Source organism: Lactuca sativa, chromosome 7, assembly GCF_002870075.4.
Source record: "Lactuca sativa cultivar Salinas chromosome 7, Lsat_Salinas_v11, whole genome shotgun sequence".
In the NCBI taxonomy this organism is placed as follows: domain Eukaryota; kingdom Viridiplantae; phylum Streptophyta; class Magnoliopsida; order Asterales; family Asteraceae; genus Lactuca; species Lactuca sativa.
This window is the reverse complement of record NC_056629.2, coordinates 177,774,970-177,847,058: the sequence shown is the minus strand read 5'-3', so window position 1 is coordinate 177,847,058 and position 72,089 is coordinate 177,774,970. Positions and strand designations below refer to the sequence as shown.

Below are 72,089 nucleotides of genomic sequence, written 5' to 3'. Positions count from 1 at the left end.
ACTATAATTCACAAATTCAACAAAATTCGTCTATTAAACACTATATTAACTATGTATACAAGTATAATAGAAGTAATGTACACCATACTTACACTAACTGGCAATTAAAAGTATCGATTGTTGATTTTACCCCAACCGTAGTTACTATTATTTCGATCAAGTGTGATGGCAAAGCAGTGGTCCTTGTTCCTTGTTTTCTTCTTCACATTCTTTCTGATGAAGAACTCGCTGCCATTATGTTGAACTGCTTCGAGTGTAATTCAAATTATGTAACAACAATGATTTTAGGGTTTATTGATCAAAGTGTCGGAAGTTTAATGGTTGGGAATGGATTGTAGTTGATCTATTACCGATAAACTGAAACGACGGGATGAATCTGACCCCAAATTATGGCGCCTAAATGTTTAGACTATGAATTGACATAATTACCCTTAAACATACAAAGGTTAATACGTAAATGGTTAGGGTATTTTTGTCAATACCTTCGGGCTTTTGTGTAAAAATAAATCATTCAAACATTATAACTTTTTATAGTTCAATGTGGAATTTTGATAGTTTAAATTTAAAACGACGAAGTTAAATAAAATTATTGTTTAAATTTAAAAAGACGAAGTTAAATAAAATTATTGACAGATGTAGGATTCGAACCTGCGACTTCGGCTAAGAAGTAAGACGCATCTTCCAGCTAAACTAAAGTAACTTCCATTGCTTCAAATTGAATAAACTTAGTATTATGTTCATTAATATTGAAGCCCATATGTCATCCATGGGTTTACCATGACCCTATAACCAACTACCATGTTGACCAATGACCTGTTTGTCATCCATGGGTATACCATGACACTATAAGCAACTACCATGTTGACCAATGGCCCATATGTCATCCATGGGTATACCATGGCACTATAAGCAACTACCATGTTGACCAATGATCCGTTTGTCATCCATAGGTATACCAGGACACTATAAGCAACTACAATGTTGACCAATGACTCGTTTGTCATCCATGGGTATACCATGACACTATAACCAACTACAATGTCGACCAATGAACCTTTTTCATCCATGGGTATACCATGACACTATAACCAACTAAAATGTTAACCAGTGACCTATTTGTCATCCATGGGTATAACATGACACTATAACCAACTACCATGTTGCCCAATGACCCGTTTGTCATCCATGGGTATACCATAACACTATAATCAACTACCATGTTGACCAATGACCCGCTTGTCATCCATGGGTATACCATGACACTATAAGTGACTACCATGTTCACCAATGACGCGCAACCATGGGTATATCATGCCACTATAAGCAACTACCATGTTGACCAATGACCCGTTTGTCATCCATGGGTATACCATGACACTATAAGCAACTACCATGTTGTTTGTCATCCATGGGTATACCATGACACTATAACCAACTAACATGTTGACCAATGACTCGTTTGTCATACATGGGTATACCATGACACTATAACCAACTACCATGTTGACCAATGACCCGTATGTCATCCATGGGTATACCATGAGACTATAACCAACTACCATGTTGACCAATGACCTGTATGTCATCCATGGGCATACCATGACACTATAAGTAACTACCATGTTGACTAGTGACCTGTATGTCATCCATTGGTACACCATGACACTATAAGCAACTACCATGTTGACCAATGACCCATTTGTCATCCATGGGTATACCATGACACTATAAGTAACTACCATATTGACCAATGACTCGTGTGTCATCCATGGGTATACCATGACACTATAACCAACTACCATGTTGACCAATGACCCGTTTGTCATCCATGGGTATACCATGACATTATAACCAACTACCATATTGACCAATGACTCGTATGTCATCCATTAGTATACCATGACATTATAAGCAACTACCATGTTGACCAATAACCCGTTTGTCATCCATGGGTATACCATAACACTATAATCAACTACCATGTTGACCAATGACCCGCTTGTCATCCATAAGTATACCATGACACTATAAGCAACTACCATGTTCACCAATGACGTGCAACCATGAGTATTCCATGACACTATAAGCAACTACCATGTTGACCAATGACCCGTTTGTCATCCATGGGTATACCATGACACTATAAGCAACTACCATGTTGACCATTGACTAATTTGTCATCCATGGGTATACCATGACACTATAACCAACAACCATGTTGATCAATGGCCTGTTTTTCATCGATGAGTATACCATGACAGATGCATGATTGAAAGTTATTTGTTAACCATGGAGGGCGAAGAAGAGAATTAACATGTTTATTCAGCAACTTGGTCACCTCTTAACCATGGAGTGCTTTTTTTTAGTCATCATGCAACTCAGAATCACTGATTTTGTTTCATTTAGTGGAGTTTGAAAGTCATGGTGGTCACTCACACTCTCTAACCCAAAAGATGTTAGGTCAAAGCGGTACTTTCCACATGATTGTTTAAGTGTTCATCTCTTACACCAAGAGCCATAGATATATTTATAACAAGTCAATGTGGATTTTGGTTTGAAACCATTCAACATTTTGTGAACTGGTGATGGATTTGTATTTTGCAGTTTGTTGTTTAAACATTTTGGTTGTCATTCTCCTTTTGCTTGTGTTGGCTTTAACTTTAATAGTATTATCTTATTTTCATGTGAATTTGTGTCTTTTGATTTTGTATGTGTGGCTAATGCATGCTTGTTTGGTTTTTTGTAGTGGTGTAGCTACATGGGTGCAAGCGTGGGCGTTGGCCCACCCCACACAAAATTGAGGTGAAATATATAATATATGGATTTTATATTTCTTTTGAATAAAAACTGCTAAGCTGTGAATTGTAACATGACTCACTCCATTCTAAACTTAAAATTCATACCGAATGAAATAATTTGCATGTTGAGACATATGGATTAAAGAGTTAAGACAACAATTTTTTGAATAGATCAACTTGCATTTCAATCTCCATAGTGAGTTACTCATTCATTAGGTTTGTATATTAATATTTTTTTATTATCTTAATTAATCAGTTACTTCCAATTTAAATGAACAATTTACTTTAAAATCATATAGTGTTACATTTTGTTACCATTTTCAGTATCTTGCTACTTGCTCATATTTTGTAATTATTTGGCCTAACAAAAAACAAAATCCTGGCTACGCCACTAGTTTTTTGAGACTAAAGCTAGAAGCGTTGTAATCGATACATACATACTGTGAGATTGTTGAACGTATATGTTGTTGGATTAATGTCTAAGTCCATAACTATAATTTGTAAGACTTGACCCGACCCGGCATGGTCCATTTGGGTTGCATGGCATCATGCACTTGGATAGACTATAATGAGAGAAATAACACTTAAGGTTGATTAATATAATATAAGTTCTAATATATTAATAGGATTATTTAATTAGTATTGATCAAGAATTAATCTCGAATTAATTAAGTGATCAAAAGAAGACTAATTAAATATATGGGTTGATTGTGTAAATCATCCATACTTGTATAGTGGGCTAATGCTCCATGGATAATCAAGTTGGGCTAAAACCCATAGGATGGTCCATGGATGCTCCATGGTGTATTTGAACCCATGGATCCAAGGAAATGGAAAGCCATGACAATTAGGGTTTACCCTAATTGTAACAACTATATAAGATCATATTCTTTGGAAAAATCGACAATATGAATAATAAGAAAGGGGTATCCGATTTTAGGAGTGTTCAAGTTTCTCTCAAGTTATTCCAAGTGTATTTGGTGTTGTGTGAACCGTTTGAGGTGTCACACTTGAGGCACTAGGCACTCAAGCTTCATGAAGACATTTTACATCAAAGAGGTATGTATTCTATGTTATTATATTCATTATTTTGTATGCTAGATTAGGATAATACCTTGGATGTTCATAATTGCATGTATAATAGAGAAAACATAGATCCAAGGTATTTAGGGTTGCATGTACACTTAGGAGTGTTAGAATGCTCAAAACCCAACAATGGTATCAGAGTCTAGGCTTGTTTTCTTGTTATACTTGCAAAAGTAGCTGAAAAAATTGAGTTTTGATGTTGTCTGCACAGCAGACTCGCCGAGTTGGTTCGTGCACTCGACGAGTTGGACCCCCTGACAGCATATATTCGATTGTTTTGGCTGGAATTGGACTACGAACATTACCCTAAGATGTTTTTGGACTTATAAACTTGTTTTTGATGTGGTAATGTTCATGCTGATCCAATTTCTAAGATAATTGTCATAATTTCAAGATTTGTATTAGTTTGTATGTTCATGCTAATTTCTTGAAGATTGATGATTTGAATTATCTTGTTCTTAGATTAATAGAAAAGTTGTGTGAAATAGTTTATTTCAATCCATTTTAATCTAAGAGTTGATTCCAAAGTGTGTTTTTGTAACTTGTCCTCAAGTTATATGAAAAGTCACATTTAAGAATCATAAAACTCATAAAAGTTGGCAAAGGTTACAAAATGAAGACTCTAGTTCTAATTAAATGGTTTTATGACTCCATAATTTGTCCTCAAGTTATGGAAGTTCAAGAGTCTCTTCATTAAATAATAAATAAATAAAAAGTGTAACCTTAATTAGTTCCATAAGTTACAATAAAAAAAAGTTATTTTTTTTATTAATTAGTTTAAAGTCTTCCATAATTTGTCCTCAAGTTATGGAACTTGAAGAGTTTTTAATTAAAACTACTTTAAACTCATAAGTTATGGAATTAATTAGTTTTGAATAGTTTCAAAACTTGCCCTCAAGTTTTGGAATTTGAAAAAGTTTTCTCTTATGAATACTTTAATTCCAAGTTAAGCCCTTAGAATTTTAAAGAGTTAAAATTCAACCCTTATACTTTATAATATTATAAGTTAATAATATTTATATATATATATATATATATATATATATATATATATATATATATATATATATATATATATATATGTATGTATAAGAGTAAAGTCAGTCTTACCGTTAGTAGGCCTCATTCACGAAGCTGGTCTATAAGGGGGTATAAGGTTACTGCCTATAAACTGGCAGTTTAATGGGTGTCCACTCTCACCCACCGCTTCCTTGACCGGTGGAGGGTCGTTAGCCGAACGGGTAGGATAAGGACTAGAATTCTCCTTTCATTAAAAGTATTAATGATAAATACTAAGTAACTAAACCATTTATAAATACCCAATCTTAGTTACTTAGGAAAATGTAAATAAGGTGCTAACCCATGAAATTACACTTTGCACTTTGCTTAAGTCGGTTGGTGGAGCGTGTGTGGTTTACCGACACACTAGCTTGATTTAACAAGGTAGGCAAAGGGTTTCTTAAAGTTTAATCATAGGCCCGTGGAGTGTGTGTGGTTTACCGGCACATCCGTTGGGTGATAAACATTTAAGAGTACCAAGTAATTTGCATGGTTACTTCACACCTTGTTTTGTGATCCTCGGCATCCCGGTCACAAAACCTGAAGGGCACACTCGAGATTGAAACATGCCATTGAAAAGTTCAATGAATCTCAAAAGATCTAGGAGTTTCAAATCCAATTAAAACTTAATTATATTTCATTTTTCATGGTGGAAATTGGTAAATCGTCATTTACCTACCTTCAACTATTTTATAACTTGGATTACGGCATCCCTCTTCCAGTTATAAATAGGTTGTTGGGTCCTAGCCTTAATATTTCATATTGGGTGTTATATTAAGGACTTTTAAATCAACTAAACTTGAATATCTCCCAAAAGATGTCTAGTTCAGACATTTATGATCTTCCCAAATCTCTTGGAACTTCACTTCCTCCACCTCCTCCAATTATTCTCCCTAACCCACAAGTTCAAGGTGTAGGTGTGATCACATCTTGGAGATGAAGTCACATATTGACAAGTCGGGAGAGTTGGGTGTCAAAGTCTTGAGAAAGTTGGTGATTCAATCACTTTCTAAGTCACATAGTGAGTTCCTTTGGGACTCCTATGAAATAGACTATGACAAGACCCTTAATGATCTTATCTATTTGCTTGGTACTGCTGAATCAGCAATGATTTGGAAGGCTAGTAAAGCAAATGTGATTAGGAGATCAACTTTCCAAAACTTTATGGACAGGGACAATAGTGACACAGAAATCCAGAAAAGCATTCTCTTCCCAATGGAAAGGGATTGGCCATAGTCAACTTGGTTGCCAAAATGGTAAAGAGAAAGGCTAAGTCTGAGATAGTCCCATGTACTATTACCTAAGGGTCCATATGTTTCTATTGCCAAAGGAAGGGGCTTTGGTTACGAAGCTGTCAAACTTACCTAAGGATGGTAAAGTCGATGAGTTTGACTTTATTTCAGGTAAAGTCCATTGTCTAACTCTATTAAGTTCCTATTTGGAGATTCTTATTACATGATTTGACTGGGTCACATCTTGGTGTTTTAAGAATCAAAGAAAAAGTAAAGAAACTTAAAGAAAAGATATGCTGAATCTGATCGCGTAGATGGATTTCTATCACATAGTTTGAAGATTGGATTCTTGAGCTACTTCTTAGGAGTTATGAGATATTGCTTAGGAATAGATAACAACAAGTTTTCATATGGATTGTAAGGATAAGTTCTTTCGCAAAGTTTTTAAAATAAAAGGAAAATTTCTGATTTTATTTATTTTAAAATATCCTTACAATGGCATCTGTGAAAATTTTTGTTGCTTATAAGATTTCATTAATAGCAAGACTGGAAATATGAAATTGATTCTTTCATTTGTGGTAATGTCTAAATTTATCAAATAAGGAAAGATTCTCATCACCCAAGTTTCAATTGGACCAGAACTTGGAATCATCCAAGTTGTATGCTATGATGAATGAGAACTTTCAAGCATTGGAAAATTAAGACTAATTACTTGTTCACATGGATGTGTGGGTCAAGTAAAGGGCTAAGGGATCGAGTACACAGTCATGTGCACTGATCAAGCCCACCACAAATAATCAATAAGACTATTCGTCATGATTTACTAAAGTTTAGTAAATATGGTTATACTTACAGGCTTAAGTGTAATTCTGATACATTGGAAAATTTTCGATGTATGACAGAACAAATGAGAAGAATCAAATTATGCAGAAGGATAAAAGTTTTTCAAATCTGAAAAGATGGGAGAGTACTTTAGTATCATGTTATATAATCATCTTAATGATTAAGAGACCTTATCACAATTCATCCTCTAAGTGCATTCTGATAGCTAAGAAGATGAGCTATGAATTGTTGAAGTGGTCAAATCAAGAAGATGAGTCATACTTCGTTTCCAAAACAAGTCTTAGAGTCATACTCCAAGACTGTAACTTGAGTGACATATCTTAAAGAAAGGTTTAAAAACACGTGTCAAATGTAAAGAGTAAAAGTGTCCTACTCTTGTACATTTGAAGTTGGTAAGTTGTGATGTTTTGGATAAAACAAAGACCAACTTAGGCCAATTGTGTGAAGTGTTTGTCTTGATAAAGAATCTACAGTATCCCTTGAATATTTGACAAGAGAGTCTTATATGTCAAGAGGACAGTGGGAGTCTTAAAGATCTTGAAAGTCTCAAGAACTAATCAAGAATAAAACCTGAGGTTCTTCACTAGCACACAACTTGAGGTTTATAACCTATCGTGTTGACATATTATGTGCCCATTCTAGTTAAAGTTGGCTTTGCATATGAGTTCTTAGAGTTCTCAATTGGTTGCATAACAACTTGGAAGCAATGGCAGGCCCTGTACTGCCAGGTGGCAAGAAGTTAAAATAGCATAAGTTCAGTCCATATGTGTTTGGATTTGTCATTATCCGTGTCTTGTGAATAAGGTTTTGACAAATTCATATGGGTAGGAACTCTTACACCATAAAAGTCTAAGTGTCATAATGTTTTTCTCCGATTCATGAAAATGATGGTGAGGAAACACTTCCACTAAGTAGATTTGTAAGTAGATAGTAATCTTTGCATTCTCAAAGTTGTTAGTAGGCACACTAACATGGACTTATGAGAAATAGCAAAGGTCTAAACAATTAAGACTATGATTACGGAATCCCTTTTCATAGTTCTGAAATTGTTTAGACACACCTGGGAGCTATCTAAGATAAGGTGTATGATTTTGATAAAGTCTTATCAAAGCAATCTAGTATCACAAATCTAAACTTTGGTAAGAAAGTCAATAAAGTATTGATTTCTAGAAGTCCAGCTGATTTCTGAGCACATGTCAAAGCTAGTGTGAGCATAAGTGTTATGCTAATAATCATCATGTTAGTGGGAGCATGATAATTATGATAAGTATTGCAAGTTAGCAATGTTAATTATAGAAAACAAAAGTTTCAATTCGTGAGGTTGCAGGGGTTGAAAAAGTTGTTTTGCTATAATTAAGGGAGAGGAAATTATACTTCATTTCAATTATGAAAAGCTTAGATTGAGTTTGTAATCATTCAAAGGAGCTTATATTGAGATTGTAATCACCTTTAGTCAAGAATATATATATATGAATTTCATGTTGGATTGGTTCAACTTAAGAAAATTCTATATATTGTGTTCTCAAAATTCGATTATGATTACGGCATCCCTTTTCATAGTAAAATTTTGAGAATATGGCAAACAAAAAAAATTATTATGGCAAAAGACTGGTCTAGAACCATGTCTTTATGTGAAACATCATGAATCGTATCCCATTTACTTTGGGTACAAGATCGATTACATGTGCTATAATAGTTATTCTTTATGAATTTTCCAAATGCCTTGGGGCATTAAGGAGGAAAATGTCTAGAATTGGATATGACTAAAGTGATTAAGCAATTGTCGAGGACAATCTGAGGTTTACCAAAGATTGGTTGCTCAAGGACAGTTGGAAGTATAGTGTGAATTTTGGAAGGGCCATATTGACATAGTCTGAAAAGATGCAACTCTTGTTCAGAAGTAGTAGTCAAAATGGGAATATAGAGTTGTCTCTATAGATATAAGCAATCTGTGTAAGATTAGAAAGAACTTAGTGCAAGAAGCATGTTCAAAGCAATGCATACTTTGAAAATAAGGCTTTGTGTCCATGGAGTAGGTCTTCATTAGAATACCCTGTAATGGTTGTTGACAAGCCTTTGTAACTTTGTACACATTCATTTCAAAAGGGTAGGGCATTTAAGTTTAAATCCAAACAAGATTTCGATTTGGGAGTGTGAAATTAGAATCATTGAAAGTTTAGTCAATTGGTTTATTTCACAAAGTAAGGATCATAGATAAACATAGAGTGCATACTTGGTGTATGGCAAAGCTATTATTTAGAAAAAACATAGTGTACATGCTTGGAGCATGGAACAACTAGTGTTTTTAATTCAAGTATAAAGTTGATAAAACCGAAACAATGAATAATGAGTAATCAGTATGGTGATAAATAGAAGTTGTCTATTTATATTCATAGGGTTTGATACCATATTTGATTCATTTATTCTTGTGTTTCACTTTGCATGTTTTGACTTCCATAATAACTAGGTTATTCTTCCGAATGACTAAGTTATTTAAACCATCCACAGTCGGTCATATGTTGGAAGTAGATATGAATCAAGACTGTCATGGGTTGGCTTGTAGAGGTCCAAGTTGGTGGACAAAGTTGTGCTACAACGCTCATGAGTGCTCATAAGTTCTGAGTATTGAATTCAACCCGCGCTCATTTGAATCACTTCATGGATTTTATCACGAGTGATCATGAGACGATAATATTTTATATTCTTCAAACCTAGAGATATGAGTTGTTACTATGAGTTGGTTATACATTGATTTCACGAAACCGCATTGGTAACTCGATGTTATAAAACATGTATTTGTGTATGATTCAACAAGTAGCAGAACAAGCCATATGAGTCGAAGTTTATCCATTACTTTTATCTTCGGGATAAAAGCAATATCTGTGGGCCCCTCGATGATTTAATGATGATACATGTGAGTGCTTGGCCAAGCCACGACTGATTTGATTTGTTCAATCAGTCAGTCATTATGAATCGGAAATCGGGAAACAACAAATGGACAGAGAGAATGATTTACAATCCATATCTCAGTCCATATGCTATCTAGAATGGAGGAATGTATGATCACTTATCTAGTGGACAAGTCATTGACAAAGGTCAGAGATCATCGGCAAGGTCAGAGTTTGACAGAAGCTTTTGAGAGCTACGATTGTCGGTCGGTTCTTGAAGTCATTCGCAATAATAGTTTTAGACTTATCCAAGTGAGAGACTGTTGGATTAATATCTAAGTCCATAACTATAATTGGTAAGACTTGACCCAACCCGGCATGGTCCATTTGGGTTGCATGGCATCATGCACTTGGATAGACTATAATGAGAGAAATAACACTTAAGGTTGATTAATATATTATAAGTTCTAATATATTAATAGGATTATTTAATTAGTATTGATCAAGAATTAATCTAGAATTAATTAAGTGATCAAAAGAAGACTAATTAAATATATGGGTTGATTGTGTAAATCATCCATACTTGTATAGTGGACTAATGCTCCATGGATAATCAAGTTGGGCTAAAACCCATAGGATGGTCCATGGATGCTCCATGGTGTATTTGAACCCATGGATCCAAGGAAATGGAAATCCATGACAATTAGGGTTTACCCTAATTGTAAGAACTATATAAGATCATATTCTTTGGAAAAATCGGCAATATGAATAATAAGAAAGGGCTAGCCGATTTTAGGAGTGTTCAAGTTTCTCTCAAGTTATTACAAGTGTATTTGGTGTTGTGTGAACCATTTGAGGTGTCACACTTGAGGCACTAGGCACTCAAGCTTCATGAAGACATTTTACATCAAAGAGGTATGTATTTTATCTTGTTATATTCATTATTTTGTATGCTAGATTAGGATAATACCTTGGATGTTCATAATTGCATGTATAATAGAGAAAACATAGATCCAAGGTATTTAGGGTTGCATGTACACTTAGGAGTGTTAGAATGCTCAAAACCCAACATATGTATGACAAGTCAAAGTGCACATATTATAACATCCCGACTCCCAGGTATAAATTTGAAGCTTTTATATTCATATTTTTGGACCTATTCGACGAGTTGGCTGCCCAACTCGTCGTGTAGAAACCGATCAGGCCGCGTGAATTTTAGGACCTACTTGACGAGTTGGAGGACCCCAACTCGACGAGTTGAGGTTGTGCATGGAAACCCTAATTTTTAGGGTTTGGACCCTATTTAAAGGACCCTATATCCTCTTTCTAGCCTCCTTTACCACCTTCACATCAAAAAACAAACCCTAATCGAGTTAACATCCTACTTTGAGTGTGTGTGTGTGAGGCTAAATTGTGTGTATTTAGTGCATTTCTTGAAGAGACTTGAAGATTGAGAAGCTTGGAAGGAGAACGAGCTTATAAATCCATCACTTACTTCATTTTGACATTCATTTGAAGGTAAAAAGTCATTACCTTGATCATTCACTTGTTAGATCTCTCCATTTAAAAGTTTAGTTTCATCTCTAGCTTATTCTTGAAGCATTCTGGTTTTGAGCATGTTTTGAAGTGAGGAGTTCAGATCTGGACTCCTCTAGGCCCTCATAGACATAAAGTTCTCGATTTTAGCAATCTTTGGCCTTTCTCCATGACCTAAACCTCTTATTAAGCTTGGTGCTAGTGTATTAATCCCTTTCAGGCCTTGCATGCATGTAAAGTTGGCATCTTTACATGGTAACTACACCCTAGGAGACTAGATCTACAGTTTGGAGCCTTGGTTTTCTGAGAGTGGGCCAGATAGACTGAAGGCCCGGTAAGGGTGGTCCAGTCATACTGTAGACTCTATATGCATGTTGCCTGTTTGTTATGATATGGTTATGGTTTGTATGGCGTTGGTATTTTAGGGGAACTCACTAAGCTTCGGGCTTAGAGTTTTGGATTTTGTTTCAGGTACTTTGGATGACCGTGGGAAGGCGAAGGCTTGATCGTGCACCTCCTCGCATTTTATTATTTTGATTTCTAGAATACTATGATATGAAACTATTTTGAAAACATTTTGTAATAAATATTGGTTTTTGGGTTTTTGAAAAAGTTTTAAATTTTCATGAATTTTATGGATGTTACAAGTTGGTATCAGAGCCTTGGTTTGAGTGAATTGGATGTACACTCATGTGAATCCAATATCAAACTAAGGAAAAGATTTTCAAAAGGTTTTCAAAATACTAAAGGATGGTTCAAAGTGTACGATTAGCCGGAGCGAGTAAGTAGACCCCAAAATACCATACGGTTATTCGATAATGTGATATGTTAGAACATCATGCTAGTGATAGGCTAGGGGTATTCAGGAATTGCATGATATAATTGCCTGATCTTTGATGCCTTAGCTTGTGTATACTACCTCATTGATTGTTGTGTGACTCTTTTGTGTGTGAATTAGTTATTGGATGAATGCGTTAAGTCACATACTTAATGGGTTAAATGGTTCTAGTTTAGAGGTTTTGGTCCTGCTACGCAGCTCTTATTTGAGTCCAACCATTGTGGGATTGAATATTTTAGCCTAGGGTTGTTTAAGTCATGGGGTATGTGATAACGTTCATGTGATAACTATCTGGCATCAATAAACGGTCGTGTGGCAGTTAGTGGTAGGATAGAGGAGTTGTGCAGGGTCAGTCGGCCAGTTATGAGATATTTTGCCTTCCTATAGGAGTAAGGATTGAGTGCTCGACTATGCTTATGTATATTCTTAAGGAATTGTGATGATACTTGATGCAAATATGGGTAGGTGAGGAAGGTAGTATGGGCCCATACTACTGAAAGCACAGGACCCATACGCGTAACGAGGAAGTCACAACCCCCAGGGTTTTGTTTGGGAGTTGGTTCCCCGCTATTATATGGGATGTCTGCTATATTGTTGTTATATTTTCATCATGGTGGTTACGAGGCAATTTGTGACCGGAACCGGGTCAGGATCAGGAGCTGGTAGTTAGGGTGGATCAGCAGTGCCCGAGATCCTGCATGATAAGGTTGCTACACTGTTTTGGGCACAGTTGTCGGATATATTTGGGTATATCAAGACCGCTATGGTCGAGTAGTTTGATGAGCGCTATGAAGCCATTGTTGAGACGGTTGCCACTGCAGCCTCCGCAGCTGTAACAACCACTGGTGGTGGGACCAGTCGGGCTTTTCAATATTGGGACTTCGATAACACGAAACCCCCGACTTTTGATGGGATTCAGGACCCGATCATAGCCATGAGGTGGCTATCTGACATTGAGGGATGCTTTTTTCACATGCTCGTGTCCTACTGAGCAAAAGGTCTGGTGTGCTCTAAACCTGCTGAGGTCCAGAGCAAAGGACTGGTGGAGATTGATGATAGGGTGGTATACTGATGATCACAGAGTTGCGGTTATGTATCAGTTCAGGGAGATGTACCGTGCTCGCTACATTTTGCGGGTTAAGCACGAGCGGCTGGCACATGAGTTTTTGGATTTGTGACAGGTTACGGAGTTGGTGATGGAGATCACCCATATATTCACTGAGAGGGCAATGTTTTTCCCAGAGTTTGCTTCCGAGTAGGCTCAGATGACACATTATTAGAGCATGCTCAAGATCGACATCTGACATTTTGTTGCTACCCAACATTGTGATATGCCGCTAGAGTTAGAGGAGGCCGCTAGGTGGCGTGAGCTTGAGATTGAGTTACAGTTACGGGAGTAGAGGCAGGCCCCGGCGCAATCGCAACCTACGCCAAAGCGGTCCAAGACCGCTGTTTCTAGGTCTAGGGGTCAGCGCGGCCGTACTTGTGGGAAGTACGGGAAGGGTCATTCTGGAGTTTGTAGATCTGGTAGTGTGTGAAGACCAACTGTCTATTGCTTGCTGCCCAGCCAGCGCAAGCTCCAACGTCAGCTACACTGAGGATTAGTGACGGGAGTCAGGGTAGCGCAGAGCCCCCAAGGGCTCGGGGATGCGCCTTTCATCTTACAGCCGAGGAGGCCAGGGCAGCACCGAATGTGGTGGCTGGTATGTTTCTATCCTTTATCTTATCGATTATATTTATTTTGTGCTTATATGTTTGTACCTATGTTAGGTATATTCTTAGTGAACTCCTTACCTGCTCTGGTATTATTTGACTCCGGGACAATTCGGTTATTTGTCTCCCGATCGTTCAGTAGGGAGTTCGGTTTACCTGTAGGAGAGCTTGAGTGTCTGTTGTGAGTCTCTATCGCCAACGAACACAGGATTTCTGCTTCGTCAGTCTATCAGGGTTGTGTTTTAGAGATCTTCATGGTATCCTTTCCGATTGACTTGGTTTTCATTCCCATGGGGGATGGATGTGTGATTGTGGGTATGGACTAGCTTAGTCGTTTCAGTGTCATGATCGATTGTGAGGGTCAGCGGGTGGTGGTTCGAACCCCAAGTAGGGGAGTACTGGTTATCTATGGCGAGGGCACCGGATTGGGTTCAGGGTTTTGCTCATCCGCCAGGACTAGACAGTATATTTAGCACGGTTGTGCGGTTTATTTGGCATATGCGACAGACACGTGGGTTAGGGATCAGGTCTCAGTTTTTGAGGTTCCAATGGTTAGAGATTTTTCTGACGTGTTTCCATAGGAGTTACCCAGAGTGCCTCCTGAGAGGCAGGTCGAGTTCAGGATCGACCTAGTGCCAGGTGCGGCCCCTATCGCTAAGGCGTCATACTGATTGGAAACACCCGAGATGCAGGAGCTGTCATCTCAATTACAGGAACTACTGGGCAAGCAGTTCATCCGTCTGAGCAGCTCTCCATGGGGAGCGTTGATTCTCTTCATCAAGAAGAAGGATAGTTCACACCATATTTGCATTGACTACCAGGAGTTGAACAAGTTAACAGTGAAGAAACGTTATCTACTCCCGAGGATAGATGATCTTTTCGATCAGTTTCAGGGAGCATCTTGGTTCTCCAAGATAGACCTGAGGTCTGAATACCATCAGGTCAGGGTTAGGGAGCAGGACGTGGAGAAGACAACGTTTCAGACTTGTTATGGACGTTACGAGTTCGTGGTGATGCCGTTTAGGCTCATCAACGTACCGTCAATTTTTATGGACCTGATGAATCGTGTATGCAGACCGATGCTCGATCGCTCAGTCGTTGTGTTTATAGATGACATCTTGGTGTACTCCAAGACCGGGGAGCAGCATGAGGAGCATCTCCATGAACTATTGGGAGTTTTGAGGCGAGAGCGGCTTTATGCCAAGTTCTTGAAGTGCGATTTTTGGTTATGAGAGGTTCAGTTCCTTGGACACCTCATCAACCAGGAGGGGATTTAGGTCGACCCGACCAAGATCGAGGCGATTATGTAGTGGGAGGTTCTGAAATCTCCCTCGGATACTAGGAGCTTCTTGGGATTGGTAGGGTACTACCAGAGATTTATACAAGATTTCTCCAATATTGTGGTACCCCTCACTCGTCTAACGAGGAAAGGGGTGGATTTTTTGTGGGGCCCAGAGCAGCAGACTGCACTTGAGACTTTGCGAGGCGCCAGTTTTGACACTCCCTGAGGGAGTTGAGGATTTTGTGGTGTTCTATGATGCATCGATCACCGGATTGGGAGCAGTCCTTATGTAGAGAGGACGAGTGATAGCCTATTCATCGCGGCCATTGAAGCCGCACGAGACAAGATATCCCACACACGATCTGGAGTTGTGAGCGGTGTTATTCACTCTCAAGATTTGGAGACATTACCTCTATAGGGTCCGCTATACCATATACACGGACCACAAGAGTTTAAGACACATCATGGATCAACCGAAACGGAACATGAGATAGCGCAGGTGGTTGGACGTAGTCAAGGACTACAACTGTGAGATCCTTTACCATTCGGGTAAAGCAAATGTGGTTGCAGACGTTATGAGCCGCAAGACGGATGGATCTTCTATCTCAGCAGTATGTATGAGGATATTAGTGGATTCTCCACATGTGAGCTTGATCAAGGAAGCTCAGGCCGAGGTGGTACGATAGGAGAACTGGAAGTTAGAGAGGATTAGGGGTGAGATCACCATATTCATGCAGGATAGTCGGGGATTGTTGACCCGTTCCGGTTGGGATTGGGTTCTGATGTCTGGTGGGGTCAGACAGATTGTACTGGAGGAGGATCATAAGTCTCGTTTCTCTATTCATCCTAGGGCCACCAAGATGTGTCAGGATCTGAGTTTAAGTTACTGGTGGTCGTGCATGAAGTGAGAGATCGTTTGGTACATCAAAAATGCTTGACCTGTAGGATGGTCAAGGCCAAGCATCAGAGGCCGCATGGCAAGCTTCAGCCTCTAGAGATTCCCATATGAAAATGGGAGCATACCATGATGGATTTTATTACCAAGTTACCAAGGACGGCAAAGGGATATGATTCTATATGGGTCATCGTGGATCGACTGACCAAGAGCGCCCATTTTCTGGCTATTCGGGAGAGTTCATCGGCCGAGAAGTTAGCCGATGTGCATCTTTGTAAGATCGTTGCTCGCCACGGGGTGCTGGTCTCTATTGTGTCATATCGTGATGTTCAATTCACATCCTAGTTCTGGCAGAAGTTCCACGAGGATCTGGGTACGCGGCTGCATTTAATACGACTTATCATCCACAGACAGACGGACAGAATGAGAGGACCATACAGACCCTCGAGGATATGTTGAGGGCTTGTGTCATTGACTTCGGTGGGAGCTAGGATTCCTACCTACCGCTTGCAGAGTTCTCCTACAACAACATCTTTCATTACAACATTAGTGCTCTGTCACACCCCGACCGTCGGCGGAAACACCGGGTAGTGTAACGTCATTTTTCATATCACAGTTATATAACATACATTGAACAATACTTAAAGAAAATACATACCTTTATTGATGATTGAAAGTTACATTATTGTTTTTCCTAGTATTTATTACATAATATCCGACTATGACATACTTCTTAAAGAGCAGAAAGATACTAGTAAAACTTCTCCTATTCGAATACATACCCGCTTTTCAAGTTCCTGAAAACACATGCATTTTAAAATACGTCAACATAAAGTTGGTGAGTCCACAGGTTTTGACTCCATAAAATAATACATTTTTACACATTCAAAAGTATAGTTTTGAAAGTATCATTTTGACTCTCCAACATTAGGTATAATTATATACTTATCAATGAAGTGTTATACCTAAACATTTCTTAATCTTAAGGTATAAGTAGGGGAAAACTTATACTTACCATTAATACTTGTAAACGACAAGGTATAATGTTTCTAACAATGTGCTACCATGAGCCTGTAACCGCTGCTATAACATAATACCTCTGATATAACAATACACTCATGATTTACCATGAGAACAAATACACTCATGATTTAACATGAGAAACAACACCGTACACTTCATCGACACTGGAATAATAACAAATAAAAGGATAGTTCATCACTTGTTTTGGTTGACTGTAGCTAACAGTCACAAGTGGGGTGGTCAGCTCGTATACTAATTATACACGACTTCCTCGCTCACACGGGATTAACGGTTACAGTTCAGAGGATTTCCGCTAAGATCCCCAATCTTAGTTGATGAATACAATTACTCATGTAGACTTTGACGGCTTCCTATAGCTCTAACAACAAAAGCATCTTCATGTCTAAAACCTTAAGTTACTAGACTTTGCTTTTAAACATTACTCCTAACTTTATAATATTTAGGCAGTATAACAGCTATATCTTGAAGTATAACCAGGTTTTATCTTGACCTAAAACCAATAATAACAACACATAACGTTCCTAGTTTTATCTTGACATAAAACTATCAATAACAATACTAAGTTTTATCTTAACATAAAACTAACAATAACAACTTATAACATATCCAGTTTTATCTTGACATAAAACCAATAATAGCAACATACTTTATAACTTAACATATAAAACTTCCGAGTATAACTTCGGAACTATATCGCACACAAAATATATATATAATCCTAAGTATAACTCAAGATCTACATTAATATACTACTATAACAATAACATTTTAACAACGTTACGATATTTGTATATTTTCAGATACGAAATAACTATATCCCGGTTATTATAACTATCTATGTTGATACTAATATACTATCATATAGACATAATAATAACATATATACAATGACTAGCATGCGTTTTCACTTGAAATATTAGAAAGTGGGGCCGTGAAACTCACCCTAGTAGCGTGATTTTATGATATCTAAGCAAAACAGTCAGCGTGCGAGATCGTCGGGGCTCAGGAAGCGAAACGGCTCCAGCAAACGAGAGAGAAAGAAGAGAAATGGTGTAAGGAAGTGAATGGGTCGATCTTGCTATTTATAGTAAGATTTTATGACACTCACGTCGTGAGTGTCATAAGACTCACGTCGTGAGTCTACCTGATTCACTCCATAGACTTGCCATTTGCGTCCCTAGCTTCGGAAGGTGACCATGGCTCCTCACGTCGTGAGTGTCATAAAGCTCACGTCGTGAATTTGGATCCTATCCTCTCGCACCTTCTAGATTACGTATTATGACAGAATGACTCCTCAGGCCGTGAGTGTCATAAAACTCACGTCGTGAATTAGCTAGTTTAGGGTTTTTACAAGCTAAATCTTCGGAAGGCCATAACTTTTGCATACGAACTCCGTTTTTGACGTTCTTTATATGCACGCGTAGGTATTTACGAGTACAACTCTCTTTTAGACTTAAATAGCTAATTCTAAGTCTATTTTAAATTCCTCTTATTATAGAGATTTATAGTGTTCGGTTATCATAACTTCTTCATGCGAAGTCAGATTCAGACATTCTCTATATTTTTGGAATCGTATGGATGTATAATTTGAGTTGTATCATAAAGAAAGTTCATGTTTGTATTAGAATTTATCATGAACTACATAACATTCTTACCTCATTACTAGGTTAACATAATCACATTACATGATTGGCATAATCACATGTGATAGTCTATTGACCTATTTTAACTAGTGTTACATGCTCCACCTTTTGAGTTGTTATATGGATAGAGATGCCATACCCCTATTATGTTGGGGTGAGGTCGGTCACAGGGTGATGGGTCGGACCGAGATAGTTCTGCAGACTACCGAGAAGATCCAGCAGATCAGACAGCGGTTGCAGACTGCTCAGGGTCGACAGAAGAGTTACGTCGATCGACGCTGATATGAGTTGGAGTTTCAGGTTGGTGACATGATAGTACTGAAGGGCTCACCCTAGAAGAGTGTGATACGCTTTTGAAAGAGAGGGAACTTGGGCCCCGATATATTGGACCTTTTCAGGTTATAGCCAGGGTTGGCAAGGTAGCATATAGATTGGATCTTCCGGAGGAGCTCAGTAAGATTTATAGCACTTTCCACATTTCGCAGTTGTGGAAGTGCATATTGAACGAGGAGGCGGTGGTGTCCTTGGATGACATTCAGGTCGATGAATGCCTGAATTATGTTGAGCAGTCGGTGACTATATTGGAGAGGAAGATAGACGTTATGCGCAACAAAGAGATACCTTTGGTAACGGTACAGTGGCAACATCAGAAAGGATCCTAGTGGACTTGGGAGTCGGGGTCTGAGATTACCCAGATTTGTTTTCTGCAGCAGACTTCGAGGACGAAATCTAGTTCCAGTGGGGGAGAACTCTAACATCCTGACTCCTAGGTATAAATTTGAAGCTTTTATATTCATATTTTTGGACCTAATCGACGAGTTGGCCGCCCATCTAATCAGGCCGCGTGAATTTTAGGACCTACTCGACGAGTTGGAGGACCCCAACTCGACAAGTTGAGGCTGTGAATGGAAACCCTAATTTTTAGGGTTTTCACCCTATTTAAAGGACCTTAAGTCCTCTTTCAAGTCTCCCTTATCACCTTCACGTCTAGAAACAAACCCTAATCGATCTAACCTCTTATTTTGAGTGTGTGTGTGTGTGTGTGAGGCTAAAGTGTGTGTGTTTGGTGCATTTCTTGAAGAGTCTTGAAGATTGTAAAGCTTGGAATGAGAAGGAGCTTGTAGATCCAACACCTACTTCTTTTTGGCTTTCATTTGAAGGTAAAAAGTCATTACCTTGATCATTCTCTTATTAGATCTCTCCACTCAAAAGTTTAGGGTCATTTCTAGCTTATTATTGAAGCATTTCTGGTTTTGGGCACGTTTTGAACTGAGGAGTTCAGATCTGGAATCCTCTAGGCCCTCATGGACATAAAGTTCTCAAATTTAGCAAGCTTTGGCCTTTTTCTATGCCCAAAACCTCTTAGTAAGCTTGGTTCTAGTGTTTTAATCCCTTTGTGGCCTTGCATGCACGTAAAGTTGGCAACTTTACGTGGTAACTACACCCTAGGAGGGTAGATCCATAGTTTGGAGACTTGGTTTCGCTTAAAAGCGTCTAGATGAGAAAAGGGCTGAAGGAACTCGATGAGTTGCATAGCCAACTCAACAAGTTAGATGGGGTTCACCCGCCTTCTAGATTTATAGTGAACTCGACGAGTGGGTGAGATGACTCAGCGAGTTAGTTAGGGTTTTCCCGGTCTTCAAGACACTGAAGAACTCGACGAGTTACTCTGGTAACTCGATGACTAGACTCGAGTATTTAGTTTCTGAGTTCTAAAGGAACTCGATGAGTCAGTAGATGAACTCGACGAGTTGGGTCAACATGGACTGTTAACCTTGACAGTTGACTTTGACTTTGACCAAGTTTGACTTCTGTGGATAATTTACTAATTTTGGATTTTAATGGAAACAGTTATATGTTGATTACAGGCGGTTGAGCTTGGAGCTGTGTGTTGGGATTTGACTTTATTTGTTCAGCACTACTTATGAGGTGAGTTTTCCTCACTATACTAATAGGGTCGAAGGCATCAATGTCGACCATTTTTGGATGGTTATCCTGGTTATCGCATGATGATATGCTTAGTGACCTATTAGGTCGGTATCCTGGTATATAGGATGATGCTATGTTAGTGATCTGTTAGGTCGGTATCCTGGTATATAGGATGATGATATGATTAGTGCTTTGTTAGATCAGTTTGACTATCTGTACATGCTAGCTAGCATTTGATATATATATATATATATATATATATATATATATATATATATATATATATATATATATATATGTACGTTGATTGTATGTTTGGAGATGGGTTGAGGCGGTCCTGCTTTGTGCTCTAGGCCAACAAACCCAGGGCAGTCCGGATAGACTGTAGACCCATTAGGACGTATCAATTAGCCCGAAGGCCCAGAGAATGGTCCAGACAAGCTGAAGGCCCAGGAGGGCGGACCAGACATGCTGAAGGTTCTGAGAGTGGACCAGATAGACTGAAGGCCCGGTGAGAGCGGTCCAGTCATATTGTAGACTCTATATGCATGTTATCTATTTGTTATGATATGGTTATGGTTTGTATGGTGTTGGTATTTTGGGGGAACTCACTAAGCTTCGGTCTTACAGTTTTGGATTTTGTTTCAGGTACTTCAGATGGTCGTGGGAAGACGAAGGCTTAATCGTGCACCTCCTCGCATTTTATGATTTTGATTTCTAGGATACTCTGATATGAAACTATTTTGAAATCATTTTGTAATAAATATTGATTTTTGGACGTTTGAAAAAGTTTTAAATTTTCATGAATTTTATGGATGTTACACACATACATACACACACACACACACACATATATATATATATATATATATATATATATATATATATATATATATATGTGTGTGTGTGTGTGTGTGTTTTAAGTAAAGTTAATTCTTCAAAAGCTTGTACACCCAAACAAAGACAATATAGTTTCATCTTCTTAATTTTGTATCATAGTATGTGCTTGTATGTGATCTCATAGTATGGTGCAAAGAATTTATGCTAATGGTCTTAATTATGAATGATAAGAATCGGAAAGAATTACTTGTATGTTAGCCTTAATATGATCAACATCTTGCTTTATTTTTGTAATTAATTGTTTCTAGCCTTTATTTTCACTTGTTCCGTTGATCAGAAATGGTGATAATATGAACTCAATGAAAAAGCAATATTTTACATGTTTGCATGTTAATTTTGATTATTTGGATGGTAAATTTGATTGTAGGGAAGTTTCAAATAACTAAGTTTTGATAGGCTTGCCACCGGTCAAAAAAGTTCCTTCAATCAAATTCATTGGAGGGAAGTATCAAATAACTAAGTTTTTAAATCTTGGTCAATATGAGCAATGTACTTTGTTTATTAGTAATAATAGGACTATACTTACATTTTGCTATAAACATAATCATCCTGCCTAATTGTTATATATTACTATTTTCGATAAACAATTATTAGTGTGTGGTTACTATGTAAAATAAGATGCAAAGTACGTTGTTATGAATTACATATTTAAAAAATGTAAGCATATTGACATTATATATAAATGTATGCAAGTAATTAATTGTTTCTAGCCTTTATTTTCACTTGTTCCGTTGATCAGAAATGGTGATAATATGAACTCAATGAAAAAGCAATATTTTACATGTTTGCATGTTAATTTTGATTATTTGGATGGTAAATTTGATTGTAGGGAAGTTTCAAATAACTAAGTTTTGATAGGCTTGCCACCGGTCAAAAAAGTTCCTTCAATCAAATTCATTGGAGGGAAGTATCAAATAACTAAGTTTTTAAATCTTGGTCAATATGAGCAATGTACTTTGTTTATTAGTAATAATAGGACTATACTTACATTTTGCTATAAACATAATCATCCTGCCTAATTGTTATATATTACTATTTTCGATAAACAATTATTAGTGTGTGGTTACTATGTAAAATAAGATGCAAAGTACGTTGTTATGAATTACATATTTAAAAAATGTAAGCATATTGACATTATATATAAATGTATGCAAGTAATTGCTAATACGGGTAAAAGTAAAGTATATCACCTATGTTTGTAAAAGGAGTAAAGTACATTGTTATTTCCTGCAATTGGCCATTACTTATTAAACCATATAGTAGAAGCTTAAAAGTAGAGCATTGTAATAGATGGACGTTCATTTTTTTTCCATTCGAAGAGACCTTAGGAAAATAGGCAATGAAATACTTTGCAAAGGAAAGTGTAGGATATGTGTGTCAGGTTGGGCTGCTTACTATTCCCCATAAGAGGCCCTCTGAAATTGCAGCTATCTAGAATACTAAAAGACCTTAATTCTACTTGAAAGTTATAATCCTTTTGAGACAGTATTCATTTATGTCTTCATATAGATAAGCTCAAGTAGATATGTTTTAGTTGTTTCATAGCCAACAAGTACATAAGAATTTTAAACCCTGTGGAATTTCAAAGCATTATCATTTGGAATAAGCATATAAGTAATGAAGTATATAAAAGATTTAGCTGGATTTATGTAATTTGTTAAAAATACCGAAAACAAGTGGTCGACTTGATTATGTGTGAAATGTTAATAGGGGTATTAAGTAATAACATAAGAAGTGTTAAGGTTTAATTGAATGAAATTCAAATATGAGGACCAATGTGTAATTTGTTGAAGAGCAAACGTATAATAACTAATTTAAGAATTTAACCTCGGAATTCTTTCGTAGATTTCCAGTGATGGAGGGAGGTTAACACCAGTATGCATCGGACTTCAATTGAGGAGAGAAACGAAGATATGGAAGAATACTCAGCAATTGGAAGTAAGTAGCTCAGCAATCGACCTATTTTATATCAGAGCTAATGCTCGATCTGGGTCAGAGTGTAAAACTCGGTTGAGCAGGGTAATTGTTGGTTTGATGTAGAAATTGATCATGTGCTGAAATGAATTTAGCGCTTTGTTGGAGTTAAGGCTCATGAAGTTTTTTTTTTAAAACCATGAAATAACATGGATGAAACAAACTGAATTCCCTGCTAGAACTTTAAAAGTATGTGTTAATTCAGCTTGAAAACCTTGAGAAGTATTTGCTAATTGGTGCAGTTTGAGTTGTTACGTAAGTTGATAGCTGATAAGCTTGAAATAAAAAAAAAAATTTAGTTTGGCCTAATAATGAAGAAATGAGAAAACTTTACGGCTAAATGTTATAGTTGATGTATATGCTAATTGTTATCATAAATGTAATCAAGTTTCCTTATAAATAGTTCTATGTTTTTCAAAAAAAATGTTATAACAGAAATTAATTGTTCAGGAATATTTGTATATTATACTAATGATGAGATTTACTATTCTTTTTTGAAAATGTGTATTATAACAAAACATGTGAATCTCATACTGTCACAATGGAGTCTTACTTAATGATATAGCAATGACAATCGAACTCACAGAAATCTAACTGAAACCAACACAGTGTTAAACCTAAAACACACATGCAGCTTAATGGTAAAACAAACTAAAATCCCTTGAATTGAAGCTATTCTACATCTTCTCCTTTCCCTTTGAACGTGAGAATATGATACCTCCTGAGATACATGATAATGTAAGTTTTATGCAGGTAAGTTCACAGTTATTTAATCTACAGAAAATACTGCACCCACAGGCATAAATATTGATTGCTACAAAATGCTTTAAACAGTACCATATTATATTAATTTCATATACTTCATGATAAACATATTGTAAACAAATAACATGCTGAAACATGACGTAACTAGACGCATAACAAATCCAACTTAAAATACAAATTATTGTTTTTAGTATCTTCAAAGTTAAAATATCTTACTAATACTTTTTCATTGCTAAAATGCATATATATATATATAGTTTGAGATTGAAGTTTTTGATTATTGATAAAAAAAAAAAAAAAATTAAAGTAAGTTTAATAAGACAAAGTTGAGAAACATATGTATCTAAGTTATATCACATGCAAATATCTTATAGAGGCTGCTTTGAAGTAGTTGTCGTACCTTGGTTTCTCCTTGTGTTAGGAAGTGGCCTTACCCATTTGTCCTTGGTCTTTGTGAACCGATCTTTATACCTTTCATATAGAAAGTTTCCAATGACAACCCCAACAACCAGCCCACTTCCAACTCCACAGAATACAAAAATCCAATCAATCCTTTCTCTAGGGAGGAGAGACTCGGTCTCAGACATACTGCTTGCTGGTGGAAGTATTGAGCCCTTTGAATGTTGACATTCATTGGATAAAGGTTTTCCACATAATCCAGGATTCCCCATGTAGGAGTCGTCTTCAAATGTACTAAATTGTTGGCCTTGGGGTATGTGCCCATCAAGATGGTTGAACGACACATTGAAAATGGAAAGGAAGTTGAGTTGCACCAACTCTTGAGGAATTTCTCCGGATAGCTCGTTTTGGGAAAGATCCAAAGATTCAAGATTCTTTAGGTAACCCAATGATTTCATGACACGCCCAGTAAAATGATTGTTAGAAAGATTAAGTGATTCAAGGCCTCGAAGATCTTCGAGGGAATGCGGGATTTCTCCCTCAAACTTGTTACAAGAGAGATCAATAGCCGTGAATATGGTTAAAATCTTTTCGTAGTTTCTTCTCACACCTTTGTATATCATTGTCATGCTATATGTAGCCTTTTCAGTGAACGATTTTAAGGACAAATCTAATTCCATAACCGATGACTCGCTATCATTAACCGATCTCATGGCATTCCATGTTTGGAAGTACTTGGGGTGCAACTGACCATTAAAGTTGTTGTTAGAGAGGTCTATGATCCGCAACTTAGGGAATTGTGACAAAACAGTTGTTGAAGATTGAATTGGACCATAAAATTTGTTAGACTGCAACATAAGAACTTGCAGGTTGGGAAGATTTCCCAACCAAGAAGGAAAGAGGTCATGGAACGAGTTATCTCCAAGATTGAGAAACTCTAAATTGGTACAATTTGTCAATGATCTTGGTAGCTCACCCGTAAATCGATTTTTGCTCAAACCAATAGTTTCCAACGGGCTTCCATGCATAAACGCATTCATCATTATGCCGTGAAAGTTATTTCCGGCCAGATCTAATGCCAATAACGAATTGCTTAAGATGCCAAAACACGGAGGAAGAGTTCCACTCATGTTGTTAGATGCCAAAGCTAACACTTGAAGAGATTTCACTTCACATATCAGAGGTGGTATTTCTCCTGTCAGATTGTTTTCTGAGGCTACATAAATAACTGTGGTTTGTGGTGGAACTGGAAGCGGTCCTTGTACCTGATTATGCATGATGTCAAATTCTTCTAGATGTCCCCATTGGAGAACTTGAGGATGCTGATCAAAGCCGGTGATGTAGTTGTTGGAAAGGTCAATCGCTAGTAATGTTTCCTTGCTGTTGTTCCAGATCCACACCGGTACCAGGCCATCAATCTTGTTGCTATCGAGAGACAAGAGTTCTATTTTATTTTGGAAGCGCAAAAAGCCAGGGAATTCCTTCAAGTTACATGATGACAATTCTAACTGTTTCAAGTGTGGTAAGGTACTAATGGTGTAGTTGTTGGTAGCCACTAATGATATCATGTTATGACCTAAGACGAGAGTTTCGAGTTTGTTGAGTCCTAGGAACGTGTCTAAGTCTACACTCCCACTGAAATTATTGTAACGAAAATGAAGAATTTGAAGACTTTTCAAGTTGGAAAATGAGCTTGAAATTGGTCCTTGCAATTGATTTTCTTGAAGGTCTAACTCTTCTAGTTGGGTGAGGTTGAAAAAGCAGGACGGTATATGACCAGCAAGAGAGTTATTTCCCATTCCCAAAGACCTAAGTTTGGTTAGGTTTGCGAGAAAGGGTGTTATTTCACCGTGTATGTCCATATTGTATACAAGCAGTTGATTAAGTTCAGCCAACATGCCAAGCCAGTTGGGCAAGGCTCCCTTATCAAATCTGTTACCATTGAGATCTAAAATGATGAGTTTGGAAAGACTTACCAAAGAAGGAACAAAGCCTGTGAACTTATTATTACCAAGAGACAAGTAAGTGAGTTTTGTCATGTTGGAGAGTGATCCTGGAATATGCCCTGAGAAAGAGCAATCGCCAAGGGACAAGACACTCAAATTGTTTAGATTGCTAATGGACTCTGGTACAATCCCGGAGAAACTTGTTGAATGTATCATCACAAGTTCAAGTAAGCTGCTGTTATGAAATTCACTAAAGGCACCTGTAAGATTGGTATTGAATGACAAATCAAGACTTTTCAACTTCTGTAGCTGAAAAATGCCCGCAGGGAATTCATTTTCAAGCAAACAGTTTTGTAGCCTGATTGACCTCAAAGAAGAAAAGTTGGCCAAGAAATGAGGTACAGAAGAACTAATGTCAACCCCTGACAGATGCAGTTCTTCGAGTCCTGTTAAGTTTTGCACTAAATTCTTGAAGCCATTAGGACTTTGAAGCTTTAGTGGATTCATTGACAGATCTAAGGAAGACAATTGCATCAACTGTGATATCTCATTCGGGACTTGGCCACCAAACCCAGAATCAGAGAGATCCAGGCTTCTTAATTGCTTTAGATGAGCAATCTCAGATGGGATTTGAGATTCAAAAAAATTGTTCATGGCAAGGTTTAGGCTTTGAAGATGAACAAGACTGAAGATGGCGCTGGTAGAATTAATATGCCCACAAAGAGAGCATTCGCGCAAATCAAGGCCAATGACATGACCATACTCATGCTCATTGCTGCACTCCACCCCATACCACGAACAACAATCAAAACGAGCATTTGATGCATTACTGGTGGGCTTCCAGGAGTGGAATGTTTGAAACCAACTAGCACCACAAAGCGTTTCATCATCTTGATGAATTAAGCTTTGCTTAAACTGAAACAAGGCTGAGCATTCCTTATCATGGCTTAGGGATGATCCAAGGCAGGTGAGTGTGAACAAAAAGTATAAAAGGGAGATGGTTTGCAACAAGTTGAAATGATTCATATATGGAGCCATGAAAGAAAGGTTTGATATTTAATTGTTTGTGGATGTGTAATGTTCAATGTTCGATGATCATTATATAGACCATCTCCAAGTTAATTTTTACCTTCCAACATAACTAGATAAGATGTCACATGGGTATGAGCAAATTAAGGAGAACCTAGAAAATGTATCTGAAGAGTCAACTAACAGAGCCAAAGAAAAAAAATACCACCAGAAGAGAAAAATATGTAGCAAAAAAAAAAAAAAAAAAAACTTCTGTTTATTTGCGTATTAATAATAAAAAATTAAATTAATTAAGACCTGAATTACTATTGTCTTTTTCTGAAATTAATACAAGTTGGAATGTTAAAAACAACTGGTTATTCTTGTTATGTTTTAAGATAATTTAGTATATATATATATATATATATATATATATATATATATATATATATATATATATATATATATATATATATATATAGGAGTAGGATCAAATGAGAACACCTAAAAGGTTGAGAACGCGAGAACAAATCTGAACCATTTAAAAAACTAAATCTAAGGTTATTATCCAATGGGTTATTTATGCAAACTCTTAAAATTACAGGGATTAAATTGTAACATTAAAATTGTCATAAGGGTATAATAGTAATTAAATCTTTATCTAACTCCTAAAATTTCTCAAGTCTCGTCTATTTCCTTTTCTATTCCCGTATCTTTATTTCTGCCTTGGATACCTAGGGCTTCATCAATAGTTCCGCCTCCATCGTCCATACACCACTCAAATCTGTTCACCACTGCATCTCACGTTGCAGTCACCATCACTATCTTCAATCCTCGTTCGTTTCTTAGCCCTTCTTCTCATTGACTTCAGTCGACATCCACTTCAATCGACATCTTCAATCGCTGCTACCTGGTCTTCAATCGTCACCGCCAATCGCCGCTTCTTGATCTTCAAACAATACTGGAACGCCGCCACCGATCTTTTGTCACCACCGCTAATTGCCTCCTTCTGATCTTCAATCGATATCGAAGCCACTATCAACCTACAGATTTACTAGTTATTTCTTTGTTCAATTTTTTGAACCTCAGAACTGCATTAAATCTCATGTGTTAGAAGAAGGTTTTTATTTTTCTTTTGGGGTTGGGAAACCAGCAAAGCGACTAGCTAATTATTGGATTTTATGCTGTAATAGGTGTAGATGGGTGTTTGGGTGATGTCGATGCTTTCTTTTTGTCGCAGGTGCCTGGGGGTGGGAAGAAAAATATAAGTAGATGATTATGTGCGTTCGGTTGGGAGTGGTATTAACCAGGGGCATTTTTGGTACTTTTCTTTTTCTAAACATGTTTGGTTCTGGTTTGATCTTTCTGATGGCTTTATTGATTGGTTGGCTCAGAATTATATGGCGTAAGAGGGAAGAATTAATTGTTTAAGGCGAGATCGATATGGGGATTTTTTGACTGAAGGGTATTTTGGGAATAAGGTTAAGAATTCTATGGCGGTGGTTGTGGGTTGGTTCTTGTTGACTCAGATTAGCAGACATAGATTCAAGAAGATGGGTGGGTTCACAAGGATTAAAGATTTTTTTAACTGTACAGGGAGGATAAAGAGCGAGTTTTGGAATATATAAGTTTTTTTGATGAATTTTGCGCCTGGTTTGATATGCGAGGTGATAGGATTGAAGATTTTCTTATGTGGCAGGCCTTAAATGAAGTTCTTTTTTATTATTTTGTCAATTCTTGGAAGCAGGGGCTTTGTAGTCATTCTACTATGAATTTATTCATGTGTATTCATTTATGAATAACGTTGTAGTTAGGTGTGAATGGTTGTATTCATTTATGAATAGCACGTGTCTTCATTTACGATAGAATGTGTATTAATTTATAAATAACAGTGTACTCATTTGTGAATAGCAATGTATTCGTATGTGAATGATTGTATTTATTTATGAATAGTAGTGTATTCATATGAATGGGTGTATTTATTTATGATTAGAGGTATTCATTTTAGGAAAAAATGATAATTTTTACACTATTTTTTATTTTCAATTTATGAAAAATGCATTGAATTATTTGTAATTTGATGTGTTTTCATTTATGATTGGAAGTGTATTGAGTTGGGATTGGACTTCTATTCATTTTTTTTTTTTTTTTGAAAAACAAAAAACGTGAAATAGTAGAAAATAATATTTTTTTAAGATTTTCTTTTCAGATTTAATATAAAAGGAAATATTAAATTTTTTAGGTGATTTTTTTGAAACGGTCATAAATAATTTTTGGGAAAAATCATAAAAAAAATATTTATATATATTTCATTAACAAAAAGGAAATATTAATTTTGTTAGGTAATTAAAATCATTATCCCTAGATTTTAGGAAATCATTAATTAATATTTATATAAAGTTATTAATATACCCTTATAAAATGATTGGTCCAGAACTGTTCTCGTGTTCTCAACCTTTTAGGTGTTCTCATTTGATCCTCTCCATATATATATATATATATATATATATATATATATATATATATATATATATATATATATATATATATATATATATATATATATATATATATATATTACTTTTACCTTTAGTTGATCTTCTATTTTGATTTTCATAACCTTCTGTCATTTGATGACTGCATCAAAAAAATTCAAAACTTGATATGTGGAAAGTGAAAAATAGAAACTCAGGGTTCGATCTTTTTCATATTTCTATGAATTGTTATCCAGATAAATGATTTTGTTTGGATGAAGTGTTCTAGCTATAAAGAATTTATTTCTTTTTTAACTAAATAAAATATCTAAATGATGGTAAATGATAGTTTTTTCTTCTGTCTAATCTAGTGCTGAATAAAAAACAAGTATCTTTGTGACAAATGTTCTAAATATAATATTTAGAGTAAATTATAGTTTTGGTCATTATGGTTTGCACATGTCTAGTCCAAGTTATGAAAAATTGGTATGGATATTAGATAATCCTCATTTTTCAAAATCTATCAAGGTTGGTCATTTTTCCTAACACCGTTAGTATTGTCGGTTAAGTCTCATGTAAAAAAGACTTGTTTTCCCTTCTATTTTATCATTTTCTTTGTTTTTAGTATTACAACTTAATTGCATTGATGTATAACATATTTTTTTGAACGACTAATTCACACTCCTAATCTACTTTTAAATCTAGAGTTGAACCCTCAAACTATTTTGTTGAGGGATCCTTTCCAACAACTCCTTATATCACTACGTCATATGCTATTTGGTGATATATAAGATAATTGCAAAGTTCTTGTAGCAAAAATGAAGGGTTTTGTATTAAGTTGCACATGCTAATTATCATATAAATAAATCTTAAATCATATTTCCACTCAAATAGTGTATTTTTTTTTTTTTTTGAAGAGAACAAAACCTTTGACACCTTAAAGACGGAAGATTAATGTTTAGTAGACACAAACTTCTAAACTTCTGACTTCACCAGCCTGCATATGATTGTAGATTCTATAGTTGGTTGTTCTCTTACAAAACATCTTTGAAAAATTTATCGCATGAGATTTTATTCAAATCAAATAGTAGGAAATCGCCCCGTGTTTTTTAGTCCAATAATCTGCGTACATGTCATTATCATTTTTTTTGGAACAACGACAATATTCTACATGATGTTATTATCATAGATAACCTACTATGCAGGTTACACATCCCCATTCTATTGGAATTTTGAACACCAACAGAGACTCAGACTTTTGATCATAGAAAATTTTAAATAATGACAACAGGGGTGTATGTCTTTACATATTTTTTTGACAGCATTGTTGGAAATTTTTATTTGAAGTGATATAATGACCAGAATATCAATCCATAACATTACATCCCAAGATCAAAACATATCCAAATCCATCGGTGTGTGTACGAGTCAAGTCGGCGCCTTCCCGCGATCGTCGCTAGTACCTGAAACACATAACACAACACTGTAAGCATAAACGCTTAGTGAGTTCCCCAATATACCACATACCACACATTAGGGGTGTCGAACGGGTAAAATTTTCGGGTTTCGGGTAGAACGGGTATTTCCTTAAGAAAATAATACTTGATACCCGACCTATATTGTAATTCGGGTTTTCGGGTTTCGGGTATTCGGGTTTGAGGTCGGGTCAGGTAATTATCGGGTATACCCGAAAATTTCTTAAATGACACTTATTGATATATTTTTTATTACATGTTGGTTGGTTTAATAAAGAATCGGATAGGAAAATACTTCATACAATTAACAAGTACATCTATAATAACAATACAAATCATTATAATATGTTATGTGCTTTTTTAATTCCATTACGTGCGATAAAGAGAAATTGAGAATTATGATGACGGTTCAGGACTTCAGCTTCAGCGTCATATTCTCTTTGCAAATTTGCGTCGACTGTCGAGCCGTCGTTCATAAGAAGGAAACGAAGAGTTTTGTTTTATTTGAAGTGTGCGTATGTGATTGCGTTGTATATTTGGTATTATTTAAAAAACGAATTCGGGTATTCGGGTATACCCGAAAATAAATATTCATACCTAAAACCCGACCTATATTATTATCAGGTTAACCTATTACCCGAATTTTCATACCCGTTACCCGTTCTACCCGACCCATTCTACCCGAATTCGGAACGGGTCGGGTGGGTAGAACGGGTTTCGGGTTTTTTCGACAGGCCTACCACACATACGCCTTTCCAGACCATACTCTGTGGGATCTTCCGATCCAGGTGTCTCAGGGGACTTCCGTCCCGCACTCCGGTAGACCTTCCGGTCCTACCCGTATCGACCTTCCGGTCCATACCCTCTTGACCTTCTGGTCCATATCGTCTTGACCTTCCGGTCCTTATCATACATAACATACTTAACACATAAATGTCATCTTAACCTTTCGGTCCTCGTCATACATAACATACATAGCACATACATATCATATAATCGCATATAGCACATACATCATATCATACAAGACCTTCTGGTCATACATAGGTACCCTTCCAGGTACAGTATAGTGAGAAGACTCACCTCGGTATCTCGGATAATCTCAAACTCTGTGAATCGGGTCTAGCCTCCGCCTAATCATAACAAACACTTCACATTAATACATTTCCCAAAGGCTAGACTCCTTCCTTTCCTATCATTCTCAGGAGGGTAAAAGACCATTTTACCCCTTCTCGTGGCTTAAATACCCTAAAGTTGACCAAACCCTAAAAGTCAACAAAAGTCAACCCTTCGGGTTACGTTGCGCGTACCCGGTGCCTTCATAGAATCGGGGTGCGCGACCCCTTACACTGCGCGTACTGGGATTACGCCCAGCGTAAGTCCCAGTTCAGCTACTTTATGGACTTTGGTCTTAAACGGTTAAGCCACTTCTCCAACTTCCATATATGACTCCCTCAGAACCTCTTATTCCATAAAGTCGGAACCTTTAAGTCTTTGCATGGCTATAAAGGCCCTTACACCCTCAAAATACCTTTCCTTTTTCCATATTAAGTCCATATCTCATGCATGACTCAACATCCACGACCAAGATTGGACTTTTATGAACTTTCATCACATAATACACTGGGAAAGGCCAGATCTAAGCTTATGGAGACCCTTTGCACAAAAAGTCTCCACCTTGAACCAAAAACCCTAAAAACGGGTTCATAAACAAAACTCATGAAATGCAAGGAAAGCTTTGAGCTTTTTACCTCAAAAAGGAGCTCCAACCTCTATAGAACTCGGATCTACTCTTGCTCTCCAACTTCTAGCTCCAACAATGGCTTCGTCTTCTCCTTCTTCACCTTAAGAAGGCACCTTCAAGCTTAAGAACACACACACAAGCTTACAACAGGTTTTTCTGCTCTCTTAGGGCTCACTCAATGAAGTACGCTGGCTGGGGGTAAGGACTTAACGTTCCTTTTATAATGCACAAGCCATAATTAGGGTTTGCATTTGGGCGCATTATGCCCAGCGTAACCCTGGGTACGCCCAGCGTACCCAAGTGAGTCTGCGTCCAAATTAAGCGCGCGAGTACGCGCGGCATACACCTAATTACGCCCAGCGTACTCATAAGTCCAATGCTCAACTTAAGGGACTTATCTTGACAATTTGCAAAAGTAGAGGGGTTATAAAGCTTACCTGAGTTTCGGGATGTTACATTGACAACCCGTGGCACGGGTGATACATTCAAGATACGAAAATTACCACATAGAACCAATTTTTTTTATTCATGTTGAAAAGTATTTTATATGATTGTATTGTTGTTGACTTTTGTATGTGCATATATAATATGAATCCCATTGCCTTTACTTCATTATTTGTCCTTCGATACTAAAAATATGTGGTGCTACTTAGTGTGATGCGGGCAATTGGTGAGTGGTCAATAGTCCCAAGACTAGGGACTTACAGGATGAATAAGGGAGGGGGAGTTCGAGTGAGTCAATGAGGGGTATTATGGTCAACTAACCTAGGAGGGCAAGTAAGACTAGCATGATACCATTGTTGACAGCCCTAGAAGTCAAGTCAAGTTAGGTGAGACATTTTGTGATACCAAGGTCGACAACCCCATGGCACGAGTGAGACATTCGGTATATGACAATTTGCAGTTAGAACCTTTTTTATGTGAATTCATGTCGAAAGGTATTTTGTGTGATTGTACCATTGTGTGTGTGTGTGTCTATATATATATATATATATATATATATATATATATATATATATATATATATATATATATATATATATATATATATATATATATATATATATATATATATATATTTTCCACTCAACTCCATATGAACTCACTAAGCTTTTACCTTATCCTTTTAGTGGTTAACATTTTTTTTTTCAGGAAAGGTTGTTAAAGATAAAGAGAAGGTTTGTTAGTTGAATGGTGGTGGATCAAGTTCAAGTAGATCTTTTGGTATATATATTTAGATATAGCTTTTGGGGTTGTTAGCGTATGGTTATGTATGTATTTTCCAGGTAGATTATGTCCCTGAAGCCTTTGAACTACATCTTTTTGGTTATAAAGTCGAGGTTTTGTAGTGTAAAATTCATATCCCATATTTTGGGGTTTACAAAATGGATTAAGTTAATGTTTATTCGGTAATGATAGTTTTGGTAACCATGGTGTTACAGCAAGAGATAATAGGATCAAATGCATTCATAACTAACAATAGCTACAAAAAAGTTGCCTAATGTCAACATACATCAGTGAAAAGATAAAGAAGGGTACATAGAAGAATTCATAAAAGAATGAAAATATCATTTAATATCACAAGGATTATGTAAAAATTAGTTGGAGTGAAAGTTATATAGACATGTAATCTAGTTACAAAAATCACCTCCCAAAGCATCTCAGAATTGAAGAGGTAATTGCAGAAGTGAAGAATTTCAAGCCAGCTGATCCTCCAGGAAAGTAGGAAATTGCATAATAGGACAAAGAGATGACCTGGCAGAAAAGTTGGAAGTATCATGAGCATAATATAAGGCTATATAAGCAATAGAATAAAATATAGAAATTGTACAAGAATACAGAAGTTGGATTTAGTACCTGTAAAATAGAGAAGAAGACAGAAAGAACATAACTGTGAAGCACCATTGACACATAAATGGTGCCCAACATGCTACCAATAAACCCCAATGTAATAGGGAGTCTCTGAAACAAGAAGGAATAAGCATGTAAGTTTTGAATTTCAGAGAAGAAAAAACTGACAGATGGTTGAATTACCTCTTTAGACGTCATATGTGCAAACTGAGTTCTATATCCCTTGAGGGCAAAAAAGGAAGCGATTATGAGGGCACATCCAATAGTGAAACATATGGCAAACTTCTGAGGAACAAGCACCATGACTGGTAGAAACACAGTGATAGCAATGAAGACAAGAAAGATCCCAACAGCAAGAAGTATGCCAAATGTCATAAAGGATTTTCCAGTTGGGACATTGCTGGTGGCTGATTGCAAGCTTCCAGGTATGTCTCTCACTCCCTTTGAAACTCTATATTATAACAAGTTGAAAGAGAGAGTGAATTGGTTTTCATGATTCATGAAAATAATGTATTTCGTATCTGTATACTTGTCTTTTCATCTTCTTACTTATTTCTGTTTCTAAAGGCACAGAAACATGCTTCAACCTAATTGTCATTTTGTTCTACCCTTAAGCTCTAATCCACAACAAGAATTCTTTCAACCCCAAAAAGACTCTGATCGTCTAAATAAGCTTATCAGATGCTGATGAACCTCACCCCCTAAGGCACTAACAAAGAAAACAAGAGGCATGAAGTCCAAATTAATCAGGAAAAAATGTGGAAATGTGCAATTGTCTAACAAAGAAATGCCCCTTATGTGCATTGGTTGTGGTAATGCCCCTTGACATGAACTTGCTTGTGTGCAACTTTAGCTTCAACTTTAATCCTAAAGCATCACCCCTACAATTCGAAGGCATTGAAAATGATCTAACTTTTTCAATCTAAGACTATTCTTGTTGTGCCTTAACTTTTTGGGTCAAATTATGCAATCTCCTGTTGTGATACTTCATACAAATTCGCTAAACCCTAAAGAGATCGAATTTGTTGTGCATTTATATGTGTAGTTCTTATATGACAAGTATCCAAAGTTAATCATATCAATTATCAATTCTCAGATCCAATGAGCTTAGCCTAAATTACCATTATTAGGTTTTAATACATAACATCTCCCATGATCAAGAAAGATGCAGGCAACCTACTGAAGCTAAACTGATTCAAAGAGATAATGAAGTCTAGATCCAATGTACAAAATCAAAGTAGGCCACAATAAACGACTTACACGTTGAAAGTACCGGAAACCTTATCCCTAACTGCGGCTTCGAGATCGAAACCGAGGTTGGAAGAATCTAGATCTTGGTTAGATTGTGAAGATGATGCGTAAGCGTTCCAATCAGCAAGAAGAGAAGGAGGTTGCTTTAGCAGATCGCTGTTCGTCTGGCTCGGGCCTCCGGTGAACCACGATTGCGCCGTTTTATGCATAATCGTTTCTTGTCTGTAGAACTCCGAACTACTTCCAGTTACTGTCAGCCGGAGATTTGCTTGAGAAACTCTTTGTGATTTACGATGCCGGAGATCCGCTCAAATTATCGATCAACGTGGATTGTACCAGCTTTTGCTCGACAGGTGAACTAGGAAGGGTTCTTTTTTGCTGAATGCGAGAGTGGCAATGTTACCTGTGATTATTATATTTTTTTAATTTAATGTGAAAATTGCCTTGTATGTAAATAAATTGTTATTTTTGTATATGTTCACATTTTATATTTTTATTCATATACAATCTTAATCTTTTACATGATTTATCATTATATTTTTATATATTATTTTTCATTAAACTATGTAACGGTATTTTTTCCTATTCAACACTATCCACACCCATCACTATTGTTCGTCTCGCTACCAACAACAACAAATAGTGTCTTCTATTATTTGACATAAAAACAACTAAGTTATAGTTTTTTTGGTAACATGTTTATTCACGTTAAGTTCATTGTTACACGATGAAGATTGGACCAGAGGCAGAAATGATGAAATCTCAATCTAATTGTCATATGGTTCTCAATGAAGTTTACAAAGGGTCCCGAAGATTATATGTATGGTATTTAGGAGTAAGATAGTGTTTGCTAGACCAGCTAAAAACTATCATTTAGCTGAAAATTTAGATGGTGGCTGAAAAATTAATGGATGAATAGACGCTTAGATGTATAACTAAAAGAAAAAAAAAAGATAGATACAATTAAGGGCATATTTGAAATATATTTTAAAAAGGTTTATAAACTCATCAAAAACTATTTTAGAGTGATTATCAAAAGCTAACTTATAAGTTAGTTAATAAAGCTAAAATAAGTTATTTTTATGGTTTTACCAAGCAGTAAATTATAATAAACTAATTTATTTTTGTCAAACAAAACCTAAGTGTGTTAGTTAATAAAGCTAAAATAAGTTATTTTTATGGTTTTACCAAACAGTAAATTATAATAAACTAGTTTATTTTTGTCGAACAAAACCTAAGTGTGACTCTTCATTGCGGCCCATTTAGGTGTTGTTTTTTTTTTTAAGCAAAAATCCATAAAGTCTGCGGACCACCTTTGCAACCTTCTGCAGTAGAAGAGGTGGACCAAACGGCTGCAGGCTGTAATAAGAAACGTGTTTGTTTTTTTAACATCTGCATGTTGCTACAGATATTAAAAAATTAAAATAAACTGATTTTATAATCCGAAAATAGTTTTTTAATACCGAAAATTTAATAATGTATGACATTTCGGCAAAAATTTATAATGATTCAGCAAAAAATAATGATATTTTATCAAAAAAAAAATAAGATATTTTAGCATAAAATAATGATATTTCATCAACAAATTATTATTATTCAATATAAAAAAGAAAAAAAAAATCAACAAGGATAAACAAAAAAAAAACGAAAAAAAAATGTGAAATAAGATTTCAACAATATATAATCAATATTTTAGCAAAAAAAAAAAAGAATAAGAGGTTGGAAGAGGTACGAAGAGGCAAAACAAGTGTTGCGCCAAGAAGAACACACGCAGAGGTTTTTTAATCTGAAGACTTCTGAAAAACAAACAGTTGCGGAATGAAAAGTGTTGCGTGTGTGTGTTGCGTCGCGCAGCAATAAGAGGTCTGAAGAGGTTTTTTCCAAAAAAACAAACAACACCTTAGGTTCTACGGTGATTTTTTTTTTGTTTTTCGACGATTAATATATACGTGTATTCACATGTGGTTGTGTTAAGCGGAGAGTATGATGATGACGTGCCTAAGCCGGCACGGAAGAGTCACGCACGGCCAAGAAACCTGGCGCCCTGGCCGAGCCAAGAGAAGCGGACTCAGCTCCCGCTAGCGCCCCGGTGAAAGTCTCGCGCCCACCAGGGACTGTAACGTCCCAAAATTCAAGGCCAAAAATTTCCTTTTAAATGAGTTATTACATAAAATCAAAGTGTTAATAATCAAAATATAATATCATGAACCCATATCAGAGTGTAATCCCATGGATCTCGTGTGCGGAAAACATAGTGTGATGCGTTGCGACCAAGCCGGCTCCTTTCCTTTGAAAACAAAGCACCTGAAACCAAAACTGTAAACCGTAAGCATGAAGCTTAGTGAGTTCCCCCATCATACCACATACCACATAATACCATCGGTATCTTTCAACCGGTAACCGGGGACTATTTCACCCCTACCACTATCACATAATAATATATCATAAACATACTGATCACGTACTAACATCATAAACATGCTAATCATATACTAGCATATAATAAACAGGCAGATAAGCATTGCATAGGTTATGTGTACCCCTTCGGTATCTTTCAACCGGTATCCGCCATCGGTATCTTTTAACTGGTAACCGGGGACTATTTCACCCCTACCACTACCATATAATAACATGATATAATCATACAGTCAGGCATATCTGGGGTACTGACCTACCCTTCGATCCTAACGACCGAGTCAGGGAAGAACTATTCCCTGCTTATACCACTGACACACATAGCATATCACATAAGCATATCACATAAGCATACCAAGATAATTATCACAAAGATAATTATCTACCAACTACCCCTGTTGGTGGGCCGACATTGTGGCCTTAGACCCACCCCTATTGGAAGGTAACTCGTTTCACACTATTGAAGTCCCATAGACACAATCCCACACTGTTGAAGTCTCGCAGGCTCAATCCCCAACTGTTGGATGACAGATTCCCGAACTGTCAACACCAAAGCAACACCCAATTAATAATTGGGTCCCAACACATAACCATAATACACATTTGGATAATTACTACATTACCCTAGGCTTGGCTTATTTAAGCCCAAGGCCCAATCCAAAGGCCCAAAAGTCCAACTATGGCTCAAAGCCCAACATATGGCCCAATTTTCCAAATTGGGCCCAAACCTTTACATGGTCTCACTCTAAGGCCCAACCATTTATTCCAGTCCCACATTTGACATTCTAATGACCCAATATCATATAATCATTAAGGCCCAGACTATGGCTCATTTATGGCCCAATTTTCCAAATTGGGCCCACATCCCGTACATGGGCCTTACCCCAGGCCCATTAAATTATTCTAGTCTATTTGCTTGACTTTGGATGGCCCATTAATAACCCGATCATCAAGGCCCAATTATACATAACAACCTAGTTGCGCCAAATAATCACACACACACACACACTAATACAACCACATATACATAACAACCTAGTTGCGCCCGACGGTGGCGAATGGCGGCAGCCACCACCTCACGATGGTGGTTGTGGGGTCTATCTTCAAATCTCCAGCCAGAATGCTCATGTAGCTTCATAACATCACAACCAGTGAACACAAACAACCCAACTCGCCCACAACCACGTTTCACGATGGCTTGTGGCGGCAGAAAAACACATTCCCGGCGACACCACCGTGGTTGGCTGCCATGGTAGCCTTCTAGCGTTTTCCAGCCAACCCTTCGCCCACTCACTCCTGCGGTAACGACTGAAACAAGCACAACATTGGCTGAGATATGAAAACACACACGAACACATACAGCAGCCCCCTTTGGGGTGGTAACAACAACGGCTAACAATGGCAGTGGAACAGTTGTGGGAGTGGTGGTAGCGATAAAACTGTCGGGGGTGACATTGGAAAGGAGCAGTCGCGACATCTAGCGACCGCGACATCTTCAACGGGAGTGGAAATGGCTTACGTTCCCATCCCTAGTCTTCAATGATCTCCCTCGGCTGCCCACGACGTCACCGGCAGTGGATGTGGCTTTTGGATGGCGAAGCAGCGGCAGCAGTCGGCTGGAACTCGCCGGTCTCGCCTGATCGGAATAACGAAGAAGGTGACGGTTGGAGGTTAGGAAGGAAAGTGGCGGTTGATACATTCATTAGGGTTTAAGGTTATGAGCATGGTAACGGGTTATAAGCCCCCGTCCCATTTCAAACTTAACTCCGTTTGGCCGTGTTCAGTCCCTCCTCCACATAATTTTCTTCAAATTAAATCCAACATTTACCCTTTAGCCCCTAATACCATAATTTCCTTTCATTTTAGGTCCAAAAACTTACCAAATAGCCCTCCACTTAAGAATCTTTTACGAAGCAAATCCAACAATTACCTTTTTAACCCTGCCTCCTGAAATCCTTTACATATTAAGTCTAATACTTACCAAATATCCCCCCGCCTTCTAAAATCTTTACAAAATAAATCTCGAACTTATACTTTAGCACCCAAAATATCCAACTTAAGGCATTTGTCTTCCCAAAACTAACACCTTGGTATATAATTATTAATTTTAGGGCCACTATTCATTCATTATTTTACTTATTTATTTAATAAATAAACGGGTGTTACAACTCTCCGCCACTTAAATTAGATTTCGTCCTCGAAATCATTTCTTACCATTTCTTATGCACCAAACCACTCAAGTAATATGGTCACCATTCTGGGTACACCCTAGCCTTCCCAGGGTAGCTGTGTCCCATCTACGTAAAGCCCTAATATCCGTTGATGAACGAATCTCTCACAACAAGATCACATCTACTCCGTCTGAATCTAATGTCTCGAGATAGTCTGAATCCCTGGCAGACCACTCATACTGAATCATCCTCGTTGGACCCAGCCCACTATATCCTTCAACCAGCTACCCATCTTTCAATAACCTGAGGTCCCTACTATAATTCAGGGTCACAAGCCCAATTGTCTCTGCATGTTACTTATACTTGGCCAAGGCTCAGCTAATCCCACCGTAATTGACATGTCACTCTCCAATAACCCGGCTATTTCGTCCGTATTTGCAACCCAAAACACAAAAATAATACCGCCCAAACGCTGAACTACCCAAACGTTGATATGCATGAAGCAGTACGTTACCACCTGGCTGCTTTCCAAAATCTACCGAGACCTACCTGGGCTCAACTCGTTCGACAATCATCTGAAGTTATAGTTTTTCGATAATTGGTTTATTCATGTTAGATTTGTTGGTACACAACGAATATCAAACCATAGGCAGAGAGTAATGAAATTTCAATCTAATTGTTGTATGGTTCTCAATGAAGTTTACAAAGGGTCCTGAACATTGCATGTATGGTATCAATGGTAAGACAATGTTTGGCAAAAACTACCTTTTAGTTGAAAATCTAGATAGTAGTTGAGAAGTTAACTTATAAATAAATAATGTTGGGTAAAAGTTAGTTTATAAGCTAGATTGTATTATTGTAATGTAATGTGACATAAATGGACATTTAGATGTATAACTAAAAGAAAAAAGATAGATATAATTAAGGGCATATTTGAAATATATTTTAAAAAGTTTTATAAACTTATCAAAAACTATCTCTAAGTAGCTTATCAAAAGCTAGCTTATAAGTTAGTTAATAAGCTAAAATAAGTTATTTTTGTGGTTTTATATAACAGTAAATTACAATAAACTAATTTATTTTTGTCAAATAAAACCTAGGTGTGAATGTGAAGCTTCGTTGTGACCCATTTAAGTTCTTCGGTGATGTTTTTTGTTTTTCTACGATTGATATCTAGGTGTATTCACATATGGTTGTGTTGTCGGATAATATGACCGGAAAATAAAAGATGAAAGTTATTAAATGTGTATAAAAAATTAGTTTAATAGTAAAACATGTAAACACATATGAGTTTGCCAGTGTTTTTTTAACAACAAACATGAGCTTAATGGTGTTTTAATAACAAATATGAGTTTAATTGTGTTTTTGAACATGTAAATCGGCTAAACATGCAATAATCGGTCAAAGTGGTATTTATCTACACACTTTTTTCTAATGACAAAGATAATTGATTGAACATACAAGTGTGTTGTAACTTCCTTCATCTCCAAAAAGGTAATAAATAATGGTAATTTGTTATACATATGATCAGTACTTCTAAACATTCAGCGAATTATTTGTGAACCGTTTGGTCAGAAGTTCATTTATGTTAGTTTTATTTAATAAATGAACGAACATGTACATAAGTTCTCGTTCATTTAGTTAAACGAACGAACATGAAAATGGTCACGATTGTTCAATTATGTTCGTGAACGTTTGTTTATATTGTTCGTTTACATTCATTTATGTTTGTTCATTTAAGTTCATTTTATGTTTATATATACTCAATTGTGTTTGATTATATTAATATATTATATGTTCGTCTAGGTTCATGTATGCTCAATTATGTTTGTTTATCTCAATTCATTTATGTTCGTTTAGCATGTTCACGAACATGAATAATGTAATTTGTTAAACGGACGAACATGAACAATAAAACTCGTTTTATTTATCCGTTTGTGTTCATTTGTTTATTCGGACAACTTAAATGAACGAACATGAACAATCATTGTTCGTGTTCGTTAGGTTTGTTTACGGTCATATTGCTTACAAGTTAAGTTAAAACAATTTGTTAGGGTGGACGAAATCGTAGTGGGGTGGAGATGGAGGGGTTGAGCGGGTTTGACCTGATGAGGAGAGGGATCGACATAAGAAGATCAAGAGAGAAATAGAGGAGTGTTGTGGGTTCAAGAAACTACTGGAGGTTGGAAACAAAGAAGGAAAGTAGGAAAAGTATGTTGGGAGGGATCTGGATTAGATGGGTTCAGCAAGATCACAACTCCCTTTACAATGGGTTCGACAGCTTCACCGACTTCAGCAGGTTCGACGAGAACGATTATGTCCACCTTTATCCGTATATATTTTAAGAATATAAGTGAATTTTATATTTTTATTTCTTAATATGGAAGTTTATAGCTCGATAATATTTTGTTACGTACATGCTTTAACCTTGTCTATCGAGGCATTAACTAAGTTCATATAGGTTGATTTTTTGATGACATCAGATCATCCTAATATTAGGTCGGACGGTGTGGGCGAGGGAAAGGGTGATGGAAGCTTTCCCTCTCAGTTGAACACCACATCTTGATTGAGGGAAAGGTGGTGAGGGAAGGAGATGAGGGAGCCCATTCCCTCACTCTATCTTCTATTACTATTGACCAATTTTTTTTTTACCTTTTTTAATACTTATTAAATTATATACCTACTAAAAATTATATATATATATATATATATATATATATATATATATATATAATGAGTATAATATTTGTAAGAAATATATTTAAAAAAAAATAGTGAGAGAAGTTTCTCACTCGTTCCTTGGGTTTAGGGGAAGGAAAGGAAAGTGAGAGAAAGAATGTTGTGTCCCACAAAAAATAGGAGCGTTTCCCACATTTCGATCTTAGGTCATCTCCAATGAATTAAATCCATGGAGAGTTGTATAGATTTCCAACTAGGAAAGATAATATACACATTCACTTTAATTCTTAAAAAATTAATAAATTTTCAATTACAACTTCATTCCACCGTTCAATGGTCATTCAACTCCACTCTTTCTCTCCTCTATATTATATTCACATTTATTCCATTAAATCATCATACAACTCCCATTGTGGATGACCTTAGAACTATAGGATTCATACTTACCAAATAAAAAAGTATATGGCCATGTTCTTTTGTGTTTCTGTCATGTTCATTGTTAACTTACATTTTACGAACCGTTTAAGACAAAGTATAATAAAATAACTATAAAAAATATATCATCAAATTAATCATATAACTATATCTCTATTGATACTGACGGACGCAGACATTTTTAATAGCAGTGGCACAAAAAAAATTTGTCCAAATATAATAACATAATTTTTTTTAAAGTAATAGTACATTAAACCGATTATTACATCTTAATATTTAAATTTTACATTTGCCAGTACATATTTTTTGGAATTTTTTTTTCTTTTCCTATTGATGTTTCCGTCACAACTTCACATAGAGGCAGAGATGAACTCTTTTTTTCCTGCTTTGTACGATTGTGCTTATGGCTACACCCATAACTAAATAATTGGGTATTGGGTTTAAGTTGGATGTGAGCTAATATTTCATTTCTTTGGTGGTGGACTTACCTAGCCTTAAACATTAGAGTTGCTCCTATAATTTTTTTTGGACAGCAGGTGCACTTATATAAAATAAAAAATAATTTTTTTTACACTTGTGGACAAAATTGAAGTAGTGACCTGGGACCCCATTTGCTCCACATGTGTCTGTCACTGTCTATTGATAAAGATACTTTGCTTTTAACCGTTAAAATATAGTTGTTTCTCCTTATCCAGTTTCGGTTTCTAATCAAAATAAAATATATAATAACAAAACATATTTTCACTATTTTATAGATATAACCAATAAATGTATATAGAGAAAATATATTTTTAGGAATTGTTGAAGTCGACATGTTCTAGAAAATATTAAATTTAAATGGTTATTTATTTTCAATAAGATAAAATAAAATTTCTATAAGTTGTTTGTATCAAACTTATTAAAAGCTATCATTTATAATTCTGAAAATTTCTGTTTTTTGCCAATAGAGGAATTGATAATGTCGGTGAGAAAGTGAATAAAAATCTTTAAAAGAAATAAGAATAATCGGAGGTAAATAAAAAATGTAACTCATTTGATAGACATCTTTGTTACAACTTAAAATTAATTATTCGAAATAACTTTCCATCGTAATCTAAATACCAAATATTAATTACTATGATTTATAGTTATAATAATCTAATTAGTATTTCTAAACTTCCTAAGCTTGTAATTATTTGCTGAAAAATAATTAACAAGAAATATAAGTTTTCCCTGGCCCAAGTTCAGCCCATATACGGCCCATAAAAACTCAAGTCCGGTCCGGTTTCACATTCAATGTTTTCTGATTTCATATTTAAAGCAGGACCGAAAACCTAATCGCCCGTTATAAGACAACACCACCGCTAACCCTAGTTCTTGCTACCGGAAGTTGCAGGTGATTACGACAGTTTCGCCATAAGCAACTATGACTACATTTGCCACTCCGGGTGCATCATCGCTAGCCAGATGCCCTACTTCATTTCTGTTCATCTATTTCACATAGAATAGTTGTTCAATCAGTCACTGGATCGGCATGGAGTAAATTTCTCTCTCCATATCGTTTGGAAACATCGAATCGCTCTGTTAGTTTCAACGCAGGTATTGTTTCTTTGATCATGAGTTTTTATTCGATCTCTATTTTTTTTTCTCATACGTAACTCAATTGAGCGTTATTGTGGTTCAGAGCTTGTATGTAATAGTTTATTTTCAGTCCAGTTATGTCATGACTTCGTATCTCGAGCTTAGGTTGAATCCATAGACTTCTTCTTCAAGTACTGGAAAAGTTGTAATACGAAAATTTGAACAATTTTTAGGGCAAGTAGATTAATACCTGTCATATCATATTTGTTATTTTCAGTCCAATTGTTTCAATAGTATCTCTGATGATGCCATGGCAACTGGCCGAACTGACTGGTGCAAGTACTGCCAGCCAGTAAGTTAATACAGCTGCAACATGAAAAGCTTAAAGTGGCACAAAACCAGCTCTTGATTGTACAAGTTACACATTGCAAGATTGATAGTGCTATACATTCTTAGTTACACTGCATTGCATATCTAGATTGTTGTTATGAGCATCCTGTTTCCATTTTTATCCATTAACCATTTCATGTATTTGACAGGAATTTGGAAAGTGGCTCGTGTGTTGTAAAGGAGAAGGTAACAAGGGATTCAACACAGACATTTGCAGATGGCAATGCATGGAGTATAAGTTTTTTAGAAGGTTTCTTGTGATTTTGAGAAGCTGGGGTTTTAGGCAGCTTTCTCATTTGTTTCTTTTTGTGGAATTTTTGGGGTGAGATTGAATATTCAAATTCTGTGTGACCATAAATGTTTAATTGTTATTTTGTATCTCAATGGAATGATGCATATTTTGAACTAGAATGTCATGCAAACTTTGCAAAGCCAAATATATTATTTATCATTTAAGGTTCACTATATACTAAAATAATTACATCGTTATGGTTTGCAAGTATAACATACCATTTAATGTTCTTATTTCACAAATAATTTAATGCTCTTATTTCACAAATAGCAACATACTTTATAATTCTATTACTTTATTGTGACAATTTCTTTTTAATCTAATAATCATCTAATGACCATGTTCTTGTACTCATACTACGTCATTTCACACTTATTCTAATAATTAAATGTTGTCTTAGAGTTTGTTTTGGATTTCATTTTGAATTGAGATGGATTTTTAGGCAAAAGTTTTTATTGACTTATAGTGGTGAGAAAATGAATTTTTTTAAGAAAATATTTGGATTAGTTTTTGTGGTGAGAGAAATCAACAAGTAATAAGCTGTTTTTTTTTTTTTTTTTTTTTTTTTTTTTTTTTTTTAATGTTTGTCTTAGTTTATATATGTTTAAGACAATTTGTCTTTTACAATTTAAAAAGTTATAGGGGGTTTTAATGGTTGATTGAAAAGTTTTTTTAAAAGCAATTTTCATATTTTCTATAAAAATTGCTTTTACAACTTAAAAAGTTATAGTTTATATATGTTTAAGGGATTTGTCTTTAACAATTTAAAAAGTTACAGTGGTTTTGAAAAGTTTGAAATCTTCTTTTTTTAAAGGTTGATTGAAAAGGTTTTTTAAAAGCCATTTTTATATTTTCTAACATTTTTTAACTTACTGAATTTTGTTTTTGATATTTTTTTTTTCTATTTCGACATCTACTTTCTATAAGGTGTTTTCTTGAAATTACTTTCTATAAGGTGTTTTTTGAAATTCATAATGTTTTTCTTGTAATTTTCACAATATAGATGTTTCTAAGTTTATACTAATGGTTACATTGCCAATGATCCATCAATTGTCGTTAGTTGAGAATATGTACTACATACTTGAAGAAAATCCTCAAAAGATGGTGTTAAGACATTTTTTTTATCATTTTTTATACGGTGTTAAAGCAACCATTTTTTAATCATTTTTATATATTACAATAGGATCACATACATCAATATGTACCAGTCTTATTAGAATTTTAACATAGTTCTATCGTGTGCCACATAAATAATTATGGAGAATATATGTAAATGACTAATGTTGTTTCAAAACTAGTTTTACGTCAAATCAAAAGTACATTTACAATAAAGTGTATTTTAGATTTGATTTTGGACAAATTAAAAATCTATTTTGAAATTTAAAAAACATGCACGAAACATGAAGAACAGATATGAAAATTTTCTAAAATCCAACAAAAAACTAATGAAGCATAACAAAAACAAGTTAGATTATAATACAAGGATATAAAAGGACATCATGTAGTTGAAAAACCGTTGATACTAAACATTTCAAAATTATGAGGTAGAAATTTTTTTTAATAAATGTTTAAAAACCGTGGAAACTAAACATTTCCAAATTATGAGGTGGAATTTTTTTTAATAAACGTGTATTATACATCATCCAAAAACCTAAGCTATCTCATTTCCATATTGATGATCATTTTGAGAATGAATAAATGTTGAGTCAATTGTTCATATATATATATATATATATATATATATATATATATATATATATATATATATATATATATATATATATATATATATATATATATATATATATATATATATATATATATATATATATATATATATATCCTTTTTGCAACAATTCATAAATTTCATAATATTTCAATTATGATTGATAATTATTTTTGTATCAAATACTTACATACAAAGTCTATGTAGTTTTTAATTTCATGTTTAAAGCATCGACGATGTGCACGCTTTTTGATAAAGTTTTTCAATGAAAACGTTTGGAACATCCACCAATAGAAGTTTTTTCAATAAGTTTTTCTAACAAAAATAACAAAAAAAAGCTTTTGAAAATTAAAAAAAAAAAGTTATTAAAAGATTTTTTCAAGTAGCTCGTAAATTTACAAGCTTTTGCATGAATTTCTTCCGTGACTGTTGGATAAGGTGTCTAAGTCCATAACTATTTATGGTATGTACTTGACCCAACCCGGCATGGTTCATTTCGGTTGCATGACACCATGCAATTTGATAGACTAAATGAGAGAAATAACACTTGTGGTTTATTATATATTATAAGTTCTAATATATTAATAATATTATTTAATTAGTTTGATCAAGAATTAATTTAGAATTAATTAGGTGATCAAAAGATAACTAATTAAATATATGGGTTGATTATGTAAATCATCCATAACTTATATAGTGGGCTAAAAGGCTCCATGGATAATCAAGTTGGGTTGGACCCATTTGATGCTCCATGGGAGTTACAAACCCATGGGTCATGGAAATGAAGAGTCATTACACATTAGGGTTTACATGGTGTAACCCTAAATGTGTCAACACTATATAAAGACCATGTATCTCCCAAAATCGGCTACACACTTGAATAGACATGCATACTTGAGGGTTAGAGCCGATTTTTGAGTGTTATACATTCTCTCCAAGTTTACTCCATAGCATTTGGTGTTGTGTGAAGCATTTGAGACATCACACTTGGGGTGCTAGGCTCACAAGATTTCAAGGATCAAAATCAACAACAAGGTATGTAGTTCTATCTATTATTCAAGTTAAAATTGTTCCCCATGTATGCTAGATAGGATCATAGCCTTGGAAATCAACTTTGCATGATAATTAGACAAACATAGATCCAAGGTTATTAGGGTTGCATGTACACTTAGGAAGTGTTAGAATGCTCAAAACCCATCAGTGGTATCAGAGCCTAGGCTTGTTTGTTTGTTATTTGTGCAAGAAAGTTGAAAAAAGTCGAAAAACTTGTTGTCTGCCTGATGAACTTCGCCGAGTCCATGGGGGGACTCGCCGAGTTCATGTGTATCTTCAACCTACTCGCCGAGTAGGTTCATGCACTCGGCGAGTAGAAGCCTCAGAATGCAGATTTTCGACTTTAGTTGCTGGAAATGGACTAGAAACATTACCCTAAACTGTTTTGGTACTTGAAAACTCATTTAGATGGTGTAATGTGTTTACTAATCCATTTACAACAACAAGTTATCAAAATTACAAAGTCTTAAATGTAAGTTTTGATTCATGAAAGTGTTCATATTCATGTTCTTGTTCTTATGATGTTTAGATGATCATAGGAATTATTTGTAACCTATGTGGTAGATTAATTCATGATCATAATGTGTTTTAATGGAGTCCATAACTTGTCCTCAAGTTATGGAAAAACCAAAAGTCACTTTGCTTTAAAACCATTAAAAGAACACATGGGTTATAAAAATGAAGAGTCTTCATTCTTAATACCTTATTAAACTCATAAGTTACAAAAAATGAAAAGTTTTGAAAGTTTACAAAACTTGCCCTCAAGTTTTGGAACAAGTAAAGTCTTGATTAAAACTTTAGTTCCAACCCTTAGAATTTTAAAAGTTAAAATTCAACCCTTATACTTATAGTATTATGATTTAATAATTATATATATATATATATATATATATATATATATATATATATATATATGTATGTATAAGAACAAATTCGTCTTACCGCTAGTACGCCTCATTCACGAAGCCGGTATATAAGGTGGGTATAAGGTTGTTGCCTATAAAATGGCAACTTAATGGGTGTCCACTCTCACCCACCGCTTGCTTGACTGGTGGAGGGTCGTTAGCCGAATGGGTAAGACAAGGACTTATAAATTCTCATTAAAAGTATAATGATTATTATAAAGTAACTAAATGTTTTATAAATTCCCAATCTTAGTTACTTTAGGAAAAATGTGAATAAGGTGCTAATCCATGAAATTACATTTTGCACCTTGTTTAAGTCGTTGGTGGAGCGTGTGTGGTTTACCGGCACACTAACTTGGACTTAACAACGAAGGCAAAGGGTGACTTAAGGTTTTTCATGAGGTCGGAAGGAGCGCGTGTGATTTACCGGCACTATGATTAAGTGTAAAACATTAAGGGTACCAAGTAATTTGCATGGTTACTTCACACCTTGTTTTGTGATCCTCGGTATCCCAGTCACAAAACATGAAGGGCACACTCGAGATTGAAACATGTCATTGAAAAGTTCAATGAATCTCAAAGAATCTAGGAATTTCTAAAAGCCAAATAAAACCTAATAATTTATATTTCGTTTTCATGGTGGAAATTGGTGAATCGTCATTCACCTACCTTTCAAATATGTTATAACTTGGATTACGGCATCCCTCTTCTAGGTTATAATATATTGTGATTGGATCCTAGCCTTAATATTACATTTGGGCGTTTTATTAAGGACTATCCCTATATCTAAACTAAACTTACTTTCTTCTTTTCAGATGTCTTCCAACAATGCTACTCCTGGCTCAAACCCTACTGGCTCCTTCTCTCTCATGAACCTTTGTGGGAGAGTCATCTTTGATGGATCCAACTTTACCGACTGGATCAGAAACATCAGGATGGTCACTCCTTACGAGAACAGGGAATATGTTCTTGACAAGGAGCTCAAGGTGCCTAAGCCAACTGCTACTCCTGAGGAGTTTGTTGAATATGAGGCACATGAAAGAGATGCAACCAAAGTGGCATGCAGCATGATGGTCACCATGACAGCCGAGCTCCAAAAGTCCTATGAGGACTACTATCCTTTTGAGATGCACCAGGATTTGATGGACCGCTACCATCAGAGTGCTCGTCAAGAGCGATATGAAATCATTTCCTCTATGATCACAACCCGAATGAAAGATGGAGAACCCATCACAAGCCACATGTAGAAAATGCAAAGGTATGTGGATAGATTGATGAAGTTGAATGTGAACTTCCCTGAGGAGTTAGCAATAGATATTATTTTGCACTCCTTACCTTCGTGTTATGATCAATTCCGCATGACATACCACATGAATAAGGAGGAAGTTACACTTAGCAAACTTCAGGGACTCCTAAAGACCGCAGAATTAGGTCTTAAAGGTAATTCGGTTGTGACCACTCCTGCTACTACTCCAAACTCATCCTGTCCTCGCAATCGGGAAAGGTAGAGGGAAGAAGAGAAAGAACCCTTCAAAGGGTACCAAGGGTAAGACCCTTTATGGATCCTCTTCTAGCGGAACCAAGAAAGGTTTCGTTACACCTTCTTTCTGATCCCAAAGAGGCTGAATGCTTCTACTGCCACGAAAAGGCGCACTGGAAGCATAACTGCCCAAAGTACCAGCAAGACTTGAAGGATGGGAAGGTTAAACCCAACCGTGCAAGTATTTACACTATCTCGTCTAATAATTCACTCTATTCTAACTCTTGGGTCCTTGATACCGGTTGCGGTATTCATATTTGTTCTGAATTGCAGGGACTAAGAAGAAGTGAGAATGTGGAGTATGGAAAGATAAACTTGATCATGGCGAATAGGAAAGTTTCACCTGTCACCAAGATTGGAGTTTATACGTTGTTGCTTAGTAGTGGATTTACTTTAGATTTGAATAAATGTTGTTATTCGCCAAAAATGGCAAGAAATGTTATTTCCTTTCATGCTTTGTATAAACAAGGTTTTACCTTTTCGTTTGATAATGAAACTGGTGGAATAAATGCTTTCTTTAATAATGTGTTTTATTTTAAAGCATTACCTTGTGATGGTGTGTATGAAGTTGTGTCTGTTGTAGATAACCTAGGAAATAATGTATTGTGTATTGATTCTACTAATGATAATAACTTGGATAAAGCATCATTATGGCATTGTCGTCTTGGACATATAAGCAAGAAACGCAAAGGCCAACTCCAAAAGGATGGAGTCTTGGAGTCATTTGACCTAAAGTCAGATGATAGTTGCGAATCATGCTTACTTGGAAAAATGACAAAGTCACCCTTCACAGGTTCTTGTGAGAGGGGTGAAGGTTTGTTAGACCTTATACACACGGATGTGTGTGGACGCTTCAAACATGCCACAAGGGATGCTAATCGTTATTATGTGACTTTTACAGATGATTATAGTAGATATGGATATATCTACTTAATCAAGCATAAGTCAGAGACTTTTGAAAGGTTTAAAGAGTTTAAACAAGAAGTCGAGAATCAATTGGCCAGGAACATCAAGATGCTTCGATCCGATCGTGGTGGTGAGTATCTTAATACTGAGTTCCTCGACTATCTAAGGGAATGTGGGATTGTCTCACAATTGACACCTCCCAGGACACCATAGTTGAATGGTGTAGCTGAGAGGCGTAATCGAACCTTGTTGGACATGGTTCGTTCCATGATGAGTCGAGCTACGCTACCAATCTCATTTTGGGGGTATGCCTTAGAGACTGCCACCCATATCTTTAATCTGGTCCCTACAAAGAAGGTTGCCAAAACACCTCACGAGATGTGGACTGGAAAAGTTCCTAGTCTAGCCCACATCAAGGTTTGGGGTTGCGAGGCTTTCGTGAGACGCGAGACTCATGACAAGCTCGAACCTCGAAGCGAGAAGTGTATTTTCATCGACTACCCACAAAAATCCTTTGGTTACCTCTTCTACAGACCTAGTGAGAATGTGGTCTTTGTAGCAAGGAGGGCTGTCTTTCGAGAAAGAGATTTCATAAGCCAAGGAGACAGTGGGAGGCTAATTGACCTTGAAGAACTTCAAGAGTCAAGTGGTGAAGGAACCTCAAACCCTAGCAGTCAACTTGAGGAGGAACCTCCTGTTGATCCAATTATACCTCCAGTTGTACCTCTGAGGCGTTCCACAAGGGTTAGGAATGTACCTGAGCATTACTATGGTTTCCATATTGCTGCGGAAGGTGAGACACTTATTAGTGATGAGACACTAGTAGGTCTGGATGAACCTAACAACTATGCGGAAGCCATGGCAAGCCCTGAGTCTGCTAAATGGAAAGAGGCAATGGATAGCGAGATACAATCCATGTATGACAATCAGGTTTGGAACTTGGTTGAGAATGTACCAGGTCGTAAGACTGTAAGGTGCAAATGGATCTTCAAGAAGAAGACCGACATGGATGGTAATGTACACACTTATAAGGCTTGACTGGTAGCAAAGGGCTTCTCTCAAACTCCTAGAGTGGATTATGATGAGACCTTTTTCTCCAGTAGCCAAGATTAAGTCTATTAGGGTATTGTTAGCAATAGTTGCGTTTCATGACTATGAAATATGGCAAATGGATGTCAAAACCGCTTTCTTAATGGAAAGTTGGCTGAGGATGTTTACATGAATCAGCCAAAGGGTTTTGTCAGCACAGAGTACCCTAATAGAGTGTGTAAGCTTGAGAAATCCATCTACGGATTAAAGCAAGCACCTCGCAGATGGAATCTTTGCTTTGATGAGAAGGTCAAAGAGTTTGGCTTCTCTAGGAGTGAAGATGAATCTTGTGTATATGTCAAGGCTAGTGGGAGTATAGTTAGCTTTTTGGTACTGTATGTGGATGACATACTACTCATAGGAAATGACATCCCAACTCTGCAGGAAGTTAAGTCCTGGCTTGGGAAGTGTTTTGCTATGAAGGACCTAGGTGAAGCTGCCTATATTCTAGGAATAAGGATTTTGAGAAATCGGAGTAAAAGACTAATTGGACTTAGTCAAAGTACCTACTTGGACAAAGTGTTGAAGAGATTCAGCATGCAAGATTCCAAGAAAGGAGAGTTACCCATCCAGAGTAACACTAGACTGAGTAAAACTCAGAGCCCAAGTACTGAAGATGAGATAGCAGAAATGAGTCGGGTACCCTATGCTTCGGCAATAGGCTCGATCATGTATGCTATGACCTGTACTCGTCCTGATGTAGCCTTTGCTTTAAGCATGGTTAGCAGGTATCAGGGGAATCCTGGTAAGGCTCACTGGACAGCGGTAAAGAACATTCTCAAGTACCTGCGGAGGACTAAGGACTGGGTCCTTACCCTTGGTGCGAGTGATGACTTGAGAGTTGTAGGGTATAGTGATGCTAGCTTCCAGACTGATAGGGATAATTTCCGCTCTCAGTCGGGCTGGGTCTTTACCTTAAATGGAGGAGCAATCTCTTGGAAAAGTTCCAAGCAGGAGACAGTGGCTGATTCAACTTGTGAATCAGAGTATATAACGGCAAGCGAAGCGGCAAAAGAGGCTATATGGCTAAAGAACTTCATTGGAGACCTTGGAGTTGTACCAGCTATATCAAAGCCCATAGAGATTTTCTGTGATAGTGAAAGTGCAGTTGCCTTAGCAAAGGAACTAAGGGATCATGGGAGATCCAGACACATCGACAGAAAATACCATTTCATCAAACATCGTATAGAAGAAGGACTTCTCGTGGCAAAGAGAGTATCATCGGATGAGAACCCGGTAGATCCCCTCACGAAGGGACTGGGTAGGGTTAAGCATCTCCAGCATGCTAGGAGCATAGGGCTGAAGGATGATATTAGTTTTAGTAGTTAGATAATTTTGAAATTTGTAAAATGTAATCGACATTTGATGATGAATAAAAGTTGTGTTTTATTTATGAGTAAAGTGTTGCTATCACTTGTCAATCGTTTACTATTATTTCTTTTGCATGTTTTGACTTCCAGAATATTTATGTTGTTTTACATATTATTCAAATTATCCACAGTCAGTCATATGTTGGAAGTAGATATGAAGTAAGACTGTCATGAGTTGGTTGTAGAGGTCTAAGATGTTGGACATGGCCTCAACACTCATGAGTGCTCATAAGTTCTGAGTATTGGATTCAACCCACGCTCGCTGGTATCACTTCATGGAATTTATCTCGAGTGATCGCGAGACGGTAATATCATATAAGTCTTCAAACCTAGAGATATGACTTGTTAACTATGAGTTAGTTATACATTGAACGTGCGAAACCGCATTGGTAACTCGATGTTATAAAACGTGTGTTTGTGTGTAATTTAACAAGTAGTAGAATAAGCATATGAGTCGAAGTTTATCTGTTCCTTCTTGGATTAGAAGCTGATATCTGGGCCCCTCGATGATTTTGTTTTGACCTATGTACCGGGCCCGGTCAGAACTAAGTTGATGTGTTCAATTAAGTTCTTTGTCAAACAAATCGGAAATCGGGAAACAAACTGCTGGACAATAAGCAAGACTATGTTCCATGTGTTTGTCCGGCTGATATCTAGAATAGAGGATTATATGATCCCTTATCTGAAATGGCGTACCATCATCTTCTCAGTTCCGAGAAACCTTGAAAAGAGCTACGATTGCCGATCGGTTCCTGAAGTCATACTTGCAGTTATAGTTATTAGACTTATCCAAGTGGGAGACTATTGGATAAGGTGTCTAAGTCCATAACTATTTCTGGTATGTACTTGACCCGACCCGACATGGTTCATTTGGATTGCATGGCACCATGCAATTGGATAGACTAAATGAGAGAAATAACACTTGTGGTTTATTAATATATTATAAGTTCTAATATATTAATAATATTATTTAATTAGTTTGATCAAGAATTAATTTAGAATTAATTAGGTGATCAAAAGATAACTAATTAAATATATGGGTTGATTATGTAAATCATCCATAACTTATATAGTGGGCTAAGAGGCTCCATGGATAATCAAGTTGGGTTGGACCCATTGGATGCTCCATGGAGGCTCCATGGGAGTTACAAACCCATGGGTCATGGAAATGAAGAGTCATTACACATTAGGGTTTACATGGTGTAACCCTAAATGTGTCAACACTATATAAAGACCATGTATCTCCCAAAATCGGCTACACTCTTGAATAGACATGCATACTTGAGGGTTAGAGCCGATTTTTGAGTGTTATACATTCTCTCCAAGTTTACTCCATAGCATTTGGTGTTGTGTGAAGCATTTGAGGCATCACACTTGGGGTGCTAGGCTCACAAGATTTCAAGGATCAAAATCAACAACAAGGTATGTAGTTCTATCTATTATTCAAGTTAAAATTGTTCCCTATGTATGCTAGATAGGATCATAGCCTTGGAAATCAACTTTGCATGATAATTAGACAAACATAGATCCAAGGTTATTAGGGTTGCATGTACACTTAGGAAGTGTTAGGATACATATAGGTTAGTTTTTAGTAACAAGCTTTTTTCTTTTAAATTTATTATTATCGTGTTGAGTTATAAATGTGCTTTTTATAGTTGCAAAAAGCTTTTTTTTTTGTTAAATTTAGTGTTATCATGTTGAGTTATAAATATGTTTTTTATAGTTACAGAAAGCTTTTTTCTGCTAAATTTAGTATTATCACTACAAGAAAAAGACCCTTTTACGACGCGCAAACCACGACACTCGTTGATTTATGTTACGCAAAAGAGAGTGACATTAAAAAAGTGTCATCTCTTCAAAAAATTTAACAATAGAGGACACGCATTATTGCGTGCCCTTAAATTAGTGTCTAAACAAAAAAAAAAAAAAAAAAAAAAAAAAACACGGAGGGCACCTATAATAAAATTCGCGTCGTCTAAGGATGTCGCTTTATAATTTTTAATGGAACGCGCGTTCCATCCTTTAACAGTAGGGGGAAATGAAATTCTGAAAAAATTAAAAACCCCGCCTTCCTTTTTTTTCTCCTTTCCCTCTTGCCCAAATTATGGACGCCGCCTACTTCTTCCCTCTCACTTCGACCATCGTTACTTGCAATTCCCGGCCATCCGTCAATAAAGACAACAGTAGACTTGCAATTCCCGGTCATCCGCCTACATATTTGAAGCGTCGATGCAACGTGCCTTTGCTTCCCTTTGTCGAGTCACCTATAGAGCTCCATTCTCCACCTGATTCCCCTTTCCCGCCTCAAATAGACAACTCATCTCTCTTTTCCCTCAAATAGCCGACTCACCTCTTAATACGAGTTTGGTTTCGCCCTATTACTTCGCCTGGCCAGAAAATCAGAAGAAAAAGAAGTCGTCGACTCAAGAAGAGGCAGGAGACTTCTCGGTGGGTTTTGTTTCTTGGCGTCGACGTTTCCCCCAAAACTTCTTGCCACCTACTGCTTGCTTCGAAGCGCCGATGCAACGTGCCTCGCTGCCTCTGCTTCCTTTTGTCGAGTCACCCTCTATTAAGAGCTCCAGTCGCCATGTCTTATGCTTTTCAAGGTTTGATTTTTATTTCTATACCGAGTTCGTCTAATTCTTTTCTTTCTCTTCGATTTTGTTGCTACTTTTCTCTCTAGACAACGCGTCGGGTGACATATGGAGGTTCAAACTGTTGAACTGGGGACGGCGAGAGGTGACATATGTTCATACAAATGACATTTTGTCAGTTGCCAATAACCTGTTTGTAGAAATGCCTCAAAGAAATATCTTATTCAAGAACTCATTGTAATGCCTCAAAGAAACATGGCGGGATTTGTTTGACTTTGATTGTAGCCGGTAAGTTTGACCATCTTCTGTAAGAATTCAAACATAGTTCTTTCAGCCTTACAATTATTTTATTGGTTTGTATCTTGTTATATTATGTGATGGATATAAATACCTCTTTCTTCAAATTTCCATCTAAACAAGATTTTCAATATGTTTCCAATCATAATACACATATAATAAGTAAGACTTTGGAGTCTATATTTGTCACTAGGGAAAATGTCTCTTGTTAATCAGTCTTATAGGTTTTGCATGAACATCCTGATGTTTGTTAGATGGTTTGACCTGGCAATCTTTTGGGCAAACTCAAACCTACCTGAATCGAGCCACCAGTTGACTCATCACCCTGGTGAACCATCATCAAAAGTTAAGCTACTTATTAGATCTCCATGATTCCTTTGATTTTTTTGTTACTTATATTATTAAGATTGGGATTTTATTGTACTTTCTATTTCTAAAGTTAACATAATTTCCAAATTTGGGGCGCTCTTTTTAGTTTGCCTCCCCTAAAAAACTATGATACAATTTTTGTGTTCCATTTTTGCCATTTCTTATTTGTCTGGTCTTTTAGTGATTGAGTGTGTGTGTGTGTGTTTAGGTATCTTGTTATGAACATTTCCTTTGGTTTACTTGTAGGAGGTGAGCATTCTATGATCTGTTTACTTCAATGCAGAGCTTATGCTATTTGTTTCTTGCAGTGAATCCCATCATTTACCAGGTACTTTCTTTATCGTGTCATCATGTGTAGTCGACTGATTATTTCAATCCTGATTTTCCAATTGAAATCATGGCATGGATATATTTCATATGGAAGTCTTACAATTTATTGAAAATCATATACTTGAGTTCCATAATCATTTTGCCATTATTCTCCTGAGTTGAATATAATCTAGACATATAGAGTAAGTCATCAATACTATATATGAAGTTTCTGATTATACAAATGCACACCAGGAATTATATGCTCAGATACAGCTTTGATTCACCGGTGGAGGCACGATGATCACATGTGAAGTCACGTGCATTCACCACACCTTGTTAAGGGGTATGATTGTAATTTCTCCTCGAAATCAAACCCTAATGTAAGTCCTCAATTCCTTTCTCATTTCTAGTATTTATGCTGTCTCCTGGCATCACAATTGTCTCAAGTACAACCCCTAGAAATCGACCTTCAATGCTGTGTCTTTACCATTGCAGGTATATTTTTCTCCTTGGCTTCTATATTTGAGTGTTTCCTCTTGTCAAGTTATCTTCTGTGTTTCGCTCTTCACCATAGTTTTCATAATTAAAACCTTTTCTCTAACTTAATTGTTAAAATATTTGATACAAATTGTTAAAATATTTGATACAATTTCCTAAGGATTTTAGTCTAGAAATCCGATCATTTTCCGATCTGATTGTTGGTTTACCTCTCCCACTTTAATATGAAGTTACTTCCATGGCTTGACAAAGTTACATTGTTTGATTAATGTGTATTCAGATTAAAGTAAATTGGGTTTGCTGAGATTGCTCCCCTGTTAATCGCACCTTGAAAACTAAATAAAGAACAATATTAGAAATTATGCAAAGGGTATTTTAGGTTATATGATTAGAGAGTACCATGTATTCACAACACATTAAGTGAAGCTCCAAAAGTTACTGCAACTAAGAGGAAAATGATAAATAATGATCTTTTCAATTACTAAGTTGTCAAGAATTATCAATATTATAAATGATAAAGATAACCAAGAAAAGATATATTATTGATATGGTTATAATTCATCTTTTTCCTAGTTTATGCATTAAAGTTGTTTTTGAAAATTTGAAGTTTGTTGTTGCAGCTAAGGAGCATGTGGTTGGACGGTACAACACTAGCCCAAAGCTAGGGGAAATGATCTTGATGTTCATGGTCTATTTAATGAGTAAGCATTAGGATTTTCCACTCAAGTTAAATCTTTTTATTTTGTGATTATAGTTTTAATATTATTAGGAATGTGCAGATATGTTGGGCATTTTCTATCTATTTGGAAGCTATTGCTATTCTCCCACAGTTGGTTCTGCTGCAGCGAAGGGGAAATGTTGACAATTTGACTGGTCAATATGTTTTCTTTCGTGGGTATTCTCCCTTCTATATTTTGGCATGATATCATTATGAAGCTGGATAACCATGACTGAATTTATGTTCTTTTTTTCTTCATGATAGAATCTGAAAATGAGATCTTTGAAGAGGTTTTGAGGGGTAAACTCGACTTTTCCTAAGATCCACGACCTAGTATCTCTGAAAGTGCTAAAGATTTGGTTAGGAAAATGCTTATTAAAGACCCCAAAAGACGAATAACAACTCATGGTGTTCTTTGTAAGTCTTGGTTGTTATAAAATTTTCCTATAAGTATTATTTAGGCTTCTTATTGAACATTATTGGCTCCGGAATCAGCAGCAACACAAATTGAATCAGCTCTGGAATGCAGTCGCGGATTGGCTCCGGAAAATTGTCAAAGTACGGAAACACAAAAATGTCAAATTTGTAATAAAATATTATTCAATGGATATTTTTTGTATATGATATTTTGTATGACATTAAATTTTATGAAATGGATTATATTTTTTGTATATGATATTTTATTTTCTATTATGAGACATTAAATGCAAAATTAATTTGAAAATTAGTAAATCTATAAAAAAATATATTTTTTTAAACATTTAAAATTATGATACGCAAAAATGTGTGTCATCTTCATTTATGACATGGCCTTTCTTGACAGGGACTTTCTTGATACGCATTGCGTGTCATTAACACGCGCGTCGTAAGGTTACGACACGCAAATGCGTGTCGTCTTCGTTTATGACAGGGCCTTCCTTGATACGCATTGCGTGTCGTAAACACGCGTCGTAAATGCGCGTCGTAAATGAGCGTCGTGAATGCGCGTCGTCTCTCTTTATGACAGGGCCTTCCTTGACGCGCATTTGCGCGTTGTCTGAGCCTTTTACGACGCGCAATGAGCGTCGTAAAAGGCTGTTTTTCTAGTAGTGTATCGTGTTGAGTTATAAATGTGTTTTTATAGTTGCAAAAAGCATAATGTCAAAAATGGGTGGACGCGGTAAACGAGGTGGACTAGGAAGAGAAGATGGACGACGTACCACTCCCTACAACACATCAGTTCTGGGTAAGATTTTGATATATTTTCATAAATCAATATTTTAGATTAAAAAAACGTACATTTTTATTTATGAAAAAAATAGGGACCATTTATGTAGTTTTTTTTATACAGGATCATTAATGCAGATTTTTTAGACAATGATCATTTATGAAGTTTTTTTAAAACATGACAATTAATGCAATTTTTGTAAAAAAAGGACTGTTAATGTAATATTTTTTAAAAATAGAGACCATTAATGCAGTTTTTTAAGACATGAACTATTCATGTAGTTTTTTTTTTTTAAAAAAAACAGGGACCTTTATGTAGTTTTTTTAAAACATGGGCCATTTATGTAGTTTTTTTTTTAAAACATGCAACCCCTTAACCAATAATTCTTTTCTTTTTTTTCTATTAATTACTTTGATTACCACTATCACCAGATACAAACCCCTTAATCTCAAACAATCGGCCAGATCTAATCTCTCCAATCTCGGGTACAAGTAAGAACTTTTTTTTTGTCATTTCTCTTAATCTTATGATGTTAATCCTTACTACATTTTCAATTTTTTAAACATACCCATCTACAACAAAAGTAGTTACTAATGCTGAACAATATCAAAGAGAGCAACAATCGAGTTAGTATGTTTAAATCACTTGTTAATATATTGTAGTATGCGATATTGTTAACGTAAATCTACTTGTACTTGCTTATAGACACAATTTTTGAGACCGAGCAAGAAAGTGATAGTAATGCTACAATTGCAAAGCGTGGCATCACTTGTGGCAAAGGTGCTCGAAAGGCAATGAAAGCGTCTAAGAAGAGATTGCCTGTAGAATTTAATTTGGTAGCAAGGCGAGTAATATGTAACAATGAATCAGCTTTCACATATGAGTGTGGCTATATTTTACGTAAGAACTGTAGCCTACAACACAAAGAGTGGAGGCTTGTATCGAAGGAAGAGAAGTTTCCATTACGCCACAAGCTAACTGTAAGTTTTTTTTAGTATGACTTTAACATCTTCATTACTAACTAGTTAATTGTGTTTGTTATTTGAAGACGCTTTTTGATATTGATGTGGAAAATGAGAATGTTTGCAAAGTTATCGATAGCTACATGGCAAGGTCATGGAGAAATTTTCGAGCTGAGTTGCATACATACTTTAAAGAGATTGGAGGGCCAGAAGACCCAATAAAGGCAAAGACTAAACCCCCTTCATATATTCGTAGCAAAGAAGACTGGGAGTATCTATGTGACATGTGGTGTGAGCCAAAATACATGGTAATGTTTTAAAAATATTTGAGCTATTGAATTAATTAATATTGTTGAATTCAGTATAATATTTGTTAGTATTATTTGGTTGTATGTCCTTGAAGGAAATTGCAAAAAGAAGGTTGTTGCTCGCGGAAAGCGTAAAATGGAGACAAGAAATGGGTCGAAGAGTACAATACGCTATCATGTTGAGCTTGGACATGATGTGGATTCTTCATCGGGTCATATTGAGACTTGGCGGCTTACACATTGGGATGAAGAAAAAGGTTGGAAATCTACAGATATGGCTGCAAAATATGTAAGTGTACTTGCTCATTTCTACCGTTGAATATATATTATTTGGTAAATAATTTATTTAATGTACTCGTCTTATTTTTATATGCTAACAGGAAGAAATGAAAAAGATGAGAAACGAGCATTCCTTGGAATCAATGAGTGACAAGTTGATTCTAGATAAGGTACTTGGACGAAGCTTTGTTCGTTTGTTCGGGTGGGGACGTGATCCTGTTGTCGCTGGTAACATCGTAGGTTCTACTGAGAAATCTAAGTGTCCTAGTTACGATGAATTGGTGGATGAGTTGGAAACAATTAAAAGAGAACATGAAGCTATGTAGCAAATATTGATCGAGAAAAACATCATGCCTCCTCCTCTTAGCACATCATCAGGACGATCACATGGTGATACATCCGAGTGTGGTACATCTAACCACACTCATTCGGGACAGTCTCATGATGAAAATATGGATATATATGATGATATGCAATGAACATTCTAAAATTTTTAGTATTTTCAAGTAGCTACTCATAACTAGTTGATCTTTTGGTAGTTTAAGTATTTCAAGTTTTGAGACTTGTAATTTTTTTGGTTTGAAATATTATGTTCGACAATTTTCAATTTATAATGCTATTTCTAATGCATGTGTTTCTATTTATACAAATGTTTGCATTTATTTTGTATTACCTACACATGTCATTTTTAATACCCACATATAAAAATATTTTTACCAACACATATCAAAATCAATGCCTACACATAAAAATACTCTTACCCACACATATTTTAATGACATGTGTAGTCCACATCATTGACCACGTCAGTAGCCACATCATCCGCCACATCAGTGTCCACGCCATTAGCCACATCATCGACATCACAAACAAATCAGAATGCATCTACCTACACATATGTACTACTTTTAGCCACACATATATGTGTAGGTATAGATAATCTTATATCTACACATAAATTATGTGTCGGTAATGATCTGTATCAACAGGCATGAGCCTACACATAGTTACACTTAATGTATGTGTAGGTAATAATGAATACCATCACATATGATGCTTTTACCCACACATAATATGTGTAAGTAAAGACCCAACTTTCTTGTAGTGTCACTAACTTTGCTGCCTTTACTTTCTTAGATAGGGCCCTAACATGGTGGAATGGCCATGTTAAGTCACTAACTTTGGTAGTGGCTAATACTATAAGCTGGGAGAACCTAAAAACCATGTTGATGCGTGAATACTGCCCGTGAGGGGAAATTCAGAAACTGGAACAAGAACTCTGGGGTATTACTATGGCCGGTGCCGACATAACGACTTACACGAATCGATTCTGTGACTTGGCGATTCTGTGTCCGGAGATGGTTGCTCCAGAGAGCAAAAAGATTGAAAGGTATATTTGGGGACTGTCGCCCCAGATACAAGCAAGTGTCATTGTATCTAAACCTGTCACTTTTGACAGTGCCAAGGAACTGGCATAGTCACTTATTGACCACGGAAACTGTCAAAACTGTGTGGTTACTGCCCCAGAACAACCTAGGGAGAACAATAACAACAACAACAACAAGGGTTGGAACAAAAGAAAGGGAAAATCTCCTCTGGAACCTTCAAAGAAGCAACAAATAGTGGCAGTCCATGCTACTATTGTGCCTGCTACCATACCTACTACTGCACCTGTTGTTGCCCCTAACTACCCCGCACCAACTAAGCCCTATGCCGGTAGCCTCCCTAAATGAAACAAGTGCAATTTTCACCACACCGAAATTGCCCTGAAATGCAGTGCCGTAACTGCAACAGGATAGGGCATACTGCCCGATTCTGTAGAACACCGCCTCAACCCCTTAACCAAGTACCTGCCGCGGGAGTAAGTCGAGCATGCTACCAATGCGGTGATGTGGGGCATTTCAAGAGAGATTGTCCAAAAGCTGGAAATGCCGGTGGGGTTGGGAGAATTCTAGCACTAGGTCACGAAGAAGCGGTGGCAGACCCTGCAGTGGTCACAGTTACGTTTCTTCTCAACAATACTTATGCATGCATTCTTTTTGATTGTGGTGCTGAGAGGAGCTTCGTGAGCCATAACTTTAAACATCTACTAAATCAAAACTCCCAACCACTAAATGAAACCTTCACAGTAGAAATGGCTAACGGGAAATCTGAATCCACCAATGATATATACATAGGATGTACCCTTACCTTAAATGACTTGTCTTTCCCAATAGACCTTATGTCGGTCTCTATCAAAAGTTTTGACATCATAATAGGTATGAATTGGTTGTGCTCCAACCATGCCGACATCCTATGCTATGAAAGAGCTATTCGTTTAAACTTGCCAACTAACGAAACTCTTATTATCTATGGCGACAAACCCGGAACGAACCTTCAGATCATTTCTTGCATCAAGGCACAGAAATACCTTCGCAAGGAGTATTGTGCATTCCTAGCTCATGTGGTAGATAAAAAGAAAGAAGTGAAAGATATCGCAAGCATTCTTGAGGTCTGCAACTTTCCCGATATATTTCCCGATGATCTTCCAGGGGTGCCTCCAGAACGACAAGTCGAATTCAGAATCGACTTAATCCCTGGAGCTACCCCCGTAGCCAAATCCCCCTATCGTCTTGCACCTTCCGAGATGCAGGAATTATCCAGCCAACTTAACGAACTCCTAAGCAAAGGTTTCATAAGACCAAGCTTCTCACCTTGGGGAACACCGGTTTTGTTCATAAAGAAGAAGGATGGATCATTCCGTATGTGTATAGACTACCGCGAGCTGAATAAACTTACCATCAAGAATCGATACCCTCTGCCTCGCATTGACGATCTGTTCGACCAACTTCAAGGGGCAAACTACTTCTCGAAGATAGACTTAAGATCCGGGTATCACCAGTTACGAATTTTGGAGGAAGACGTTCCCAAAACTGCATTCAGAACTCGTTATGGTCATTACGAGTTTATAGTGATGCCATTCGGATTGACGAATGCACCTGCAGTGTTCATGGACCTAATGAACAGAGTGTGTCGTCCATTCTTGGACAAATTCGTTATAGTCTTCATTGACGATATCCTTATCTACTCAAAGAGCAAAGAGGAACATGGCCAACATCTTCGTCAAATATTACAAACACTTAGATCGGAGAAGCTCTATGCGAAGTTTTCAAAGTGTGAATTTTGGATCAGGAAGGTAGATTTCCTAGGTCGCGTGGTCAGTTCAGAAGGAATACACGTCGACCCTTCCAAAATAAAGGCAATTGAAAACTGGTCAGCACCCAAAACACCTACAGAAATCCGTCAATTTTTAGGTCTTGCTGGCTATTATCGCAGATTCATTCAAAATTTCTCTCGAATAGCTAAGCCTCTTACTACTCTGACCTAAAAGGGTGTAACTTTTAGCTGGGGAGAAAAGCAAGAAACAACGTTCCAAATGCTGAAGCGAGCATTGTGTAGTGCACCAATCTTGTCTCTCCCTAAAGGGACAGAGGATTTCGTAATGTACTGTGATGCTTCTAATCAAGGGCTTGGATGTGTTCTTATGCAAAGAGGAAAGGTTATATCCTATGCCTCAAGACAGTTAAAGATACATGAAGTCAATTATACAACACATGACCTTGAACTAGGAGCAGTGGTGTTTGCTCTGAAGATCTGGAGACATTACTTATATGGCACGAAATGCACAATATTCACGGACCATAAAAGTCTCCAACACATCTTCGATCATAAAGAGCTGAATATGAGACAACGACGATGGGTAGAGCTACTGAACGATTACGAGTGTAAAATTCGTTATCACCCTGGTAAAGCAAATGTAGTAGCTGACGCCCTTAGTAGAAAAGAATACTCGGGACGCCGGGTAAAGTCGTTGACCATGACAATCCATTCGCATCTGTCCACGCAGATCAAGGAAGCTCAACTTGAAGCCTTGAAACCCGAAAACGTAGCAGGTGAAACTCTAAGAGGAATGGATAAGAACTTCGAAGTCAGGGATGATGGAGTCTATTATTTCATGAACCGGATCTGGACACCAAAGTTCGGTGGTTACAGAGATGTGGTTATGAATGAAGCACACAAAACCCGATACTCCATCCACCCAGGTTCAGACAAGATGTATCTGGACCTTAAGAAGCTATATTGGTGACCTAACATGAAGGCCGAAATCGCTACCTTTGTGGGCAAGCGCCTTAGTTGCGCCAAAATTAAGGTAGAGTACCAGAAACCTTCAGGCTTATTACAACAACCTGAAATCCCTGAATGGAAGTGTGAGCGGATTACAATGTATTTCATAACCAAGTTACCCAAGACATCAAGTGGTTATGATACTATTTGGGTAATCGTCGATAGATTAACCAAATCCGCACACTTCTTACCAATCAAGGAGACCGACAACATGGAAAAGCTAACCAGAACGTACCTCAAGAAGATTGTTAGACTACATGGTGTACCAATATCTATTATTTCAGACCGAGATAGTAGATTCACCTCTCGTTTTTGGCAGTCTTTACAAAACGCTCTGGGAACTAAGCTAGACATGAGCACAGCCTACCATCCGCAAACCGATGGACAAAGTGAAAGGACGATTCAAACGTTAGAAGATATGTTACGAGCTTGCGTGATAGACTTTGGGAAGGCATGGGATATTCATTTACCCCTTGTTGAGTTCTCTTATAACAACAGTTATCACACTAGCATAAAAGCTGCTCCATTCGAAGCCCTCTATGGCCGCAAGTGGAGATCCCTTCTGTGCTGGGCTGAAGTGGGTGACACGCAGCTAGCTAGAGGTCAAACTCCTGACAATGCTCTCACTGGTCCAGAAATTATTCGAGAAATTACCGAAAAGATCATACAAATTCGGGAACGACTTAAAGCTTCCAGAGATAGACAGAAAAGCTACGCAGACAAAAAGAGAAAGCCCTTGGAATTCTAGGTTGGCGACCGAGTTTTGCTAAAGGTCTCACCCTGGAAAGGCATGATACGCTTTGGAAAACGTGACAAACTGAACCCAAGGTATATAGGGCCATTCGAGATTCTTGCCCGAATCGGCCCTGTAGCTTACAAACTTCGATTACCCCAAGAACTAAGTAACATTCATCCTACCTTCCATGTTTCGAACTTGAAAAAGTGTCTTTCCGACGAGACTCTTGTGATACCACTCGAGGAAATCGAGTTAAACGAGAGCCTCAATTTTGTGGAAGAACCCGTAGAGATACTAGACAGGGAAGTTAAGAAAACCAAACAAAGCCGCATCCCGATAGTGAAGGTTCGCTGGAATGCAAGAAGGGGACCTGAATTCACTTGGGAGCGGGAGGATCAAATGCAACAAAAATACCCACATCTTTTTCCCTAGTCTATCTGTAAAGTAAATTTCGGGACGAAATTCTCTCTAACGGGGGGATAATGTAACAAACCGTTATTTCAAACCTATGTAATAGTAGGTCAATTTGTACTTATTTGTAAATTAATAAAGAGAAATTTTGGCATACTATGTATATTTACATAATTGACCCTCAAAAATAAATTATTAAATAATCTCAATTGGGTTGAACCAAGTGATAGAGATTGTAACAAGGTTTCCAAAAATATAAAGAACACTAAAATCCGAGTTATAACGAAGAAGTTATGACCAATCGAAAATCCGCGACAAAACCGGCAAAACACTGTTCAGTGTAAAAACTGAATTTTTAATAAAAGGCTTTCTAGCCTTAACAATCTAAATGAAAGTTATAGTTTATGTTAAACCGAGAACTTTCATAAAAAGAACGCCAAAATCTGACTTCGTATGAGGAAGTTATGATTTTTCGAAGTTTCAGTATAGCAGTGTACAGCTAAAAACTCGAAATAAAGATCGAGTGGTTTTTAGCCGAAACAACCTAAACGAGAATTGAAGGTCTCGTCATTGGTAGTACAACGGTAAAAAGACAGAAAAAAACGGACGTCGTATGAAGAAGTTATGAATTTATAACGGATTCACGTCCCGGTCTGTTTAAAATAATAATATTAAAAATAAAGTCAAAATTAGCCAACGAAGTCTAAACGAAAGTCGTAAAGTATAATTTTACCTACGCGTGCATATAAAGAACGTCAAAAACGGAGTTTGTATGCAAAAGTTATGAATTTTACAAGTTTTGGCAAAAAAATAAAGAAAAATACCAAAAACCGGGAAAATTCGCATGAACAGTGACTGCCACGTCACCCTCGCATGCGAGGCCTCCACGTGTCGGCTGCTGAGTGGACCGATGTCTCGCGTGTCACCTCCTAATTCAACCAAGTCCGAGGTCCAGTAAGAACCGGACAGCCTCGCATGAGACACACCGGACCTCACCCTCGCATGCTCCTCGCACACCCCTCGCACACCTCGGACCAACCCCCTTCGCACGTGTCGTCTTTCCATTGGACCGATGGTTTGTCCAATCCGAGCCAGCCAGCAGCGAGCCTCCGGTCCGAAGAACTTCCTTCGCCTCGCCACCTGTCAGACGCGTGTCATCCTCGCATAGCTTCGGGTCCGAGCCTTCGGGCTATATATAACATGCGAGGGTTTCTGAATTATTGTCACTTTTTACCCTAAATTTCACCCTCTTTCACATTTTCCACTCCCTTAAGCTCATATACAACCCCTAAAGCCCCGGTATCAAGACTCGAGCCCGAAGTAAGACGTGAAGCCCCAAAATTCTCGAGAATTCATCCTCTCTCCTGTCAAAACTTTGTCCGATTTGAGTCGGTTTCTCGACAAATAAACTCCTTTTCGTGAAACGAAACTCTGTCCGAATTACCACCTATCAAGTGAGTTCATACCCCCCGTATTTTCATAATTTCTACTGTTTTAAGGGGGGAAATACAAGTATAACACAACAACTTTGTGTTGTAAATAAATGATTTCAAATCACGATAAAATGATATTAAAGCATCAAAAATACTTTAAATATTGAACTCTTTTATAAACTTATATTTTTCCCAAATATACATATTTGTATATATAATTTAATATAAATAAGATTTAAAAGGCTTAGGACTAATAATTCATTCTAGGTCCTTTTCCTTGTTTGGATGTGGACTTATAGTACCAGTTATTTGTCCGAAGGTCGTTCAAATTTTACTTATATATAAAATTGTATATGTATATAAAATTAAAAGTTATTTCATCAGTTTAATCACCCTTTTTAACATGTTGAGCAAAGGATTACATGCAAAAATAGTTATTTACCAATTCATAAAGTACATATAAATTATAATAGGTATAATTTATGATCCATAGAGCAATAATTCATATGAATACATTGTTTTACATGCAACATGGGTTTTAATTCAAAACAAATCAATGGTTTACACTTATCAATTACATGTTCGGGATACCAAGTCAAGAACATATTGTCAATCATTTATTTCAGAATGATTGGATTTTCATAACTAATATATATGTAACGTTTATATGCTTTTTATGAGACATTCAATTCAAGCTGTTTAGATTCAGTTTAGACAACCAAGGTAAAGCCCTGACATTATAATCAGAATCTCCAGTCCGGGGATCGAAACAAGTTGTGTGTAGATCTATATTGAGATTGACAACCCCGCACTCAGGCTGCTAGCTACAGTCAGGCATACACGCCAATGAGTGGCAATTGTTATCAACAGTTTAAGCGCTCACAAGGCGTTTGTTTCAGGCGTTCATGTTTTAGTATGGTTATAATAACTCATTAAAAAGATATTAACCACACGTTAGTGTATAAACAACTAAAGTACATCTTCAAAGTACCAGTTTACAAAATACAAAGTACAATGATATACTACAGTTTTCAATAACAGCTGGTGAAACCAGGAACACACTCAGTTACAAGTTTTACAAATACATTGGTTTACAATTAGGACGATTTTATGGGAATAAAACTACTTTTCACATACCACAGAAAATATGGGATTTTCTAGAACAGTTTTCTTATTCAAAATACAAAGACACCCATGCAAACATAAAGACTTATGTACTCACTCAACATATCGTTGATACTCTCTTTTCAAATTACTTGTATTCTCAGGGAAATAATAACAGGTACTCCCAGAGCTTTTTGAGAAGATGGAGCCATTATGAGTCTTATCTTCTTCCTTTGTATAACTGTTTTGGTTTCAATATACAATGATTGAACAAATGTAATATTATACTTTTAAATACAATGGTTGTTTGTACTTTGATTACTATGATACATGTGTTGTGATACTACAAATGAAGTCCTCCACCCCCGGACGTTTCCGTCGTCTGGTTTGGGGGTGTGACATTGGGTTTAACCTTCCCATCCTTCAAGTCTTGCTGGTACTTTGGGCAGTTACGCTTCCAGTGCGCCTTTTCGTGGCAGTAGAATCATTCAGCCTCTTTGGGATCAGAAGAAGGTGTAACGAAACCTTTCTTGGTTTCGCTAGAAGAGGAGCCATCAAGGGTCTTACCCTTGGTACCCTTCGAAGGGCTCTTTCTCTTCTTCCCTCTACCTTTCCCGATTGCCAGGACAGGTGCTGAGTTTGGAGTAGTAGCAGGAGTGGTCACAACCGACTTACCTTTAAGACCTGATTCTGCGGTCTTTAGGAGTCCCTGAAGTTTGCTAAGTGTAACTTCCTCCTTATTCATGTGGTATGTCATGCGGAATTGATCATAACACGAAGGTAAGGAGTGCAAAATAATATCTATTGCTAACTCCTTGGAGAAGTTCACATTCAACTTCATCAATCTATCCACATACCTTTGCATTTTCTGCATGTGGCTTGTGATGGGTTCTCTATCTTTCATTCGGGTTGTGATCATAGAGGAGATGATTTCATATCGCTCTTGACGAGCACTCTGATGGTAGCGGTCCATCAAATCCTGGTGCATCTCAAAAGGATAGTAGTCCTCATAGGACTTTTGGAGCTCGGCTGTCATGGTGGCCATCATGATGCATGCCACTTTGGTTGCATCTCTTTCATGTGCCTCATATTCAGCAAACTCCTCAGGAGTAGCAGTTTGTCACACCCCCGAACCAGAATGGCGGAAACATTCGAGGGTGGATGACTTCATGTAGTATCATAACAATTGAATAATGTAAAGAAAGTAACACAACCATCATATATATAATAAAAACGTATATTGTTGTGTTATACAAATTTCCAAAAGAATATTACAATATGATGATGTATATGTTTTATAATAAATGTCCTTAGCATTCCTTCTTCAAAAGCTGGTGGTTACCTGTATTACTGATTCCCTGAGAAATACAAGTGGTTTTGAAAAAGTGTCAACAATTAAGTTGGTGAGTTCATAAGTGTTTTGTATGAAAAATTATGTCCTTTTGGTTGCAAATCGATGAACGAAGTTTTTCAGAAAATCCAATAATTTCTATAAATAGTTTGAAAAGATCCCAGAGTTGAAGTGCGTTAGTATTTTTCGTACTTGAATGATAAAGATAAACTTTATGCTCAAATTAATGTAGAAAACTAAAT

At 36.6% G+C, this 72,089-nt stretch overlaps 2 protein-coding genes and 2 long non-coding RNA genes across 5 annotated transcripts; 2 read left to right on the top strand and 2 right to left on the bottom strand.

Annotated features, from left to right (window-relative positions):
- Window positions 1-24,115: 24,115 nt before the first annotated feature.
- Window positions 24,116-28,023, bottom strand: LOC111900504 (receptor-like protein 7). Its single transcript, XM_023896388.3, has 2 exons — window positions 24,826-28,023; window positions 24,116-24,381 (listed from the first exon to the last, which is right to left on the bottom strand). The coding sequence occupies exons 1-2, from the start codon at window positions 27,806-27,808 to the stop codon at window positions 24,338-24,340; spliced, it is 3,027 nt and encodes a 1,008-aa protein (XP_023752156.1). The 5' UTR covers window positions 27,809-28,023; the 3' UTR covers window positions 24,116-24,337.
- A 398-nt stretch (window positions 28,024-28,421) lies between these two features.
- On the top strand, window positions 28,422-29,720 carry LOC122198152 (uncharacterized). The gene is made up of 2 exons (XR_008224966.1): window positions 28,422-28,898; window positions 28,972-29,720. It is a non-coding gene; the product is annotated as an uncharacterized LOC122198152 (long non-coding RNA).
- A 1,779-nt stretch (window positions 29,721-31,499) lies between these two features.
- LOC111900503 (protein transport protein SFT2) lies at window positions 31,500-36,982 on the bottom strand. Of its 2 annotated transcripts, XM_023896386.3 has the most exons (5): window positions 36,583-36,982; window positions 35,506-35,773; window positions 35,329-35,433; window positions 35,120-35,226; window positions 31,500-31,715 (listed from the first exon to the last, which is right to left on the bottom strand). In XM_023896386.3, exons 1-5 carry the CDS (start codon window positions 36,780-36,782, stop codon window positions 31,709-31,711), a joined length of 687 nt encoding a protein of 228 aa, XP_023752154.1. In that variant the 5' UTR covers window positions 36,783-36,982; the 3' UTR covers window positions 31,500-31,708. The 2 variants fall into 2 exon arrangements, with proteins under 2 accessions (XP_023752154.1, XP_023752155.1); XM_023896387.3 differs by lacking the exon at window positions 31,500-31,715 and having other exon boundaries at window positions 34,921-35,226; window positions 36,583-36,981.
- An 8,596-nt stretch (window positions 36,983-45,578) lies between these two features.
- LOC111900502 (uncharacterized) lies at window positions 45,579-46,634 on the top strand. Its single transcript, XR_002853230.3, has 2 exons — window positions 45,579-45,851; window positions 46,373-46,634. It is a non-coding gene; the product is annotated as an uncharacterized LOC111900502 (long non-coding RNA).
- Window positions 46,635-72,089: the final 25,455 nt, after the last annotated feature.

Excerpts from the sequence above, each read along its gene's own strand:
- LOC111900503 (XM_023896386.3), bottom strand. The coding sequence starts at position 36,782 with ATGCATAAAACGGCGCAATCGTGGTTCACCGGAGGCCCGAGCCAGACG. Across the intron at positions 35,774-36,582 it reads GTTTCCGGTACTTTCAACGT|AGTTTCAAAGGGAGTGAGAG; the intron begins GTAAGTCGTTTA and ends GTTATAATATAG. Across the intron at positions 35,434-35,505 it reads CACATATGACGTCTAAAGAG|AGACTCCCTATTACATTGGG; the intron begins GTAATTCAACCA and ends TTCTTGTTTCAG.
- LOC111900504 (XM_023896388.3), bottom strand. The coding sequence starts at position 27,808 with ATGGCTCCATATATGAATCATTTCAACTTGTTGCAAACCATCTCCCTT. Across the intron at positions 24,382-24,825 it reads TAACACAAGGAGAAACCAAG|GAGGTATCATATTCTCACGT; the intron begins GTACGACAACTA and ends CATGTATCTCAG.